The following is a 71540-nucleotide window of genomic DNA, read 5'->3' on the forward strand; positions in this document are numbered from 1 at the left end:
AGTGTAGTTCTGGCCCTATGAATCACCAAGAACCACGGCATATCAATGCCCTTCTCTCTCTCTCTCTGATCCCGAGAGGCATTAAAGTCTGAAGAGTACATTATAGACTGACTAGGATAATTACAGGGGGAGAGAGAGTTATAGCTAAATAATAAATAAAGGACCCTTGAGAGATGAAAAGATATAAAGTGAATTGTTATTATAATTTTTGTAACGGAGGAAAATGTATATAAATGTACCATGTCCATGCTAGCTCTGTTAAAGCCACATATAAAAATATAGAGAATGTGTGTGATAACCATAAAGAAACGATGTTTGGATTCTCTGTTGAAAAAGGAATGTGGTATAACGAAGGTAGTTTTACTGGGGATCAGTGTTTCAGGTTCAAAGAAAAATTTGATCTCTCGTACTGTCTTTTATCAGTGTGTGAATATCTTTTGTCAAAGTCTATAGATTATGAGTATGGCAATTTGATAATGTCTTTTAACAGTGTACGTTGTTTGTGCAAAAACAAAAGCACTCAGATGAAAAAGTAGGGGGACCCGGAGAGACTCAGTGACTTGTGAACCAAAGCCTGTATGTATAGTGTACGTCCCATGTTTTATTTTCCATTCTTGTTTGTTTTTTTTAGGGTTAATAAGCTCCATAAATCAGTAATGCTTGTTTTTCAAAGGGTTTCCAAATTAAATTACGAGACCATGTACCATTCTTCTCCTTCTTTGATCTGATATACCAATATTCTTCTTGTTAATGCATGTATATATAGAGAAAAATAGAACATAAATTTAATTAAAATATATTAAAAGTGTAAAATCAGAATTTTTTATAATCATAAAGAATTATATAATTAAATTATTTAATTTTATAATTTTTAATTAGATTTAAGTGTAAATTTTTTTACAAAGTATACTAAAATTAAATTCATAAAACACAAATTTAAAATATTATATTTTATTATAAATATATAAAATTTAGGTAATATTTTAAAAAAGTGGTAATTTTTAAAATTGATCATGTGACTTTAGTTAATTAGTACCTTTGACCAGTCGCACGTCTATATGCAAATCAGAAGGAAACATGTTTTGGCATTTATAAACAACAAAGTTACTCTAAGTCTTTAAGATTAAAAAAATAATTATTAATTGTCAATTTTAAAAAATATTTATTATATTTTTTATCATTTTAATAAAATATATTTTAATAAAAGATTCTCAATTCTAAAACTGAAAATAATGATAAAGCTGTTGATACAATCTAAGAAATGTAAACTTAAATATAATTAACCAAAGACAAAGTCTTGGACTTCAAAGTTGTTTTAGCATTTCACTGTAACGAGATAGGAAAGTGTTTTTGGTTGGTGGCTGTGTACTCTCTGTGCACTATGAAGAATAAATGATGAATTGTGAACTGGAAGAGTGTGATATATATATATACACATTTCACATGTTAAAATATTTTAAAGGTAGAATTATACTCGCTTTATTTTTTAAAGTCAAAGTGTTTACTTTTAAAAAAATTTAAATCTTATTTATTAATAAAAATTGTTAAATATTAATATGATTTTTATTTAATAAAAAATAAATTTTTTATCTAAAATATATTAACAATATATATATATATATATATATATATTAATGTTTTATATTAATAAATATTTTTTAATACTTATTTAAAATTATTCTCAGCATCGCCGAACCTTTGAGAGATTGGAGAGTTCTCGATTCCTTTTTAAAAACGGAGTTGAGGTGCTACTGGGACTCTACTGTGACAAAATCTAAGACAAACATATTCTTTAAAAACGTCACCATGATAGCCACTTTGACGAAGACTTCAACTTTTAGATTTTTTATATTTTATTAGTGTATTATAATTTTCAAATTTGTAATGACAATTATTATTTATTATATCATAATTTTTTATTTTAATTATTGCTCATAATTATCATTCATCAAAATATAATGTCTTTAAATTTATGTTTTTTAATTTAATGTATTTCATTTGACATTTAAAAAAAATTACCATAAATACTCTATCAGTCAACAAGTACAGTTGAAAAACTCTTAATTAACTTAATGACTACAAACCAATGCCACCTTAATTAACGATATGAACTGAATTAGCCATTTGATGGTCATTAAATTTTTTAAGTTATTACTATAATATTCATAAATTTAAGAAAAAATTGAATATATTTTTTAAATTAACAGTTATAATTTTTTTAATATCTTAAAAATTAAATAGTTCAATAAAAAAATACTAATTTTTATGTCTTATCTTTGAAAGTTAATTAATAAATATTATCAAGTGACTTTTTACAACATCTTTTCAATTTAGTTTACTGAACTCTAAAATTAAATTTAAATATTTACAAATAATAATTGCTTATTAAAAAATATTAATTATATTTTTATTTTAAATATAAATATTTTTAGTAAAAGTTTATTAATTAAATACTTAAATTCAATGTTTAAAAACGGGTATTAGCAAAAATCATATTTTTTTAAAATTGATTGTTGATTTAATTCAGGCTGCAGCCTGATTTTGGGCAAGAACAAAAATAGGCTTTAGAATCAATTTTTTATTTGTTCATAGATCCTTTTAAAAAAACTGTTTGTTGATTAAAAAAAAAAAAATTCTGCACAGAATGTGGTGGAGTAGACTGTGAGACTAACACTAGTCTTTCTCTTTAAAAGGTTGACTCCAAAGCAAAGTACTAAGGGAAAAGTAAGGTATAAATAAAAAAATAAAACATTTAAGATTTCAATCACTACTACTGCTCTTACTTTTGATGTTTCTCTTGCTCTTAAAGGTTAAGGTAAAATATGAAGAATGGGCCCAAGATGTAGCTCTGTCAATTGACAAATTAAAATACTTGTATCTGAGTTGAAAGGCAGTGGTGGCGCGACATCTTGCATGGATACTCTCTTCAGCTATGAATGAAGCTCAAGATCACATGGTAACTTAGGTCTTTGCTATAGCTGCTCTCGTTGGCTTGGCATCACCAATCTCAATTTGTCTGTATCTTTTTGTCCTTTAGCTCCTAAGTACCTAGCTAATTAATAGCTATTATGTTATCCACCATCCTTCAGGTTTTTGCACTTTTAAGCACCTGGAACCCTAATATCTGTCCCCACATTCATGCATGCCCATGGCTTGCCCAAAAATGGATTTGGTCTATAATTCAACCCTATACATCTTAGGCCGCCTGAAATGTCTCTGTAATCTTTGGGTTCTATCTAATCACCTCAGCTAGCCAGAGCCACCTCAGTTATAGGCATATAAGGCTATTTATGTGCTACTTCTCTAATTAATTTCAATTAATTAATATCTGACGATAGCAAAACAAAACTAAACAGGATCTTCTGATTAAGGTTTCTAATTATTTGTGAGGTTGGAACCTCAGACCTCAAAGATCTGGTCAAGCAATCGGCTGAGTGAGATTACTTAAGGATCAGCCAGAACTAGTCTGACTAAAGTAAAAAAGTGGTTGCAGTTTTGCTTTAATTTGATTCAACTCATACAACCCAAATTTATCAATAATGAACATTTAATAGGTATATTTGTTTAAAAGATACAGGCACAGCCATCTTTTTATCTCCTTTACTAGATTTAGAAATCGGTTAACATGCCATTTATAAACAACCTTTTACATTTTTATATATATATAAATTGTGTATGTCGAGTATTTTACACCTATTGAATATTTAAAAAGTTTTTTCTTCTATAATATCCAATTTTATCCCACACAATCACGAACAAATCAAAATTTACACAGGGAAAAATTTATGGAACTAAATACTAACAAAATTATTTATATAATTTAATTTCAAAAATAATATTTATAAAGAGTAAAAACTTATTTAAATCATAAATTTAATTGTATTATGGTTCATGCATTATGGTTATATTCACTTGATTTTTTTAATTATATTTTAAGAAATGGAATTCGGTCTGAAATACTTAAAGAAATATTATTCGAGTGAGAGAAAATATTATAATCAGACCCAATTTTTTTACATGACTAGTCATTCAGTACTACTGCTTGAATATACAAAAGTTAACTTCAGGAACAGAAGGTCCATACAGATATGAATCATGTTAACAGGTGCAGATGATAATCATTTCCTTCGTATACAAATGTTCTTTCGCAAGGAGAAATTAGTATTGACTAATGAGCCACTGGAAACACATTTCGTAATAATTTTAATAAAAATAGACTGGCTTTAATAAAATTTGCGAGGATCGACAACACTTCATTATTTGTCACATTTAATAGCTTTATATACAAATGTTAGATTTACTAATTCAATTTTAAATCAATTGATATTGTCTTAATGAGCACGTGATGTATATCAATTTTAGATTATTTAAATATACAATTTAATAAAAGAATATTATATTTTAAATAATATATCATACATTAAAATAAAATAATACAATCAAGCATCAATTAATACTAAATTATGTAAAAACTGTATACTTAATTTATTTTATGAAAATTTTAATTTAATAATTAAATTAAGAAAACTTATAACACACATAAAAAGTTATAAAAATATTTTATCATATTTAACACCTTAATTAATCCTATCCCATGTATGATTGTGGATATAGAAGTATTTAGGACTCGTTGAACCCTAAGAAAAGTTTTCTAAAAAATATTTTGAGGATAAGTTTTGTTATACATCAACAATTACTATGCGTACAGTAAACACAACCTACAAAAGACAAATAGATTCATTTATAACAAATAAAAAAGGACAGAGAGAGAAATATTTTGGTAAATAAAAGAACAGAAAATTAAGAAGAAGAAAAAACATGTTAATGCGGTTTCATTTATTTACACGTGTTTTACTGTTTCAGCAACGATCATGAACAACTTAAGGCGGTATTTCTTTAAGCTGCTGCATTTGGGAGAAGCTCTTTGAGCTGACAGCCAGAGTGTTTTTATCTTTAGGTAGTAGTTCTGTTCGGTATGTACCAAACAAATTAAATAGCTGCATTCACTGTCAGCTGCAATAAGTAATCTTTGTTTTAAATTTTCAAAATAATTATTTACAATATTTTGGAAATTTGGAGGGAGGATAAATCTTTCTGTATGAAGAAAATAGAAATTTGGCAGGTTTGATCGTTTGAATATCCTATTCAAGAAGCATTCAGTAAGATGGCTATTCACAAGAAGGATTCCAAACTTCTGTCATTACCCTAATTGTGCAAACATGTCGTGACACTCAGACCATTAGCATTTCAAGAAACTAGAAGATCCCAACTTTGGTTCGGATAGAGAGTGAGAGCGAGAGGAAGGAGGCTAAGGCAATTTGGAATGGAAAAAAAAGGAAAATTAATTAATTAAATTGCAAGCGAAAGCCACAAAATTAAATACAAAAACAAAAGGCAAGACAAACACACACATATAAACCAATATTAAATAGTAACAGATAGATATTATAATATTCCTAAAAACAAAACATAGATATTATAATATTAATTTATTGAAAGAAATAAAAGGGAATTCCTTGTTTGCCATGCAAAAGGAAGTGACTCACTCACAAATGCAAAAAGGGGGTTTAGAAACTAAACTTTCAGTTCATATCTAACTGGTTGTCCTAGTTACCAATACAAAAGGCCATGTTGAGATTAAACAACCCACAGCTCCAAGCCAAAGTAGCTGAGCGTGTCCATGAGCTCAAAAGCTGTCTCTGGTTACTGTAGATAAACCAAAACCACCTCTCTCTCTCTCTCTCTCTCTCATTCCTGGCTACCTCCTCCTCTCATCTCATCTCATGACCCCATGTGTCAGCTTGTAATGTCTCTCTCTCTGGATTGCGTGTCTTTATGATACACATAACACAAAAACACTACCACTCAAAGAAAGAATCTCGTCCCATTAGAAACCATCTTGAAACCGATTGATCGCTGAAGGAGGATCCAAACGATGCTGTGCTCCTGAATAGCTCCTTCCCCAACTCAACCCTTCCTCCTGAATCTGATTACCATGCAGTGACCCGTCCTTAACACCACCACCACCACCGAACCCTCCTTGTCCCACCGGTGCACCAATGCACGTGTAACTTGTTGTACTCTCTCCTCCTCCTCCTCCTCCTCCCACAATGTGCCCGTGGCTGCTACTCATCACATGTCCCACATAATAATCGTTCACAGCATGCTGATGAGGAAAGTGTGATGAGGGAAAGGACACTGGCCGTGAAGGTGAAGCATATAAATATGGCTGAACTTGAGATGGTGGTGGAGGTGGTGGTGGCGGTGGCATGTGGGTTGAGGATGAAGCAGAGAAGTATCTTGGGAATCTCAGAGGCACTGTTGGGTCTCCCATGTTGCCTGATGGATGATACCCCCCTCCTCCTATTGGTTGGCAGCATCTGAATGAATGGAATATCACACATTAAAATTGTATCAAACAGTGTTGTGCTTGTGCTAGCTTCTACTTGACAAACATGTATACTAAAAACAACACTAAATAACCAACGGAAAATTAAACGAGTATTTGAGAAGATCTGAGAGATAAATTAATGATACATGCTAGTGTTGAACAACAAGAAGAAGAAATAGGAAGGGAAAAAGGAGAAAGCAAGTGATGGTAATGGTAATGGTGCATACCCTAGGTGAGGGGCACCTGGTGCAGCAAGGTTATGATCGTTACGGAAGACCAGTTGACGAGCATGGTTGAGCGTCTCTGTTTCCCTCTCTGCACTCAAATCCAACCAACACAAATAAAATAATAAAAAAATAACAGAAGGGCCATCTCAAAATAAAAGGCAAGAATTTCAGCAATATATCCAACACAACTTTTTGTGTCTGAAATGACAACGCTTCATGGGAAAATCATTAACGGCCAGTAGAGATATTGTGGTTTTGATTTGAGAGAGAGAGGAAAAAAGAAGAAAGAAAATTATTAGTATAGGGTGCTAGCCTTGGCGGTGGCGGTTCATGTGTCCCCCAAGAGCCTGAGACTTGCAGAACTTAAGGGAACAAAATCTACACTCATAGACCTTCCCACACTCGTCTTTTCCATCCTTCCCGCCGCTTTTCTTTTTCCTGCAACCTGCAACCACAACCATCCAATTAAAGCAATTTCCATGACACCCTTCTTTCCCTTTAAGCCCATTCTCGATTAAACAAATCATTAATTCAATTTTATTTAATTAACCGCCTCTCTCCCCAATTAATTTAGAGTTTATTCTTATTTATATTTTTAATTTTAATTACTACCTACTCCTTCTATTTTCTCATTCTTACTCCTTTTCCAGTGTCATGTTTACCTTTGAAGTTAGTTTAGCTTGAAGAAAAGAAGTAGGAGAAAAAGGAGAAGCTAGAGGGGGGGAGGGGGATAGCCAAAAAAACGTGATGATCAGTACTATTCCATGGTCAAAGAATATACCACAGGGATGAGTAAGAAACCCTGGCAGTGTTGAATTCTCTTTCCTGTGAAAAGTGAAAGCCTTTTCACGGCGTGTGATTGTAAATAGAATTCAGAATATAGAAAACTTTTTGTGTAGCTTTGATCTTTTATTTACTGTATAAAATATATATCTGGGGTGTGATGATCATGACTAATAAAGTTTACCGGGTGAGGAGCTGTGGTCTTCGAGGACTTGTTTGCCATCTCTTGAGTACTCATCAGGCAAATTGTTAAGGTCTAATGGGTTTCCTTCTGGTCTCCTGTAAAGAAACAACAAAGTCATAAGAGAGAGAGAAAGATAGAGAAGGAGAAAGAGGAGGAGAAAATGAATCAGAAGAAGGGTGTGAAGGTGTAGTAGTGGGGAAGACCTACATGGTACCGACAGAGAGACAGAAAGAAAGAAAGAAGGAAAAATGATATAAGGCAAACACTCTTTCTTTCAGATGGGAAGATAAAACTAAAGCTTTTTACAAAATTTGTGAGACTTTCAGTTTGAGACTGCAATATAGAGGCTAGTTGAGTGATGGTAGAAGATAAAGAGCTTTGAAAGTTCTCTATCAGTTCCTCTGCCACTCTCTCTCTCTCTCTTATCTCCCCCCACACACAAAATTGAATGAACAATGGGACAGTGGGTCTCGTGACTTTAAAAAGAAAGTGTGAGTGTGGTTGTGGTAGTGGGGAGTGGTTTAATCAGGTATTTGTAATTGCTAGCTAGCTTCGTCTGGTTTGGTTGAGACTTAGGAAATGACAGCAAGAAAGGAAGGGCAAAGAAATGTGATTGAGAAAACATGTTCATTTTATATTAATTATTTAGTAATTATTAATAATACTACTAATTCTCTACACCGCTACTTCTGGCTCTAGTTTTTTTTTTTTTTTGCCCTAGCTAGAGCTACAGCAAGGGCTCAAATATTCAAATAATATCAGTCAAATGCATTAAAAAATAATAAATTAATATCTCAAAAGAAAATGTTTACCGATAAAGGATGGCAATGAGATGTACAGTACAAATCTTTGAGCATTAAAGTTTGCCCTAAGAATGAAAGATGACATTTATACCAGAAAGAAAGCAAGACAAGGCATAGGGTACGTAGACATTTTGCGTGGTTATTGTGCTTAAAGAGGGGGGGCATGTTAGAGAACAGGTCATGTATGGTCCACAATAGCTCAATGCCTCCTTCTGGGTGTAAAATTCTACCCAGGGGACTTAGACTTGCATCAAGGATGGGTTGCTATCAGTATCTATCATTAGGGTTTTTTGCAATCTAAGTTGGGATAGACTCAACCCCACACATGTTGTTTTATTCTTTGAAAGTTGCTATATCTCATAGATTACATATACATAGTCCTTTTCAATGGATGTGCATGAAGAAACTTGAGAAATGGATTTGAATTTTCCTAATGTATCTCATATTCGTCGTTGAATTCTTTGAATAAAAACGCAATCTCTTATGAGCGATTCCCTTATAAGAGGCTAACTAGTCAGTTAAATTAATATGTTCCAAAAAAAAATAAATAAATATATATATATATATATATATATTTATATATACAAGGAAGTAATTACTGTTTTATATTTTAAAAAGTTAATTTAAAAAACGGTAGTGGGGGGTGATTGATTAATGTCGAGTTTACAGCTCTGAGAGTATACATATATTTATACAAGTCAAAGAGATAGCTAGCTTTAACGGTTAAACTTAACCAGGTGCTTACATGGTAAATCCTTGAAACCAAGGTCTGCCTCTTGATTTGGAGCAACATACATGTGTAAATGGCAAAAACAAACAAGAGTTAGAAGGGGTCTTGTCCACAACCTAAGTGTTCCCCCACTCACACCTGAAATGGATATAAAGGAAAAAGAAGACACTACCTAATAAGAGCGCTAGCTAGGCATTAAAATCAGGTGATTCATGGACCACACTACTGCAGCTGGCCTTGACTAGCTGGTTGGTACTATGAAGGATATGATACGAGACACATTCGATATTTTCAAAACCTGGACCCAAAGATTCATGCAATGACCGCGCCCCAACTATCTGAAATTTTCTTGCAAGTGTGTGTATATATATATGATTACTTTTGAGGTGGTCCATCACAAATTTAAGCAATAAATCCAACAAACATTTCTTCCATGTTCAGAAGTCTAGCAAGGCAACTTACAACCAGTAGAGGAAATTGTCTTCATCATGTTCGCTTCCATCCATTCAAGCAGTCAAAATTTAAATTGAAAAGTTGTTACCTTTACTTGTGACAGAAAGTGCATTGCATTCCTATATAATTAAACAGGAAATTAAATCAAACTCTTCAATTAATGCAATGCATTAATTATAGTTTTAGGGAGAGAAACAAAACACTCTCTTCAGATTAGATCAATGCAATGGTAACAAAATAATTAAAATAAAAGTCTATACATGAGAATGTTATAACCATCTGTTTCGGATGGTGGTACTACAAAATCCGTTATGTGTTTGAGGGGAATATCTAACCGTAGTAACGTAAGCTACATTCAGATTATAGTGATATCTATTAGAGGAAAAAAAGTTTTCTGACAAATTCATATGAGCCTAAGGGTGTAAGCGCTTAAATGATGCAATCCGAACAGGTTTCAAGTCTAAGGAACATATGAAGCAACACAACAACAGCCTACCAAAAAAAAACCAAAATTAAATCAAAACATTCTATGAAACCAAACCAAATTAATGTTTTGAAATAAGCCTACGGTTTTATGATCAACTATTTTCAAATAATTCAAAATTTTCTTCTTTTATTTTATGAAGCTTAACCTCTAGTGTAGCAGTAAGTTGTACCTATCAATACAAATAGCATGGTAGGACCTTTCAAAAGTAATCTTGAATAATAACTTAATTCGTATCAAAATAATTAATTGTCAGATGTCAAGGATTTATGACAACGTTAAATATGCATTTGGATAAGTTTATTCTTTTTCTAAAAGACATTAATTTTCTGAAACATTGCTTTTTAAATATTAAAAAAAAAAACTGCAACATTCTTTTTTTTATTTCAAATTTTATTTACTCTTCATATTTTTTAATATATATTTAATTTAAAAAATTATTTCTTCTTAAAAATAACAAAATAAGACCTAACAGACCCAAATAAATGAAAAAAGTTCATCAATTATCTCCGACAGGTCCATTTAAATTTTTAACAAAGGAGTTGGGCGAAGCATTGAACAAATGGTCAAATATATGATGTGCAAATTGAGATATGATTAGCTTTGGTCTAAGGAATATCTTTTTGAATCTTCTAACTCTATCTTAAATCATCCGCTTTACCTGACTAAAAAGATAGTTTAATTAATGTTTACACAGATACGGATAGCTCCTTTCATTAAAATCATAGGGTTGCATTGGCTATCCAAAAATTATTATATTGTATATTTTTTATAGTTTAAATTTTTGGTAAAAAGTTTATAGTATCTCTTAAACTTAAATTAATTTTTCTTCTAAAAGTTGACACAAAAACCACATAATTGTAATATGAGAGGGAGACAGGGAGTGATAATCACTTTATTCTTTGAGTTAATAAAAAATGTACCCTAACCATTAATTTTATAAAAATAATTTCTTTTTTATTAATTATGTTAAAATGACTATAACAGATTTTTATAAAATAAAAATTATAAAGTTAAAATTTAAAATAGTTAACCCCTATGCACATATTAAAACAAGACTTTATTCTAATGACAGTTGCTAATACTTGTTTGAAAGCCAAGAAAGAAATATTTTTACTGCATTGACGAATACTATGAATTATGGTAATTTATTTAAATTATGACTGATTTTTTTAATCTCTTGTGTACTGTTATTTACAAAATAGCCTCTTTCTGCAAACATTTTGTATGTATATTTAACTTTCATTCTTTTCAGCAAATGCATTACTAGAATATTGAAAAAGAAAAGGACCTCACACATTAATAACCAGCAAGCCTTTTTTGTTTTGATATGGAAATGGCTCTGTTGCCTATAACCTAGCCAAACCAGCTAACTCTTGGGGTTGTGCAGTTCATATTATTTTATTGACATTGACGGGAGAAATTCAACCAATGCATACCTGAGATCAATTATTACTCAATATATTTAAGATCACTTATATATATTATAATTACCTTGGCCTAATAAAACACATTTTTTAAATGATATCACAGGAATTAGTTAATAATCTGTGCAATGTTTTTTTTAATGTATGTTTAGTTTATTCTAAAAGACTTAAATATTTTAGTGTGTATTTTTAAATAATTATTTGATATTATATGCATATATTTCATGTTTATGAATATAAAGGTTTCAATATATTCTTATTAAATTTTAAAATAATAAAATTTACACGTTATACCAATTATAAAAGTTGTATAGACACTGTTATAAATGATTGAGAATATATAATATTCTATAATATTTTAGATAAAAATTGATAGCCATGTGATTTAAAATAAAATTAATTTTAATACAATGTCAATGTAAATATGTTTATATCATTAATCAATTTAAAAATATTATAGATATAATTTTTAGATTAATTATTATAAAAATAAAGTTTATTTATTAATATAACAATTCATAATTAAATGATATTGTAAGAATTTTCTATATGTATTTAAATTATTTTTAAAAAAATAAATTATTAAAAAATATTATATATTGAGAATTTAAATTAATTTCAATATATTTTATTTTTCAGTAAAAAAAACTAAAATTATAACAAAGTAAAAAAATTATATTTTTAACATTTATTATATTTTATATTTATTATCTTTTATTTCTCTCAACCTCGTCAAAATATAATTAGTTAAAAAAAATCATATAGATGATATTTGTGCAATAATGGTTAGTTTCGTGTAATATAAAACTTACATAGTAGCATGCCTATTTTAAATAGGTTGCTGTGAGTAATATAATAATATTTTAAAAATTTTATTAAGTGAATTTGAATTTTAAAATTATTATTTTTATAATGTATTATATCTCACTCGTTTAAAGTTTTGTGCTTTTTAAATTTATTTAAAAAAATTATTATTAAAATATATTTTATTTTATTTTTAAAACATTACTTAACTTTATTTTATAGTGATGCTTTTTAGTCAATTTATCTCTATTGTTAACCTAAAAAATATGAGCAAAAATTAAAAAAGAAAAACACAACAATATAAAAAAATAAAGTATAATTCCCTCAACCTTTACATAGGTTAGATTTTAAACTTCAAATATTATTTATGATTAGATATCACGAGTCAACTTTCTAATTTCAAAATAATTTTTTATTTTTATCCTAAAAATATACCCACAAATATTAACATTACAAAGGATAAATGAAATTTCCACGGCTCCGCGCCTATTAAATACATTTTATGACTGAAAGGCAATCACATTAATGTGAGAAAATGTATCTTTATTATTTACAATTTATATCTAATTAATATAATATGTGTAATATTGTACTTTTACAATAAGTTATATATAATAAACTTTTATAAAAAAAATATAATATTTAATATATTAATATATTAAATTATATTAAACTTTATAATTTTTTCAAAAATATTACTCTACACAATTTTTATTATTTGTACTTACACATGTTAAAAAAATTATTTATTAGAAAAAGTGAAGTAAAGATAACAGAAAAGAGATATAATAATAATAATAATAATAATAATAATAATAATAATAAATATAAGAAATTATAAGAAAAAGAACAAAAAAGATTGTGTCACTATCTACGGCTTGAATTTGTTTAATAGGAAAAAAAGTTCTCTGTAAATTTTGGGAGGGTTACTTTTTATTTCCAAGTCTTTGGCATTGTATATTACCTTTTATAGCCTTTGATCTTTCAGCTATTCATCAATCATCAGCAAAGCCAATAACCTTAATCTTTTATTGGTGGTAACTATTCCAACTAGATATGAAAATAACTCAAAGGGCATGTTGATAGTTTATGGTCTAGTTTATATTGAATCTTTATAATTAAATCAGACTTGATTATTAAATAAATTAAGTTTTTTTTCTTAAAATTTCATTTAATTAAAATAGTCAGACTTTAAATCATTAAAATATTATTTAAATTTAACAAAATGGTCTATTTAAATAATAATAACAATAATAATAATAATATATTTTAATCATGCAAATTAAGGGGAACCGTGTAACTGGTTTGAGACATATAAGGAAAAAAACCAAAAAGGAATTAGATGTTTGGAGGAACAAGTCAACAAACGGATGTTTTCCAAGGAAAATAATTCATGACTTTCAAGGAATTAGTTGCTAGAGGGAACGAATGAAGGTTACATCACTATCTTTGTACTAAATGATGGTGATGAGAAGACGAATCAGAGAATTGTCTGCATCCCTATTAGCATTCAATTTCTATCAATTATACTTTAGGTTCACCTAATTGATTCAGTGCCAAATTATTGATTGGTCTTATACATGCAGACCCCAAAAATGGATTTCGCTAGTTATTATTCACTCTTCATCAGATAGGTCTGGACTAAGTACTGTGTTTGCCACAATGAGGGATTGAGATCATGGGTTCTGCTTCAAACTTTCTGCCATTGAATAGCTGTTTAGTTACTTTGATTTTTCAGCTGCAGTTTCCATTTGCATGTAGAGCTTTTTAAGTTCTTAGAAAAGTAGACCTCATGCATTATGTCTTTATGCTTTTGGATGCACTCCCGGTTCTTTCTCCTATTATTTTCACAGGAATGCTACTATATACCTCATTTCTTCTTTATTGTAGCTTACCTTCATTCCCAAGCGGGAACAAATGTTATATTAAATAACATTTTATTTTTGGTACACAAAAGAATCATTTATTTCAACAAAACTTTAGTTCAAACATCCAAGACTAACGGTTCAACTTGTTGCCTCTTGGTCTTTTGGTTATCAATATAGCTCCATACAAATAACTACAATGACCTCAATTTGCAGACAATCAACTAAAGTGGACTCAACAAAGTACAGTACCTAACAAAATTATATTACGTATATCATCAAGATTGGATGGTGTGAGAGCATTTTTCCTACTTCTGTATCATACTAATCTCGAGCCTCTATTTTGGCTAGCTGTGCATTGATTTGGCTGCCTAGCTAGATAATTCACATGACTTAAAATCTTCACACTCAAATGAGTACTATGATAAACTCCGAAAAGTACCCTTAAGTGGTATGCTCTAAGTAAGCTACATATAGCATAATCACACACAGGGCCCGAGGCATATTCACCAACACCGAGAAGTGTCATTCTTCTCCTATCCAATACCCCGTTTATGATACACTCGTATTTACGTGTTCCATGCCTAATAAGAGCTCTGACTTAAGTATGGTAGTTCATTACAGCGACCACAGACTCCAAGCACCGAGATCTCGGTGCTTTTATCTATGTTTTATCCAGGAATATTTTCGTTATAACAAATGATATCAATCACAGGGAATCAAATATAAATTGTGAGTATAACTCAGCTTTACCTGTAATAACAACAGCAGCATAAAAATAAGATAATCAAATCAAAAAATGACGTAAATGCTTTTTTTCTAATATTTCAAAGCTGCCAATTTTGCCATCTAAGGTTTCAAATAATAACATATTAGTTTTTTCTTAGTCATTAAATTAGTCTTTTGTGGTAAATTAGTATCTTAAAGATTTTTTTATATTACTGTTTTAATCTTTTGTAAAATTTATATAACAAAATTTCAAAACTTTGAATAAACAATTGAATGATAAAATCTTTAAAACAATAGTACATTAATAATGATTTAAAAAAAAAAACTTAAGACAACTATTTTTAATAAAAGAGACAGAAGAGAAAAAAATCGTTGATTATTTAACTAGTAAAAAATATAATAAAAAGTAAGTAAATCATATAGAAAAATTAAAATAATAATTAATTTAATAAAAAATTATACATATTAATATATCATTTTCTTAATATAAGGTTATTTTAAAGTTTTATATATTATGTATAAAAAAGGTCTTTAACATTAAAATAGATAAATAAATATCACAATTCTCAATGCAGATTACTTTTCAACGCAATTCCTTTCAAATTTATTGTGAGTGAGATTACTGATTTTGAACACTTAACTATGGTAAAACATTCATATGAGATTATCTCCTATTTTACATGTGTGATACATGTTTTTTCTATTTATTTGAACAAAACTCTCCACAGTACAATACTTATTTTAGTGACTTGGCCTTTTTACCAGTGAAAACAAAATAAAGCGTTTTTAATTTTAAAAAAATAATATGTACTTTCGATTTAACACTCTACTACAGTGTCCAAGTTGATACTCTTGTTTTTCTCTTAAAATGTTGAAATATTCATTTTATTATCAAACTATTGTTACCTTGTATCCAATCAACCCCCCACCCCCTCTCCTTTCAATTTTTGGATTATCCCATCTTGCCAAGTTGAAATTCCACACCGAACCTTTTTTTGTGGACAGGTAAAGTTAGAAGCCCAATAACTTCGGGCCTGAAGAATTCAAGATTTGGATCAACAGCTTAGAGCCTATTTGGTCACCACATCAAAACTTTTTTCGGCCGAAAAGAGTCCACAACCTATTGGATTACAGGGCTAGAGACAAACGATGTGATTGCAATCCATGAACGTAGAAGATAATCTGCCCAACCTCTTTAAATGGGCCCAGCCTTTGTAATGGCTCAAAATGAAAGACTTGTTAAAATCCTGTCACATGCAAAATTAATCTCCATTCCCCTCCTCTAATCTTTACACCTTTCTAAAAACAAAACAAAACAATACTACTTGTTAAGAAAAGCATACACGTGTTATATGGCATAGAAAAAATAGTTTCTCCTTTCTGAAAAAAATATCAAAAACAAAAATGAAAAATTAATTATTTTTCAATTTTTAATATGGTGCTATGAACAAACAAACATTTTAATTAATATGCCTATGTACTTTCTTTACCAAAAATTTAATAAGACTAAAATATGTAATTAGACACATCTTTAAAGTTATAGACTTGTAGGTAAATCATTAGTTAGGAAATAAAATCAAGTTGGATCAAAATAAACTTAAGTCACATTAAAAGTTACGATAATGATTTGACCAATTTAATCTATAATCATTTGAGTTGAGATTCATTAAAAATAAGAAGGTAAAATATTAAAAAATTATAAAATAAAGGCAGTTGCTTTCTAATTCCGCACTAAAATCTTTTTTTTATTTATTTATTTACCCTAACCTAAACTTCTTGCGGTCGTGACTACATTTATTTAGCTTTGTATGAGCCACGTTCATGTAATGAAATTTTGGTGAGTCACACAAAATTAGAGTTGGCTACATTTTTCTCAAAAAATGTATGCTTCCCTTTTATGCCTTACCTCTTTAGAATAAATAATTTTTTTAGTTTTTAAATTTATAAGTATTATTTATTTTTGAAAAATAATTTTAGTTCACGACTTTACGAAATATTATAAATTTCTATTTTAATCCTTAGTTAATTTTAACAATCGAATATAATGAAAAGTCCAAAATGACTCTAGTGGTTATATTTTTTCAGTTAAGCAACATTGGTGGTATTACTAGTATAATAAAAACAATAGAAAAAAAAAAAAAAAAAAAAAAAAGGAAAAGGCGAAAAACTTATCCTATCCGTTATTGTTGCTGGGGTTCATCGGAAAGAGAGAGTTGGGAGAAATGAGTAGTGTTTCTCTGATTCCTGCGTCGTGGTTACCGTCTCTTGCTTCTCCTTTCAAGGTAAGTGAAGTGAGAATGTTCATCTCTATCTCTCTACTTTCTTCTTACATCCTTATTCGTCAATTTCAATTGCAGGGAACGGTGAAAACCTTGGAGGCAAAACCATGTCTGAAGATTAAGCGTACCAGACCACTTACTTTGGTCGTTAGTAAGGTTGATTCTGCTGTTGTGACAGCACCCAGTGTGGGTGTTCGATTTCGGCTTGACAATTTGGGGCCTCAACCGGGTTCTCGAAAGAGGGCAAAGAGAAAGGGTAGAGGAATAGCTGCAGGGCAAGGAGCAAGTTGTGGTTTTGGGATGAGGGGTCAGAAATCTCGATCTGGACCTGGCGTCAGAAAGGGTTTCGAAGGTGGCCAAATGCCACTTTATCGACGAATCCCCAAACTCAAAGGAATTGCAGGAGGTACCATTCTTTTCATTCATCTCACTGTCACTGTCGCTGTGTTTTTGTTTAATTCACTTTTCCTTAGTGTAATGCTAATAGAGATTCCCTTGCACCATCTTTCGGATAGACTGATAAACTGGTCTTCTACGCATCCTGTGTATAAACTGTTTTAGTATGCAGCTCTGCATGTAATGGTAGTGCTGTTTACTAATTAAATTTGGCTTTTATTTTAATAAAATGTTTGCATTTAATGTTATTGTAGATTAACGAGGTAAAACTTTATTTTTAATTAGTATACAACATCAATGACATTCAATTCAAGGAGTTGCACCTAAGTTTCGATCTTACTTATAATCCTCATACTTGCTGCATTATATTTGGAAATTCATCAGTTTGATATCACCTATAGAGACAGGGTAGTGTTATTGTAGGGACTGGTCAGTGGACACCATGTTGTATATATCTCTAATGTCTTGACTTTTTAAGAGGCAAGAGTCCTGAAATGGTGATTCTTGTGTGAAGGGAATTGTTGTAATTTGGATAATATCAAGCTCCAGCACCTAAGTTTCGCTTCTTCATATGTTTTTCCGTTCAGACGCTTCTAAAAATTATTCTCTTTTGTTCTTCTGTATAAGTTCTCTCTTAACTTGTTTAGTTCATGCTTTGTGCGTGTATCTCTTTTGGAACTATTTTTTTATGTTCCTTCTTTTTCTTTTTGCTTTAAATAAGGCATGCATGCTGGATTACCGAAATATGTCCATGTCAATCTGAGAGACATAGAAGATGCTAAATTTCAGGAGGGGGAAGAGGTGTCTCTGGAGACACTGAAGGAGAAGGGTGTAATTAATCCATCAGGAAGAGATAGGAGACTTCCTTTGAAGGTACACATTACATGTTGGTTTGATGACATAAAATTTCTCCCTTATCTGTTGTCTTAATCTTTCTTCTCAAACATTATTTTCATGATGTGTAATGGTATTGTGATGACTGACTTTTAACAACAAATGAGGATGCTAGATTTTTGTAGCACAAACTACTAAAAACACTATTCTTCAGAGGCCCCTGTTCTGCTGTGAATAAAGTTACTTGCTGTAAATTCTTTGAGGTTCTTTCATAGTCCGGTGTTTAAGTTTGTCTGTGTATTTTAGCATGTGTGATATGTATGTAAGAAAAACATATAATATTTTGTGTGGATATCTCTGTGGTTTGAAGTTGTTCAAATTTTGAATATCCTTCTCTTCTGTGTTATGAACAACACAAATTATGTATACTTAAACATTTTAGCATTTAATAACTGTATTTGGATTGTCAATCTTGTATTTCTTCTCTCCACGGGGATAAATTGGTTTATGGTCAGTAGTCTTATTCTTCATTTAGTGTCAGTACTCCCCTTTAAAACATAGGGCATTATGATGATTTTTCAAGCAATAACTACTTTGCAGTTTACGTTTCTGGAGATAAACATCCAAAGTCACTGGTTTATTTCCTTTTTCCGCATCTTTATGGTGTTCCTTTGTTGTTTTTTCTACAATAAAAAGTGATGGCTTTTTCCATATCACCATTCCGGAGGCCAAATGCTAGACCCATTTTCTGTTGAAAGTCATCTACGTGGAAAGAAATAATGAAATGTAATGACATTCCCATGATAGTGCAGTAGGATCCATAAATGATCATTTTCTACCCAAAAGAAGAAGAGTAATGTTTGGGTAAATAAACTGCACGCTACATTGATTTCAGTAAGCTTTTCAAAATGAAAGATGCTGCTTGGAATGACTTTGGTAATTAATTTCTGGTAGGATTTTTGCTAATATGAAGTAGTTGAAACTTCAGCTCACACAGGTCAACAACTGTGCTATGTGCATCTGTTGGTTAAATCTTACTGGATTCATTCTTTCTAATTGTTTATTTGGTTTCCTAGAAACACAGGAAATCTTGGAAAAGATTGAGTTTTATACCGCTTTAAACTTGCTAGTATATATAAGCCAGCCTTTTATTTAGCCATCCAGTGCATCAAAATCGGAAGGCCCATAATTTTGATTTTGATGGATCAAAAGAGTTTATTTTGCTTTTTGGTTTCAGATTTTGGGTGAAGGAGAATTGAGCAAGAAGTTGACAATAAAAGCTCGTGCTTTTTCCACATCAGCGAAGGAGAAACTTGAGGGTGCTGGCTGCTCCCTCACTGTGCTTCCTGGCCGCAAGAAATGGGTTAAGCCATCAGTTGCTAAAAACCTTGCCCGTGCTGAAGAATACTTTGCCAAGAAACGAGCTGCAGCTGCTACTGAACCAGCCTCGGTTTGAAATTGAACCACGGGATTGTCATATTAAAAAATCTTCAAGAAAGGTGCAAAGTGATTTATTTAGGAAGCGCCTCACATATTTGACGTTCTTCTGATGTCTCTCTGTTACAACTAGTTATTGTGTTACTTAAGGCATTGATTCATTCTTCTTGCCAGTGCTGGTTCCAAACAAAATTTGTTGTATACCCCATTACATTTTGTTCGGCCATCACCAAAAAGCGTAAAAAAATGTAAATTTTAGTTTGCCAATTTTCATACGAAACCTTGGATTATTAGCGTGTTTAGTTCTATAATAATAAGGTTACCACGTGTCTTCATCAAATAGCTGTAATTGGTTAAGATATTTTGTTAGTTTCTTGTTCAAGGTGGATACTGAAAGTTCTTCGCTCTGTGAATGTTTCCTTATCCTGTGATGTAACCTCCATTCCAAACCTTGGACCCGTGCGTTGCGGAGAAACTACTTCGCTGACTATAAGCATAAAGACAAGTTGACAATTGCAACGTGAGAGCTGTAAATTCCTTCCAAAACTTCATGACCACTTACTTCCTTTTATCCTCACTTCCTCAGCCCCTCTCCTTTTTCTTATTATTCTGTTTTCTTAGAATAAGAATCTCTCAAGTTGAAGAATATGGTGCTTTACAACTAAGTCTTTCTTTCTCTCTCTCTCTTCATTTTGTGATCAATTTACAGCTTCTGGTTGACTTTTTTGCTTCCTAACCAAATTAAGCACGCAATCATCGTATAGAAGACCCAGGAATTTTTCATTATTGAAATTTGTGTAAAAACGGTCAACAAAAATGTGGCAATTAGAGATGTCAAATCATTGTTTGCTTACCCTGTGCATCAATAGTGGATGTCAAGCAGGTGCAAATACATAATTGTTTTTGACGCTAATACACGCTAGAGTTTTTATTTTTGACAAACTTGCATACGTCAACAGAATGATTCTGTAATGCTAAGCATGGGCATGAGGCGTTGTAATGCTTCCCCATTAGTGCTGATTTTGGATTTATTCCCCTTAAAGGCACTACCAAAAAGCAAAGGCAACATAGTGGTTGTATGAACACTAACAGGTTTTGGGACCAAAGCGTGTCAATCCTTTCAACCAAAATTGTCCTTTTCATCAAATTGTAAGCCTAACTCGACCACCCTCAGTTGCTTTAATGGATTTAATAGAAGATTATGTTGATGACAGAAGGTAGAGGATTTTTTTTTTTTTTAAATATAAAAGAATCGACTGCAATAAACTTTTCCGATAATTTAGGTTTGAACAAGGACAATAATTTGCAAGGTCTGGACAAGATTAATCAAGAATATGATTACACTTATTTATTAAGGGCCGGAAATATCGTGTCCCCCACTGCTTGGGAAGCATAGATGCAAGAAAAAATACCTGTGTCTTGGTTTTCTCTATAATTATTTCATTTATTCAACATGTCATCTATCCAAAAGCCACGACATTAGCCATCGGATTGACTCACAAATACTAATTCGCAGATCCCAACAAATACATCAAATCACGGATCAGTGTGTGTCTTTAAGTTAACACAGGAGTATATTAATATAATAAAAATATTTTTGGTTTAAATCTATTTTTACCTAGAAAAGTTACGATATTTGATATTTGTCTTTTAAAAAGTTATTAAAATTTAATTCCTAGAAAATTAAATAAACAAAAAAATAGCCTTTACTATTAGTTTTATTAGTTTTTGTCTGATAATGTTATATTATCTAATTGAGTTTCAACTCAACGCTCAAGTATAACTGGCTCTTATCTTAATCAACATATTATATTTTAAAATAAAGACTAATTGATGAAAATTAATCAACTTAGTCTTAGCTCAACATTTAATTGATGAAAGTTAATGGTTGAGACCATTTTTCCCATGCTTAATACGTTATAGGATAAGCATTAAAAAAAATTTCTTTAAAATTAACTATAAACACGACAATTTTTATATGAATAAAAAATATTAACATTTACAATTTTTTTCGTTGAGAACTGCAAAGAAAAATTATTATTATTTTTTATTTTTTTTTCATTATGCACTTTCTTGTATTTATCTACTTTATGACTTGATTTATGTTACTATTAAAGCCTTTGTTGAAAAGAGTATTGCTATTACTATTTTTTTATCTTAAGAATATTATTATTTTAAACGTTCAGAAAAAAGATTTATAAATTTAGTTTAAGTTAATTAATTTAATTTTTAATACTTATATCTATTAAACCTTTGAACTCCACACTACTATCCCATTGTTGATCAGTTTTGTAATTTTTTACTGTGTTACCAACAATTTATTTTATTTTGTAATATTTGTATAAAAATCCATTTTTATTACATCTTTTATATTTTATTATATTTTAACAAATTAATTCCCAATATATACTTATTAAAGGAAACTATTTTTTCCCGTGCATCCCACAGGTGAAAACACTTAGAAAGTTAAAAAATGAGGTTCCAAATCAGGCCAGGAAGCCCAATGCTAATAAAGCTTAGGATTCCAGGAAGCCCTTAAGAAAATGCATATTGGATCTTGTTCTCGTTTGGAGCAATTAGGGTTTTGGGTTTGGTTCCTACAACCGTGAATTTCCAACCCGCGGGGAGCGTGAAGAAGCAGTGAACATCGTCAATCTCGGAAATGTCGTTGATGCAACGATACGGGCGCAGCAAGAGCGTGGTGAAGCGGTCCAAGAAGTACTTGGACGAAGCGCTGTACCAAAAGCTCTTCAAAGATGGCAGTTCCCAACTCAGCGTTTGTCAGAATCTCAACAGCTTTATCAAGAGCGGAAAGCGCGTTTACAAATGGGAGGTTGGTGATACGCTCAAGAAGCTTCGCCAACGCAAGCTCTATAAACCCGCACTCAAGGTCACGCTCATTCATATGCATGGTTGCATTTTTAGGTTCAAACCATTTCTACGTTACGCTGAGCTTTTAATGTTTAGAAACAGAGCAAGTCAATGATCCTACTGGTTTTAACTTTTATTTCTTTTCCGTAGTTAACTTTTTTTTATATGTATGACTTTGGATCTGGTATTTAGTAGAAATTGTTATTATTATTAAATTTCCATGTTGTAGTTTCGATTTTCTAATTAATTGATGCATCTTTGAAGTGAGGTTTGGTAAAGGGGAGAGTGCAATAATTATATTGGTGTTTTTGGAAAATTTTGAATTAAGGCTGTTGTTGTTGTGGCTTATGATCGTGGCTGTACCAAAGGCATTCGAAGGGATGGTAGTGAACTAATGGCGGTAATTGCTGGCAACATATTCAAGCATAAACACACAATATAGATGCACAGAAGACTGGTAAACTTTTCATTACTTTTAAAGAAAACGAGAGTGTCAATTTTTTTTAATTAAAATAAAAGAAATTGTTGTTTCTATTCTTTCAAATTTGAGTAATGAATAGTTTTGTCTTGTGTGGTTTACATTCTATAATGTGCTGTTTCTGATTATCCGTGTAAGTCTGGAACAAAACTGTGCATGTTCTAAATGTAGATTTCATATTTAGCAGTTTATAGTTTTTCCTTAATGTTTATTGATGGAAAATAAATTATCATTTTCTTGTGTTACAGCTATCAGAAACCATGGCTAAGAGGAACATGAACAAGACTGTCAGTGATCACGCTATACATCTTGATCTGCTCGCAAAAACTCGAGGTATTGCTGCTGCTGAAAATCATTTTGTTGATCTTCCCGAATCTGCTAAGAATCATCTATGTTATGGTGCCCTTTTAAACTGTTACTGCAAGGAATTGATGACTGAAAAGGCGGAAGGTCTTATGGAAAAGATGAAGGAGCTTAGCCTTCCTTTAAGTTCCATCCCTTACAACAGTCTTATGACTCTGTATACAAAAGCAGGGCAGCCAGAAAAGATTCCATCCATCATACAAGAAATGAAGGCTGGCAATATCATGCTGGATGCTTACACTTATAATGTCTGGATGAGAGGTCTTGCCGCTGTTAATGATATTTCTGGTGTTGAAAGGGTTCATGATGAGATGAAGAGGGATGGTCGAGTCACTGGAAATTGGACACCATTTAGTAACTTAGCATCTATTTTTGTTGATGCTGGTTTGGTTGATAAGGCGGAAGTTGCTCTTAAGGAATTAGAGAAGAGAAATGCTTTCAAAGATCTTTCTGCTTATCAGTTTCTTATTACGTTGTACGGGCGAACAGGTAACTTATATGAGGTTTATAGGGTCTGGCGTTCTCTTAGGCTGGCATTTCCTAAAACTGCAAATATAAGCTATCTGAATATGATTCAAGTATTGGTTAAATTGAAAGATCTCCCAGGAGCAGAAAAATGTTTCCGGGAGTGGGAATCTGGCTCCCCCACTTATGATATTCGAATTGCAAATGTTCTGATAAGGGCATATGCTAAATTAGATATGCTTCAGAAAGCTGAAGATCTCAAGGAGCGTGCTCGGAGGAGTGGGGCCAAGCCTAATGCAAAAACATGGGAAATCTTCTTGGATTACCATTTGCAAAAAGGAGACTTGAAGTTGGCAGTGGATTGTTTAGGCAAAGCAATATCAATCGGTAGAGGGGATGGTGAGAAATGGGTTCCATCATCTGCACTCATTGATAACATGATGAGGAATTTTGAGCAAGAGAAGGATGTCAATGGTGCAGAAGAATTTCTAGAGATCTTGAAGAAATCTGTGGATTCTCTAGGGGCAAAGGTGTTTGAATCCTTGATCAGAACTTATGCAGCTGCTGGCAGGACCAGTTCAGCAATGCAACGGCGATTGAAGATGGAGAATGTAGACGTGAGTGAAGACACCCAGAAGTTGCTTGAGGCAATTTCTGTGGAGTAACTCACAATACTTTTGTTCTTCCAAGTTTTAGTTGTTGTAAATTGAGATGCCGTGGCTTTCTTACACATTATGCTTTGGTGAGAAAATTTGGCATGTCAATTTAAACATCAAGAAGTGGCGCATGCTGTATTGGCATTGAAGGAATCTTATTTGATTATTGAATAATGAAATACAGGAGCTGCGAAGGTGCATTCATATTTCACAGTGAATCCTGTGTGCTATAAAGAAATGTGCAACACAAATGGGATCTAACATCTAAGCATAAAACATTTCAGTCAGTGAAAGGTTGGTTAATATGTTCTACTTCTGAAAACATTAGTTTGATTGTTGAAGATATATTTGTTATCTTTGGGTAAAATTAAAGGAAAGGGATGAAAGAGACCAAGGTAAAGCAATACTCGAAATACGAGAGTGTTTTATCATGAATATGTAATTTGGCACTTATAATTCAACCAAGACATAACATGAATATGTATCATTAATAAATCACATCTTTACTATTTTTAAATAACATTATGAAGTACAAACTTCTGAATTTGAGATTTGGAAATATGAAGAAAATTTAAGTATATATGTAATCCACTTCAACTTTATGTCATTATGAGTTAATTTAGAAGTCACATTAACATATCCTATAAAAAAAGTAACCAATTACTAACATATGGATGGTATGGAAAAAAATGATTTTCAGGAAACTTGTTTAAAAAAAAATTAAAATGAAGAATCAAATTAGAAAATTATAAACATTTGGGGAGTCATACTTTATTTAAGCCTTTAATAAGTTATAACTTAAATTCATATAATATTTGATTCTTTAATGTCGTAACCAGGCAGTTGCAATGGTATGGTAAAAACATGTTTAAGAAAAATATTTTTTAAGAATAAAAATATTTTTTTTTAAAATTAGATGAGTTATTATCCAAGTTTATTTTAAAAAAACTTGAAATTTTTTTTTTTAAAATAATATGATCTTTGAAACAAAAAATGAGTGCTAGAGTTATTTACATGTAAGAAAGTATTAGCATCATATAACGGTTACCTTAAATTAATTGTGTAAATTCATTTTAATTTTGAAAAAATATTTATTTAATCCTTAAACATTAATTATTTTTATTTTAGAAGAAGAAAAATTATTTATTGAAATATTAATTCGGTATCTAAGAAAATATTTTTTAAAATTATTTTGACTTGACGGGTTCAGTTTCTGCTTTTATGTATCCCACAGGTGTAATAAGAAACTCAAAGTCACGTAGTTCTATCTAAAAAGATTACGAAGTTTAGTTGACTAAAATTGAGTTTAGTAAAAGACAATTTATTTTGAAATTAAAGTTATTTTCATAAAATTATAATGTTTAGGATACAAGATAATGTGATTATACATGTGTCCTACGAAAAATAATACAGAAGGTGAAAGAAAATTAAACAAATATATTACAAATCATTAAAAACATTTTATTCGTAAACAAAATATTTGAATTCTAATTATGATTACTAGTGAAAGAAAATTTAAGATAATGTAAGTTATACATAAATTTCTTATAATTTATTAGACCACCAAATGTAATGTAAATTATACATCGATGTTGTGTAATAAAAATAAAGAAATAAAATTATGTAATTAATTATTAGTTATTAAAGCTAGAAATGTGACTTAAAAAAATATATATATGAAATTAATTTTATTTAATGAAAGAAATAAATATATTTAAATTGATTAAAGAAAATAGTTACTTAATAAAAAGATCACTCTATTTGATATATTTATATTGCGTAGGACCTAAGGTAATATTAATACACAAAAATTTTAACAATTTAAAGTATATAAAGATAGAGACATTATACAATAACAATATAAATCGCTGCATTAGTTAGAGATGGATCTATTTTAACTAAATAAAATAAATGAATTATTATTTTTTATAATAAAATGTATATTTTTAATTAGGTGATATATTTTAATTAAATAAAAATAATCATAAAATTGATTAATTTAATAAGTTGGATTTAATTTTTATATAAATTAATAATATATAAAACTTAAGATAATGTTAGTACACATAAGTATCAATGATTCACAATACATAATGTTAAAGATGATACATATATATTATAATAGAGATAATAATAAATTGTCTTGTTTCTTTCTTATTATTTTTTATATAAAATTAAAACAAATAATTGAATAAATTATATACGATTAACAAATAAAAATATAAAAATAATGGTAGAAAAAGTAAAAATAAATGTTTTATTATGAATTTTTTTTTATACAAAAATATTTTTATTTAAAAAAAATATTTAACAAAACAAAATAATAATAACATATAACTAACGTTCTACTTATTTTTTATATTTTTATAATTAAAATATGAATTTTAATTTTAATAAAGTTTACATATATATATATATATGTGTATATAAAGAGTTAATAGATCAACAATAAATCGTTGACCAGTTGTAGAGAAAAGACCTAGTGCAATAATAAAATTTTTGACAAAAGTGCATTAAATAAAAAGTTGGTAAAAGTGAGTATATAATGTTATTATCGTAATATACACACTTTGCTACAGAAAAATGGTATTGAAAGTATTAGAAATAAGAAGAAAAGGTTATATCATCACGTTACAATAGTCAAATCAGGTTGAAAATAAATTATGACCTTACCATTCATCGTTTCCTATGTTATTACATATCATATTTAGGTTTTTTACATGATATTAAGTAGGTTGTATGATATTGGTGGAAGCATTGTTAAATAAACTAGATATAATTATCTGTCAATTAAGGATACAAGAAGCGAAGATTTATCATACCTGAAGGACACCTTCAACACAGGAAGTCAAGATGACAGTAAGATGATCAATCTTCGTATATTAGAAGCTCTTTTTTTTTTTTTACTCTTGTTTTTTAAAGTATTTTTTGCTTCATCCTTTAAAATAAATTATTCTCTTTTTAACTACCTTCGTTTTGTCTTTTGTTTTAAAATATTTACCTTTTTTTTCATATCTCTCTAAAATTCTTCTTTTTAAAAAAAAAATTGTTGTTGCTCTTTAAATTTCTTACTTTCCCTCCGAAAAGTTCTCCCTCCACTAGATCTCTTACTTGCTGTGCTTTTATATCAACTACATTTAAGGTTTTTGCAAAACTTCAAAAGTCTATTATTTATCATTTTTCATACTTAAAACTGGTTTTTGATATTAGGTACAAGTATGTGTAATGAAGACTTCTGTTTTCGAGAAGCAAAATTATTTTTCTTTTTAAAAAAATCCATTTTTCTATAAAGCAAATTTATTATTTTATTTTTTATATATTTTTTAAACAAATTAAGAAGCAAGAAATTTGGTTTTCATATTTAACTTTTAAAATTTTTTAACAAGTTGGTCTAACTTTTTTATACATTTCAAATAGGTTGTTTTTTTGTAAAAATAATAATTTTATTAAAAATTTGTTTATTTATTTATTGTTATGTATATTATTCATTTTCTTTATGTCTTCTCTCCAACCTCTTTTTACTTTTTTACCCTCAAATTTTTATTTTTTTTTATCTATTTTCTTCTTTTTCGTAAATCATTATTCTTTCTTCATATTTATGTCATTGTCTTTTTCTCTTACTCTTTAGTTGTTATTATAATTTTTTTTCATCAATTCTTACCTCTCACTTTGGTCGTCAATATGACATGGATTTGAAAACATGATCTAACTTAATATCTCACTTAAACTTTATTAATATTATATTCTTTTTTTTTTCAGCAATGTTGTCACTATATTCTTTTTTTTTCCTTTTTATTTATGAATTTCACACATTAGGTGAAATGAAGAGAAAGAAAAGACGAAAAAGAAGAAAAGGACAAAAAGAAAAGAATGACGGAGGAAGGAGAAGGAAAAATAAAAGTGATGAAAAAGTAAGAAAAAATATAAAATATAAGTAAGAAGATGATTGACAAATAAAAATTTAAATTGTTTAAAATTATGTACATGATCTTTATAGTAATATTACTGTAATTAACAATTAAATAATAAAAAAATTGAAGGTGTCATTTAATCTTAATTTTATTTTAAATTTTATTGATAGTTGATCAATAAAAATTACACTTCATGTAAATTTTTTAATAATAATATATAACGTATTTTGGAATGAAATATTAGTAATTTCTAAGATATATGAATATCATCTGTCGAGTTTATTTTATACAATTTTATTAAAATCAATATTAAGCAATTGAAAAAATATTATTATATCATAAATTAAATTTGAACAAATATTTTATTTTTGATTTAAAATTTTTATTATTTAAACATGCTAAGACTAATAATAAAATACATTTATATATATATCAAAATGTTAAGATCAATATATTAAATACAATATCAATAAAATCTTGTATGATTGATAAGGTTAAATATGTGGATCAATAAATATTATGAAACTTTATTTATTATTTTGTTTAGTTTCCCTCCACCTCCTTTTCGTAGAGTTAAAAAATCATACAATTAACATTTTTCCTGCATGTATATATTTAAATCACCTTATTGAACATATATATATTTTTTACCTTAGTCACTTTTCACGTGATGTCATCTATGAAAAAAAATTGCATTTTAAAGATAATATTTGTCATATATATATAATCTGGTCCTTTAAAATTTAAGTTGAGTCTCAAGTATACTTATTTTTATAAACAAAAAATAATTATATCTCTCAAAATATTTATATTCATAAATATTTCATCATACATGTTTTATATTATTTGAATATGAATTATGCAAATATTTTTTTAATTTTTTTCAAAACACTGTATTTAACCATGAGCAAATAAATTTTTTATTCAGTGAAAAATATAAAAACCTCTATTATTTTCTCAATACTTTTTTAATTAAATTCCTGAAAAATGTACAACTTCTTACCCATACATTCCCGCACAAAGATCTACAATTGAAATCACAATGCAAACTACCCAACGACAAAAGAGCACTATTAAAGTGAATTAAAATCTTGAAATAAACTCATTTTGAATTATAGAGAAATTAAAAAAAGACTTGGTATTTAAGTGAAGTTAATACTATTTTTTAAAAGAATATGAATTACATGGGATTTGATTGAAGAATCGTAGGGCCGGCCCTCTTAAGAGTTGGGAGTTCGCCGACCTTCCAACCCAAAACTCCAAGAAGGTGCCACGTGTAGGGAGGAGGTTAACCGTTGTGAATTGCGGTCCTTGTGGAGGTACGCTCCACCATAGAAGACTCATTCTCATTCCCAAACGGATCCCTTGATATTTAAGATTTTTTTCCACATTAAAACCAAATATTTTATTTATTAAACAATTCATCTGATCATAGTATATGTTAGTTGTTTACTGTAGGAGAAAGAGAGAGAATTCGTTTGAGGGTGCGAAAATCGATGTGATATATCGCGGGAGGCACCGCCCGCATGAATTAACCATACAATATTAAAAAAATCTTCCCAATAAATAAATTAAAAATATAATAATAAGATAAATATAAAGCAAGTGTGGTTGCAGCCCCAAGTTCAATCTTCTGTATCCTCTACCCTTTACTCTTGGGTTTCTCTCTTATTCACCTTTACCTTCTTCTTCTTTCAATTCCATTCTTTTCGTTCCCAGGCTCTGTACAGTGAATCAAACCCTACCTCACCTCACAGGTACTATTATTACTGCTACTAATTCCTCTTTTCAAGATCTTTGCTCGCAACCGTTTCCTTTTTCAATTTCTTATACGTTTTTTTTCGCATATTCAACTATAATTTTAAAAACAGTATAATTAATAAATCAACACTTTCCTTTTTCAGATCTACCTCACGGAATACTCATTTTGTTGTTGTCTCAGTTGATATAATGATTTTTAATTTAAACAACATTTTTTTTATTTTAAATTCTATGATATTTGTTAGATCTGTAGGCGAGGTTAATAGCTATCATAGGAGCTGAGGTTGTGAAACTCTAGGCATAATTATAATTAATTTTTGTCATTAGGTTTGAGTTTGACCATATCCTAGCCTTGAGCTGTCCAAATATTCATGCACGTTTCCGATCTCTCAAAATATAGTTTCGAAACGCTGGCTTGTTTTATTCTCTTCGGTTTTGAATTTCATTTATTGTTGAATATAGATGACCTCGCTCTAATTTTTGGTTTTTGTGACATGTATGCGGTGAACAGGTTTTAGTTGTTAATTAAATATAGATAAGAAATCCAAAGGAGAAGATGAAGCAATTCGCCATCCAAAACGTCGTCGTCCCATCACACGAAGAGATTAGCGGCAGGGACTCCGTGATTTGCCCCAAGCCCCGCCGTCTCGGCCTCTTCAACCTCGCCGTCAACGAACACTCTGCTAGAACCTTTCGATGGCATCTCAGGTATAATTGCTGTCCTTTTTTTTCTTTTTCTTTTTCTTCTTCGATTAATATTATTATATTATTGAACTTTGGATTTTTTTTTTCTTTTTTGCAGTTGCCAGGATCCATGTGATTCAAACTCATCTGGCTCTAATCCTTTGGAGACTATTCTCACCAAGGTATTTTTTGTTTTCCTTCATTTACTTAAGTTTTGTGTTTTATTATGGATCTTGCGATTTAGGTTGATTTGTTGTTTAGTGTTGAAACCTGTGCTTAGATGGAATTGTTTGTGTGTGTGGATGGGTTTACAGGAGGGTGATTGTGACATGGAGCAATCGTGCCCAATGATAGCCTCGTCGCCCCCATTTTTCTGCGGGTCACCGCCGAGCAGAGTAGCTAACCCATTGATTCAGGATGCTCGATTCGGGGATGAGAACTTCTCCCCACTCTCGCCTTCGTCCTGGGTGGTGGTTCCAGCCCCGGCCGGCTTGCCGCCATCTCCCTCTTCCTCTGCGCGGAAGGGAGGTTGCGTTCGAGCCAATTTTGGTAACAATCCGGCTGTGAGAATTGAGGGGTTCGATTGCCTTGACAGGGACAGCCGAAATTGCAGCATCCCTGCTCTGGCTTAGAGCCCTCAAACACACACACACACGCGTCTTTGATGTTAGGATTAAGTTCAACATAAACATAATCACAGAAGAAGAGTCTTCATACCAACGGGAAAGAGTAATTTTGGATGCCCGAGTTTAGAGGAAATGATAAAATTTTATCACGTGTCTGTTTGTAAATATGTTCAGTTAATCCGCAGTGTATGTAAATGTCAATAGTGTCTTGCGTAGGGAGTATCGTCTACTCTAGTCCACAATAATGATAGAGGGTTAATTTGGGTGTTAGATCTGGCCCTGTCCCTGTCTAGTGTTTAATACCGTCCTCTTTTCTGTAAGTATAAGCCTTTAGAGGATGGGATATTTCATTTTGATTTCTTTTACGGGTCTTTGAATTGTAACTAGCGGCTTAAGAAGGAAAATCTGTACAAAGAATGCTTTTGTTTGAGAATTCTCAGTTGATGGGTCTTTTGTAATGTGAACAGCACGAGCAAGTTTGTAAGTTTACTGCGTAAAAAGAAAATTTATGTTTCTTGCTTGTCGGTTGACGATGATGTTAGTTTAGTTTCTTCTTATCCTGCCTCTCCTCGGAGAGCTTTGCTTATGTTTTACGCGAAAGTTTAAATAGTCCTTATAAAAATTGAAGAGTCACGGAAGAATTGGGAATGGGCAGCGCGTCCTATATACATAATTTTCAATCAATTGTTGCTGCCTTTTGAAGGTTTCATGTTGGTCGCTTTTTTTTAACATGTTAGCTCGATGTGATGTTATTGTCCACGCAATGGTTATTTTTGGGTGTTTGCGAGGTTCACACTTCACAGTTCTGTTGACCTTGTTATTAACTTCACGGTTTGTTTGCGTTTTTTAGGTCAAGAACAAGAACGATATTGCGTATTGCATGTTATCTAGAGATGATAATTAGATTTGTCTAAATAATAATTCTGCGTATCCATGAAGGACTAAATTTGTAAAATTTTTGAAGTTGTTAGAAGAGATTCGAGGACCAAAGTCATACATAATTTAAATTAGAAGATAAAAAATGCAATTAAACCTAAACTATATTTATTTTTTATTTGTCCATTATGTTTTTATGTTTTTTTTTACAGAACTTTAGAAATCTGAGACTAACTTACACTTTTAAAAAAAGTTATATAGGTCCATCTATGTTTTGACTATTTTATTAACAAAATTTAATTATATATTTTATTAACTTACACTTTTAATAATTATATTAACAAATTTTAATTATCTTATTGACTATTTTATAGAACAAATCCCAAATTTTAAATTCATAATTAATAATTTGGCTTTGATAATAAAAATGAAAGGTCAAGTGGAGTGAAGTCATACTCATATCCACATACCATTACATTTGTAGCTAGTTGTGATTTAATTCCGTAGTGATGTTGTATCAATTTAGGGACAATATTTGTCACAATATTTCTTTTCTTTTTGTAAAATTAAGATATGCTTTTCACAAAGAAAAAAGAAGGTGATATATGCTATTTTATTTTGCGGTATGTATTAAAGAATCTCTCTCTCTCTCATATAATGAAACGAATTTTCTTGATGGACGCAATAGTTCTCTAACCCTAAGCGATGGACGTAGCTATCGTCCAAATTATGCTCCCAGTCGCCGGTATCTTTGGAAGATGCCGGTTGACTTTGGACTGCAAAGGTCTCCCTTATAAGCAGGAAAATCACACTGCATGTATCTCTACTTGTGAGAGGAAAATATAATTTAGGAACGCAACTTTAATTAAATAATAAAGGGTTAACGCGGTGTAGTTATTCTTATGCCTTTTAATATCTGTATATTGAATTAAACTGTATTCGTTCGAGAAAAGTTAAAATTTTCAACATGCCGACACCTTTTTTTTAAATTTAACTAATACTTAATTTTACCTTAGAAAACCGTACATTTAAAAGTTAGAACATGCTGTCATGCGAAACAGATAAATTTAAATTTAGACACGCTTATCTTAATTACACTAATTTACATAAGATGTAATTGTTTAACCCAAATTTTCCTAATTATGGGACGATATTGGTATTGATATTTGGTACCGTCACTAATGGTTTTTTATTTTTTAATTTGCCTAAACCATCACTATAAAGTTCACTCCCAGCAGGAGAAATCTCCCTGTAACAAGCCTGGGCCTAACTTCGGCCCATAATGCAATAATGCCTTATTTGGACAAAAAAAAAGGAGTCATTAAGACCATTTCCTTTGTGTCAGTTTCGTGAATTATGAAGACAGGTGATTTGTCTGTTGCGCTTAGTGATTCCTGAACTGATGCTTCTGTAGAGTGCTGTGGTTTGTCAGCGCATAAAACTTTTCATCATATTATGACGACAAATTTGAAACTATAGGGTAAGAGTACAGTACTTTAGAGGGACATATTTTCAATGGATTTCTTAATCCTGTTTAATTTCAAAGAGACACGTTTCTGCATCCAACTTCTACACTCATTTGTGCCTGTATAACTTTCTTTTTTTCAAATATTCATGCTGGTTCATATGTATGATGGTGGCACTATGGTATAATAATTTTACTTGCTAAATCATCATTAGCGGTCGACTTGCTCCATTTAACTGTCATAATTAACATACCAAAAGGGGAATGATAGAGTGTAAGGTACTTATTAATTTAAATAATCATAAATAAGAGTTTTTAAAGTATGTGTTAATTAAAAACATTACTGATTAATTTTTTATATAAAAAATATTAATTTGAAAAGTAACAAATTTCTCTCTCTGAAAATTTTTCTAAATTATAATATTTTCTTTTTATTTTTAAAAATTGTGTTTCTTCACTCAATAATAAAAAAAATAAAATTTAACTATAATATTTTGAGTATTTTTTTAAATAAAAATAGTGCTTTATTTCAATAATTAAAAAATAATATTAAACATTGAAAATTGTGTTTAAAGTAAAACTCGAAATTGAAGAAGAGAACAACAGTAAAAACACTTATAACATATTATATTTAAGTCTGACTCTTTAAAAATAAAATCATCCAATGATGTGTGTTTACGAGAAGAAACACCTGACAAATGTGTTCACCTATTATTATTTTTATGGCTTTATAAGTTGAATACCTGAGAGTGAGGAAGAAAGAACGTAGCTTCTTCCATTAAGTACCAAAGCAGAAGAGAGTCGGAGAGCAGAGGAGGCACACATCATGTGAACTTGTTATTCGCAATCGCTCTCAATGAACAAACCATCACAGCAAGATTCAAGACAAAGCATTCAGTGTAGCAAACAATATCCACAATCCATGGACTACGGAGAGCTACTTGATTGAAGCTTCCAGCTGTATAATAAGGTATTGCCAATCAGTGTCGCGCTCCTTGTTCAAAGATATTATCATATTTCATTAAATAACTTGGATTATTTCAGAACATAAATATTAAATACTTCAACTTCTTGTTTCATCTTCATGATGCAAGTTATTCTAATTTCCTCAAGGCTTTAAACATTACATTGATTGGCTTAATAATGATAACATTTTATATAAGATTATTATATTCGAAACTAAAAATTATTTTATATTTTAAATAAGTGGTAATCATACTTCCTTATTAATATGAGGAGATGACAATCCCTTGGTTCAAGTTGAATAATGTAAGGTTCGAAGTCTGCTGAAGGAAATCTCATGTTGTGCATGGGTTGACCCCACTAGGAGGAGAATTTAAATATACTTAATGGATAGGTAGTTATCCGAAAGAGGGAAACAAGTTGTAGGATGGATATTCAACATTAATTAAAAAGAAAGGCAAAGTTGGGAGAGAGGTTTCCACTTTCCAGCTGCTATATAACATAACATACTTGTCAACAGGGTATCAAAGTGTCCCACAATACCATTTGGCCTTTATGCCGACAGTGAGCATGCATGCAACAGTTTAATAGCAGTGACAGGAGTAGGCATGCTATCAGTAAGCATTGCTAATTGTTATTCTAAGTCCAAGGCACTCATCTGACACATGCACCGTTCATCTCTCTCGCTTCAATTCAAATCAATCAATGTTACTAATATTTAAGTACCTACTTTTACTTCTACTGCCGCTTGGCTAACATGCATGCCCTTGTTTGCCTCTTCCATTAATCACACACATGTCACCACCAAAGATTCAAAAAATATTAATATTTTAATTTATCTAATAATAAATTTGTATTAAAATCATGAAATGTCATAAAATTTTTAATTTTAGTGAATTATTATTTATTATATCTTTTGTATATATTAATTAACATCCCATCTATTTATTAATTTAATCAAATAAATATTAATCATTATTTAATTTTATAAAAAATAATAAAAGCAAATGAAATAAAATTATTAAAATGTCAAAGAAAAAATGAAAGAAGTAGACACAATTTTCATCCGTACAGGTAAGCTAACTTTACCCTCTCCAAAAAGCACAGTAACTCTAACCGGGGTAAAAAATAATATATTAATAAGATAAAAAAAAAGAAAAAAGAGTGTCATCTAAAATGAAACAAAGAAATGTTATTATTCAAAATGATTTCTTGAAACTCGAAACTTTGGTTCTAATTAAGATTTACCTTCCCGAGACAAGAATTCACAGTTCTCCTTTGATTTCTTGCGAGTTTTAACAAAGTAGGATTTTTAAAAGGGTAAAAGAAATGAAAGAAAGAAGCAAGTTGCAACAACTTGCAAGCAAACCACAAGCTTTACGGGGAGGGTCATGTGGATGCATGATTCTAATACGATTCATTAGGTAATACTCATATAACTGTAAAAAAAAGGTGAGAACCTTTGGTTACTTTTAAAACAAACAGCCACCTCATTTTCACCGAAAAATTCATTGCATTAGGCCTACATATAAAAAATATGGGCCAGATGAAGAGGAGTTTGACTTGGTTATCTTTGGTACTTGACCCCTGCGTTGTCTCAAAGGTAAGATATTTTGTCGTTATGTTCCAAATTAGAGAAAGGGGGTGCCGGTTAACCACATGAATATGCATAAAACTCCCAAAAGATCCTTAAGGACTTCTCACATCACATCATCACACCCCAACTTGATTACAAAATTGTCCACACTCTATATCTTCCTACACCTCTGCAACCTCCTGGCACCTATGCAATCCTCTTCCTCTGTATAAATACCCTCACTTTCACTTTGTTTTTTCATTGCTCACAGGGGAAGAAGACCCTATTTTCTTCACCAAGATGAAGAGGCAGAGAGGTGTGAATGTGAATGGGGTTAATCCCATGAACATGAACCGTCCAATTGTTGAAGATGTGGCAGCAGTAATGGGGAAAAAGAAAGCAAAGAAAGAGGGTGAGCAGAAGGTGGTGAAGAGTGTTGTGGAGGAAGAAAGGAAGGAAAGTAGAGACATGATGATGGTTGGTGGGTTGGTGCATCATGGAGCAAGAGATAATGTGGTGATGGGGTGGAATTGGGAGGAGTATATGCCATGGTTGGGAGGTGTGGTGGATGAGCAAATGTCATGGGGTTCAACTTGGTTCCCAGGGTGGGACATGGACTTCTTGGGTGAAGCTTTCGGTGCCTTGTACAGTGATGTTGTCTGGGATGATGATATCTGGAATCTTAACAAACAAATTCCAATTCCTTTGGATAGAATGAGGTTTAATTGGGGGTAGTGGTAGTACCATGTAGCAGTAGTTCTTTAACCACCATATCTTATATATTGTTTAGCTAGCAATGGAATTTCACTTGTCTTTTCAATTATATATGTTGAATTCACTATTTGTTTTCCAATGCTAATTTAACCCATCATCTACTGTAGGTATCGTAATTTGAGTTTGTAATTTGTACATATTATACGCCAAATGTTACAAGTTGGTAATAATTCCATAAAAATCAGAAACATGTTGGCCAATGGGAAATGAAAAACAACACCACCGAAATCTGGTATTGAATCAGGTGATCTGATTCATGTTACCATCTTTTCCAAATTTAATTGCCATGTGTTGCTTCAAAGTGGAAAATATTATTGAACATCATCCTGTTGGACAAATCGTGTGTGGTTTGCTTATGTACTTGGTTCATCCAAGGTCAACAGAAGTGCTATTCCCTGGTCAATTTGGAAAAGCAGGAAAGGCTTTTTGTTTATTCATCTGTATACATGCGTCCAAATCCTACGCTTGATCTTGGAATAGTAAAATACTGTAACTGAGAATATCTGGCACTAGCAGTAAACGAATCCAAGGGCCTGTCAAATCCAGGAAGTGCTTCTGGAGTCGGACAACATGATCCTTCATTTAGACGACGTGTAGGGGAAAAACTCAGCTTTGGGGCAAGTTATTCTTATCTTAAAAGAATCTTATCTTGAGCTCACTATGCTTGAAGTGTACTCTTCTGGTTTTATTTTTTAATCTTGGTTGACGAAGAATAGTGACAAAATTGTTTGAAATAATCCAAATTGCTGGTTTACTTATTTTGAAATTTTATTTTCAATGATGTTTCCAAATAATTTTGGCCAATGGCAAGACCAGTCAATTTTGAGTCTCAAATTTGCCATTCATTGATCCACGAATAGCATAAATAGCATGCTAAAAGATCATGATTCTTGCTTCCCAGGCACAACTTTTTTGCTAAATAGAATCCAATGAATGAAATACACATCAAGAAAAGTTAGAGGAACGGAGCATGTTGTATAACAAAAGAAACAAAGGAAAACAATTGACGATGATCCAAAGAATAAAAGAGATAATAAGCTTCCAGGTGGGCTTGTAAGCAATGAAAATAATGCACTGCACCTGGCATCAGTTGATTAGTCAAATGATCCGATTGAAAGCATTGTGGTACTCCCTCAACCAATTGCTGAGATAGTGCATCCAAGCGACGCATCTTCCACGTTTTAAAAAAAGGAAAATCGGTTAAAATGTAATTCTGCAGTTTTAAAACTAGTTGAGCAAGAGAATAGTATATATGTATCTCTAATTTGCATTCCAAGCAAGCTTTTCTGCTTCTTTATCTGATGATACAGCTTAGACGAGACAAAGGTAGGGTAAGAAAAGTCTCAAAATTCTTTTTACTATTTCGTGTGGTCAATGGAAACGTGACAGAGGAAGCAAAATCAACGTGTTTTAGCTCTGAATATAGAACCTAAAATTTCAAGTTACTCGATATTTAGATAATGGGTTCAGGAATTCAGTGTGTTTTGTACAAGTTTTTCAAGAATGTTTCATGCCTCTCTTTTTTTGCTAGTTTAGGGATGAATATCAATCATCTACTAATTGATTTCATATTCTGCCCGTTACCATACATTATTTTGATCTATTGACAATTTGACACAACTGTTTTGACAGCAATAGAAGGCGCAAAAGTTAGTTATTTGACTTGTTTTTCATATCTGATATCGTGCATTCTCCTCAGTTCCAAAGCATAAAAATTCATGGACCATTGCCCTTGTAAGCTGATGCTCATCGGATACTGCTTTTGATCAAATGGTCTCATCTCAAATTCACATTCCCAGACTTTACACGTTTCTGGGTCTATTAATTGGTATCGGAGGGCACTTCATAAAGGGAATTGTAGCCTTATCATCAAGCACTACCCTTAGTACCATGTGGTGAGTGTCGTTATCTTATCTCATATGTTGGATGGGAATATGAATGTGACTAGTGCTGTTGTTGGTTTTATTCTGCATTCATTCTCTCTTGTTCACCCTTCATTCTCAGATCCGGTTCATTGGTCGGAAGCCTCGTATTAATAGAAACTCAATTATGGGATGAGTCACGACCCACGAGACAATGATTGGAACAACCACCCTTCTATTGTAACACATCAAGGGAAAATGATAGAACAAGATAAATGATCATCCTTCAATTTAACGGGTTTTCTTTTTTTTTTTTGGCCTCCATATCTTTATACCGTATCTGTCAAAAGTGAAGTGAACACTTAACACAAAAGCTAAATTCCAGGTCACAATAATTTGTCGGCAGAGTTGAGCAATTTCATTTGGATCTATTGACTCACACCATTGTAACAGGGCAAGGTGGAGAAAAAAGGTGAGGTTATTAGTGGACTTGATCAAGCATATCATGACTCACCCACCTGAATTCTTATGTCATCATGCTAGGATTTTAGCCAACACAGATTTCTTAGGATTGTTGTTTGTTTTTAATGAAAATGCGAGGTTGATGTTACTAAAGAAAATATACAATATGGTTTGGTAACAGAATGAGATAACTGCCTAACTAACAATAACAGATAGCTTACTCTTAGCTGATAGCATAGCAGATTGAGTGTGCTTGGATTAAACAGCATAGTGCATTTACATCTCAGCATTTACTTAGACATACTTGATTCATATCATCACGAACCAGCTACATGGTGTAATTGGAGAACAAAAAGGAAGCGGTGAACGCAATGCAAGTTAAAGAAGAAAAGAAAATGCTTAGTTGGACATAACATCATCACCAATGCACCTTTTGCATCGCTGAATTTTCAGTGCTCATTGCATCTCTTATCAACATTTATATTGCACTACTGTAGACAAACGTGGCCTTACATTAATGTCAATATTCTTTGATTTGGGTTCACAACTTGGGGCAATTAATTTGGCGGTTATAAAAATAAAATAAAAATGAATACCATACACACATGGGGATGCCAAGTGTCCAAATACGTGACTGTTTCATCTCCTCCATTAAGATGGCTGTGAACTTCATCTACGGTATGGCTAATTTTTCTGCCCTTTTTTTTTCCGAATATTAACTTCATTTCAATCTCAATTGTATTATTTGTCATCTTCCTTTCTGTCAGCGTGGTTTAGAGGTCTATGCAAGACACTGATGCTTATTGTCTATCAATTCAGTGGCCATCTTGAATATATTTTTAGTTAAACCAAGTCATAATAGAATCCGTTTATAATTCGATTTGCGCGGTTTAACTAAATAAATTCATTGTATTCAGTTAATTTTAGAAGTATACTATTTTGTTTACTGCTTTTGATTTGGATTTTTCCTAGCTTCAAGTACCCATTTTTAGTATTGGGGACTGGTAGTTTATTATTTTAGTACTGATTTTATTTTGATTTATTTATTGCTCCAGGGGATGGGATTAGGATTGGGAGAGGGAGAGGGAGAGTTAAGAGTGTGCTTTTTGCATATAACAAGATTTGAACCTGCCTCTTACATAGCATGTTACTCTTAACTTATTACTAAGCTATGATGAGAGGGACTAGCACTGATTCTAGTAGTATATGATTATGTTGATTGGGCTTGGCAAGTTTCTGTCCAAGTTAACCATTTTAAAGTAAAGTGGCTACTGTCTATCATATTATTATTTACGCACTTACTTCATTAAACATTTTAACACACGCAATCATATCATGGATTGATTTTGGTAAACAGTGTACACTTAAGAAATTCTCTTGCACGACATCATTGGAAAAACTTATCTTTTTTTTTTGTCAGGTTGGAAAAATAAATTGGGATAAAACTTGTCACAATTTCATAACTTGATCCGTGAAAGTGGGTGGGTTGAGATAAAAAAAAAATCAATTGAATATTTTTGAGACCCAACCTAGGTTGGCCCAAAGTTAGGGTGGGTGGGTAGGTTTGTTGGCCCGAAATCTGACAACTTTTATCACTCTGAACCGACATTGATATTGACCAAAAACATCGATGATTAAGAGCGTAGCGCAATTCTCGGTAAAAAAAGAGAGCACAGAAATTTTTTATTTGAATAAGTGAAGGCCTATTGATATATGAACAAGCTCCTAATTTATTTGCCAATGCCCAGAACAAAAATTAAGGAACACCCCTCCCACCTCCCAGTAAGTGCTTTTAACTGAAAAAAGAGAAAGAAATGAATTGAACTTCTTCCAAAAAATTAAGGCCAACTAATCTACTTGAACATTTAGAAAAGTTAAACGAAATTATTTTAAGAAAAAATCAAGTTTATAAATTAATTTTATTTATGAAATAAATTTATTTTATTATTTTTCTTATAAGTTTTTATTGGTAATTTTATTTAAACCGAACCAACCCGTTTTGGTAACCTTAGATCTGGCCTAAAACTATACAATAAATTTTAACATATATAGGAATACCAGAATTGATTTTTGTATGTTGTGTTGAAATAAAGCTGATTTGCAGATTGAGAGTGGATGCAATAATAAATGAGTTCCTGATAACTAGTGTAGCAGGACAATGAATAATCAGGTTTATCCCCTTTTTCCCTCTATAGTATGTTTGGAGTAAGATGCAATTTTGGTTTTGCTGACAAGTATGCATGTTGAGGGTGATAAAATACGATGTTCCTATATAGCTTTATCTGTTGAAGGTTTAATTATTGAAGGGTTTGGATATAGTACTGTAATGGAATTGCACAGTTTTGGTAACTAGACTGCATTCAGCTGCAATCTTTATTTACCAAGCATCATATGCAACTTTGATAACAGAACATTGTTTTAACACTGCAGAAAGTTCGTTGTCATGTTGTGATCCATTCTTGTATGCTTTTTAGGTCCTTGGATCCAAGCGACTTTAATGCGTTTGTCAGGACTATACGTGGCATTGCATATGGTTATTTATTCATTTATTTATTTGCTAATATTGTTTTCTTATTTTTTATATTAGCGATATGTGCCAGTTCTTTTATGATCTGTAGTATACATACATATTGTCAGGTTAAGAGGACTATTCTCGTGTATTTTTTTTTATTTACTTGAACAACTTATGAAAATTTTGGTGGTTATTATAGGATGAAGTTACATATCGTTGGAAGTTTTACGTCTAAATACGAATTTGAATGAAAATGTTTTAATAATTCTATGGCAAAAAATTTAGGTGATATGATTTCTTTTATTACTTAGATTCGTTAATTTTGATGTGTTGTTTTAAATTAAACTCTTTATTATAAAGAAGATAAATTTAAGTTAGACTCTTCTTCATCGTAAAAAAAAGATAGATTTAAATTAAACTCTTCAACATTATAAAAAAATAAATAAATTTAATTTAAAATTGTTTGCTTAGTTATTAAGAAAAGAAAACATCCTCCATACTCTATAAATAAGAGATACTATAAAATATAGAATTTAATTGTAAAATAATTTATTACTTAATCTTTATCATAAGAGTTTTATGTTTAAAAAAATTTAATAAATTTCTTTATAATTATTTAAATGTATAATTGATTATTAACAAAGTTGAGTATATTAATTTTTTAAAATAAAAATTTATTTTTTGAATATTAGTTTTGTCGTAACAACAACGATATTTTTCAATCATACAATTTATTTTAATTGCCAACATTATAGCTACCGTTGTTTACTTTAATGAGTTTATCCATATGGGTGAAGCAGTAACTGATAAAAAAAAATGGGCGAACCGAATAAACTTATTCATTTAACTCAAAAAATTAGCCGATGATTTCAAAATGAATACGAACTAAAAAAGATTTGAAACGAGCCTAAAAATGCGGAAAATCATCACAATGCCGCCGCAACATTAGTTTAAATTTGTTGTTTTAATTTTATTTTCTTCTATTTATCTTTCTTTTTGCAATTTTAACATTCAACCAAAAAGAATAATGATGACCGATGTCATCTTACATAGGTTACTTAATATAATGTAAGAGATTCACCAATAAAAGTGCTTTTTTTTAATCTTTTATTGTAGAATTTTTATCGTATAATATATAATACTGTAATTTTATATTTGTTTTAACTTTTATCTAATTTGTTTTTAATAATTTTATATGTTACTTTTAAAATGTATTCACTTCTGATCGATTTGATCACTAACTCATTAACCAATAAAATGTGAAATTTATCTAAATAATATATGTACATAAAAATTTTCAAAAACTGCACATGAATACCAAAAAGAAAAAAGATACATGGCCGAAAATTTATGTTCCTCCAAAAAGTGTCAAAATCTGAATGCTTGGAATTTCTATCTGGTGGGCCTAACTTTATAAGTTGTACTTAATTTAAAGCTGCCGGGCTATTACAGGCTTTCTAGCGTGGGACATGAAGCGGGACTCTGAAAAAAATGTCGTAAGATTTCTCTAAATAGTGGCAAGAGAAAACCCTCCTTTTTCTTCTTTCCAGCTTTTATTTGTATATTTTTTAGCCATGCGGCCAGCAATAAATCGTGCCCTTCCAACAAGTTTCTTACAGTTTTGTCAACATTTCATAGCATGCATTTGTAATTACAAACTTTGGTCTGGTCTACCATTAGATATAATACTATATATTAATCAATAAGATATGCTGAAGCTTCGAATCAAATCTATTCTTATCAAAGTTGAAAGATATCTTTTTCAAGACCAACAGCAAATGTTTCTTATCACAGTCCCCCATTCCATAAAAAGGTGGGCATGCAATAGAAAAAGGCAAATTAAGAACAAGTCCAAGGAGAAAAAGGCAAACATAGTAGAAGCAGCTAAAAAGGCCATAAACTTTACATTACTGTCTGCCTGAAGCTGCAGGGCGTTCAGTTTTCATATATCCCTTTCTCTTCTTTATTTGATCTTTCTAAGATATCCATTTTGATTTTGGGGTACAAGTATGCAATTTTTTAATAAGTGAACACATGTTATGTGGAAACATACTATAAGGTTATATAACCTTTTTACCGTGACATTTCTGTTTAATTAACCAAAGGAAAAAGAAAGTAATTCATAAATTGAAGTGGGGACAAGGGATCTAGGGTAGGTTGGGTCTTGTCGAGATGCGTCAGTCAAATAGTGTTGTTGCTGTGCAGACTGTAGACACTGAAAGTCAAGACGCTGTGCTTAGCCTAATCACATTCTCAATCGGAAGGGACATATCCTATTTCTCCTTCACCTTGCGCTTCTCTTTCATTTCAATCAAGCCATAATTTGGCAACACGTCACTCGTTAGTCCAGTGTACGATTAAGTTTGTATTTTGGATTCATCTTAACTAATCAACAGTTTAAAAAAATGTTTATTATATTTATATATTTTGAATGTAATCAATAGTGTTTTAATTAAATAGTTTTACTAATTACTTAAAATTGACATTAATAAGTGGGAAAATTATATATGTAATTCCTTTTTTTTACTTTTATTTCATAGCTTCAAATTTTTTAATTTAGTCTTGTAATTTTTAAGTCTGTTTCCAACAAATTGTTTTTATTAAGGCTGTTAATTTTGTGATATTTATTTTTGTCATATTATCATTTTTTTTCTTGTAACATTTTTCCCTTTCGCATATTTTTTCTTTACCTTTCTTTATGTTTTTCTTCTTCTTTGTCCTTCTCGTCATTCTTTTCGCATGTTATGTGAGTCACCATGTAAGTCAATTCAACTGTAGCGTTGAAAGAATAAAGTCCTGCTTGTGCTATTATACAGCGCATGGTGCATAACCTGCCAAGAGTGAAGTCACAATATACACTCAACATTGCCACCCGAACCATGCATGAGAGCTTGATCCTATCTTCAAGTTCTAGATTGGGTACCCCACAATTTCATCAAATGAGAGGCTTGGTCATCAAAATAGTTCACTAATTCTAGTGTGAAATCGATGACAACATAGATGAGAGAGAGAAATAAGAGAGCTTGGAAGAGATGACATGAAAAGAGTGGAGGGAGTTGTGGCATTGGAGAAATGTAAGCGCAATGGTAACAAAAGATGAGAGAAAGGGAGACGGTGATCGGGAACGAAGGGGCTATTGTTGTTGATGTTAATGATGTGGTCATGTATCGAGGGAACAAGAAGAGATGGAAGAAGGAGAAAAGGAAAAATTAAGAAATTAAAAGGAACAATAATGTGTAAAAATAAAATAAAGTTTTAATGAAAATAATCTCTTTAATAAAAAAAAGTATATTTAAAATATTTTTAAAAAATCAAAGTTCAAATTGAAATTTAAAAGTTAAGAGATTAAAAAATAAATAAAAAGTAAAAAGGTATAATTTTCTTAATAAATTAAATTTTTAAGTTTTATTAAACTTCTTTTGAATTAGAGGAATCAGTTAAATAATTATGGTGTTTATCTAAATGTTTTTGAAGGGATAAGAAATAGAAAAAAAAATTGTTAAAAGTAAGACATGTAGTTTAAGGATTGAACTCGGCAAGTGAGGTTTCTCTTTCTGAGACGTAAGAAGAAAATTTATATTTATTATTTGCGATGTTATTTTTCAGTTAATGACAGATAAAATCATCTAGTACCGTTATACATTTTAAAATAAAAAATATATTTTGTATTTATTTAAATTTTTTATTATTTTTTAATAATTTAAACAAATAGTTCTCCTCCGTCAATGGGTGAAATGATATGATGAATATCCCAATGTTGTGAAAAATTGCTGGCAAGAAAATAAATTTTTAATTTATTTTTTTATTTTATCATTCAGTATTTTTTTTCTTATTTTACACCTTTTATGGAGTATAAAATAATTACTTTTGGTGCGACAAAGAGCTATGAACATGTAAAACGGATCTGATTACAGAAGCCAGAGGATAACTTGTGGGTCCCATGGCAGTGTACAATTGTCCTTGAATGTTTTGATTATCAAATGTCGTAGCTGTGCACTTATGTGATGCACCACTCTCCACCTCTGCCAAATCTTATGCAGAAATCAATCCCTTTCCGAATCTAGATTTAAACATCGACTTTAATTTTTATTTTATTTTTTTATAAAAACCATTTATTAAGTTGCAATATTAGCTAATTATTGAAACGAACAGTTAACTGAATTAAAAAATAAGAATGATTATTTCATGTTTAAATACTATTCCTTTGTCTTATTCTATAGGTCCTTTTATTATTATTTATCTTGAAATATTTAGCATTTTAAAATTAAGAAAATATTTTCTTAAAAGAATATTTATTTATCAGTAATATTTACTTAAAAATTATAATCAAAATTATAATCATATTTAAAATATTTTAATAATAAGTGTTTTGTCAAAAACAGTTTTATCAAAATAATTGTATGATTAATAATTAAAAACATATTTTTTTAGAAAATAAATAATATAAAACATTGAGAATATCTAGATACTTGTAGGAATTATTTACTCCGCTGGAAAATTAACAATTGACGTCCAATTTTCCTTTCCTCCTTATCTTCGCATGTTTCTAACGCATCTGCTAGATGACTAGTTCGTAAGAAACATTTTCAGAACCAATTTTAACAAAATCACGTATTATGGATAAATAGTAAAATATTTAACTAAAAAAATGAAGAAAAAAAATACTGGGTGGCATTCATGTGCAATTTTATCGTCAGTTCTCTTTTTTACTCTTTGGTCTTTTATTTTTTTAATTCTTAGAGTAATTTAAAATTAGAATTCTCAGCGCAACGTTTCTGAAAAACAAAAAAATCTTTTCCCATTTGACTGAGAAAATGTTAAATTCTAAAATAAACACACTTAGAGCTCGTTTGCTTTCGAAAGCTCAGAATCAAATTTATTAACGATGAACAGTTATAATTTAATTTGTACAAAAATAAAAAGCACTTTTATATAAGAGTATGTTTGATTTCTCTTAAAAAAAGTTTTCTGTTTTTTTTTAAATATAATATAAATTTATACTACATTTAAAAAAAATAAAAAACTCTTTTTAAAATAGAAATTAAACATACCTTAAGTGTCTGTGTGTGTTTTATTATTTTTAATATCAACTTTCTGATTTGCTGACATAAAAATGAATTATCTGTAAATAGTTATAGGCTTGTATGACGATAAATTAATTATGCCCGGGGGAGTTATATTAATATTATATTATTGATGATAGTATATAAAATGTAACTTTTAAGTTTTAACGATTTAATATAATCGTTAAATATTAACTGTGTATTATTCAAATAATTTATTTTAAATTTTATTGGAGTTGAATAATTAAATGACATATATAATTAATCTTGAATTTTAAACTTTGTATAACTATAATTTTAATAATTTTTTGCTTTAAAAAGTAAATTATACCAATTTTACTATTAAATTATGTAATATTATTATGATAATTTAATAATTGTAGCTATCAAATTTTAAATAAATTAAGTATTTATAAATACACCATTTAACAATATATATTTATATTTTAAATATAATATATATTTAATTAAAGCAATATACTGAAATATTTATTATTTTAAAAAATTACATAAATTTTGATAAATTTATTTTAATTTAATTTATGAACATTTTATATCCCCTGATTGAATTAATATTATTTTTATAAGACATCAAACATATTTAAAAGTATATCAGTACATTTATAGTTTTATGTTGGTGTTAGAGATGCAATTGGAAAGTAAAGGGAATGGCGTTGGATTCACAAGATTGCTCAAACATAGGTAATTGATACTGATACCTAAGATGGAATGGAATAGCGACGGCAAAATGCAGTTTCTTGTTAAGCACGTCAAACCTCAGACACAAACACAACCCTCTGCCGCGATTCGCGGTCCAGCTTCTCTCTACCCCGTTTTCCATCTGCTCCTGTCTCCCTTTAGTTGTACCTTTTTCTTCTTTATTTTTCCTGTTTTCCTCCGTTACCGTCTTCTCCTGTGCTTCTTTCATCGTTATCTATCCTGATTCATGTTCTATATCTTCATTTTAATTTCCCCATTTTGCAAAAAAAAAAAAAAGAATAAAAAATCATTTGAAAGCGATTGTCATATACACTCATCTTGCCATATTAATTTTGACATAAAGATTATGAGAGAGAATAATTTCAAATACTCTTTGCATCTAACAGATTTATCTATGTTAATAATGTTGCAATTATTAGTTTCTTTCTATTCTTATATTTATCTGTGTAGTTCTATGAGAATAGGACAACTTGTTTGTCAAAATCTATAACCTCACCCACATTATGCATAAGTCGAAAATTTATTTATTAAATAAGTAAATTTAAGACTTTTCAATATTTTTTAGAAGTTTATTCAATTAAAAATCACAGGCTTTATGTCATTTAACTTTTTTTAGGCTTGATAAATTCGTTTATTGAATAATTTAATTAGAATACATTAATTATGTAAATTATTTTTATATGGTTATCAAATTATTATATAAGCGAAGATAATTAATTTTTATGATAATTAATTGAAAATTAATATCTATCATGTATTTTAATTGGTTAACAATGTAAAATTTTTATACTAATAATGTATCAAAATGTTTTTATTTGTATGTTATTGTTATTATTATGATACTGTATTATACAAATGATTTTTTTAAAAAGACAAAAATTTATTAGCTTTTGTATTACTTTAGATTTATTAGTCTATTTAAAAGAATAATTATTGATCTAATTGTACACATATCATATATTTAAGAATAGTCCAAGCTTTTTGAAGCTTATACCAAACTTTTGAAAAAATCCCTCATATCAAGTAATTAAATTGGTGTTTAAATTTAGATTTACGAAGTTAAGTTGGAATTATAGTTAGTTCAGAGTGGCTGAGAGTTGATTCTCCACGAGTGCACACTTATTGCCAAAATTTATGGCCTTTTTCATTTATATTTATAATATACATTTAATTATCTCAAAATTTATATGTTTCTCAATAAATGCTTCCTTGAAAACTAAAAATTAGTATAAATTTGAAAAAGGATAGTCACATCTTACAAAATCCAATTCCTGTATATGAAATCGAAACCCCTCTAATACATACATTCTACCTTATCCCCCCACTGTTCTTATTGAAAATGTTTTCAGCTTTGCGAATCTACCAGTGATGTCAGCACCATCAATTTCATACCCACCATACCCTTCACCTGTGGAATCCAATATCTAAGATTAGTCCTCGTGTTCCCTGTCCTCACTCAATTTTTACTGAATTCGGAATCATATTTTAAAATTGAGTTTAAACATTTAAAATTATAAAATATTTGTTATAAATTATTAAATATGTTAAATACTTTTTTATATTTTTTTATTAACTGTTTAAACTTAGTTATACAGATTGAAGTTAATATTTTTTTAATTTTAATTGAAAGGTAATCGGGACTGGATTTAATAGTAATTTTAGGATAAGATTAATTTTTCCTACTCTAAAAAATATAAAAATAACTGATTACTTCTTTGTTTAGACTTTTTAAAAAAATAATGGTTTTAGCTTTTTGTCGTAGTTTTGTTGGATTGTGAATTTGTGATAAATGATTTTAAAAACTTTTTTGTTTTTGTTTTTAGGTGTATAAATCTAAAAACTCTAAACAATTTCCCTTTTAATTCCTTATTTCTCTTTCGAAATCTGAAAAATAAAGAACTCTAACTCTATTGTTTTGACCTCTTATTTGCACCCACCATCTTCTTCAGTTGATGTCTCCCGGCTCAAGTTCTCCACCCGCGACGGCCATGTTAATTTCAATATATTCCTTCAACCCCTAATGTTTCTGTCGCCGCCACAGATCTTTACTTCTACCACTTTATCAAGGGGAAAATTTTAATAGTTATATTTGATTTTAATTTTCAGTTTTAAATAAGAATAGCTTCATATATAGTAAATATATTAGTTTAAATATGTATGAAAAATAAGTACACTTAAAAGGCATATTCTGGCCAGTTTTATTTTAAGTTTTGGGGACTGACATGTGGGTATGGAGCGTACGAAATACGACTAATAGGTTTGGTGTCTAAGAAAACAGTTATCAATGAGATTTATAAATTGACGAATTGATGAAATGCATGTCCCTTTTTTATATTTTTTCTGAATTTTGAAACATCCAAGTCACGGACTGCACAAATTCAATGCACAGTCTGCAAAGTCGCGTTCTTCCTCTCTAACCGTCTCTCACCGACATCAAAGTTTCAAACGCAAAATCAAAGCTAATGACACCTCGTCAATGAAGAATTAATATATTAATACAATATTTTTCTAGAGTTTATAATTATTATAATTCAATGTTGCTAATCAACTGACAGCTATATATTTACATTAATCGATCAAAACCCGATCAAAACACTAGAGGCAATCCTCTCAATTATTTTTCTATACATAAAACTAGGAATAAAAAAAATTATTGCAAAATTAAGTGTATATTATCTAAATCAATCGTTCTTTAATAACTCTCGTTGCAAAAAATAAAAAATAAAAAAATCCTTGTATTTATTGATCACTATAGAATATTTATAACATCTCTTGATTAAGTATACGATCTTGAGTGAGTTATGAAACGTATATTGATCATCGTGATCACACCTCACAGGAATACTAGTTAACTGGTTTTTCATAAAAAATGAGGAGGGTAGGGTTTGGACTGAAATTATAGGCGAAGAGCATGTGGCTAAGTGGTGCAAGTATGTTGCTAAATTAATAATATATAACTGGTAATAGCGGGCACTGCGGGTTTTTGTTTCACGTGGGCCAGTGTGAGTGTGGGATGGCCAAGACATGAGGCACCATGCATCTCTCTCTTAAAATAACAAGCCGTCAATTGACTCTCTTGTTTTCTTTTTCTTCTCTCGAGTCACTTTTACATGATATCTCAATCCAAACACACACTCACACTGAGACACACCACCCTGCCAACATAACCAAACTTCAAGTTCCCTTTTATCTTCACTCTATTAGAGCAATTTCCTTCATGTCTGAACAAAAGAGTGCTTAAAAAAGAGGGGGGTGTTTGGCAATTGGGTTCAGGAAAGGCTCAAAATTTATGTGTTTTATTTTCTGGCCATGTTGTTTGCTGGTGGCAAGAGACTCCTCTATCTCTATGTGGTGGTTCTTCTGGTAACCCCGGTGTTGCATATGTGCCACACGTGCAAGGTTGGGGCGATTCGTGTATTCCCAGGAAATGCAGTGGGCAACGTGGAATTCAGCCACGGCAATATGGATAACAAGAGCAAGGAGGATCTGTACCATAAGTACTTCAGTGGAAGGACTCTTGGTCCCAGCAACACAACCCAAAAGGGGTTCGACGAAAGCAAAAGACGAGTACCAAGTTGCCCAGATCCTCTTCACAACTAATTAACAAGTAGAATTCCCATCCAATTTCTCATCTTTAATTTGTTTATCTGTTTTCTACGCCTTTTTCGTTTCTCAAGTATTAAATTTATTTTGGTCGATATATATGTTCATTCAAAATACCCACGTTTTTCTCATCATTTTCTATATAGTAATATGTCTTCTTATTGTAGAAAATGAGGGAAAACCGGTGGTATTTTGGTATTATACTTGGAAGATTTTTTTTCCCTTTCTTTTCTCATCCATGGAGGATCCCAAAAATGAATTATCATAGTCCTCAACATTATGCTTGTACATAGAAGATGTTGTTGAGAGTAAGTTTATTGTTGGATACTTTCTGTAATGTGCTACTTGAATCCTTTTCTTTTCTATTTACCCTATTTTTCCCGATGGCTTGAGAAGGTGAACTGAAAAAGACTAACACATACCGTACAACATAAAGGCAGTGATTCATGCCTTTAAGTTGTACCTATAAGTTATAGCTATAACCATACAAACCAATTATTTTCTCCCTTCCTCTGATCTTCTCCCAGTGCAGAAATCATAATAAAAGTGTTAATGGTAAAATAAAAGTGGGAAAAGCTAATCTAACTGTATTGGAGTTCAGTGCACAGTCTGCGTATATTTTGGGTGATACATTTAGCTGCAATAGGTAAGTTTTTCATTTTTATTTATTGTTTCTCTCATATGCTTTCTTAGTTCCTTAGTTCCTTAGCGAAATGGGGATTATTCCTTTCTCTACTCTCCTCCGCTTTCAGAGAATATATATATATTGTCAAAAGATCTAAGTCGGAATCTGATAATTTTCACAAACTTAAGCAGGCATGTTCATTTACCGTGCCGATTGAATAATTTATCGATTTGTCTTCGGTATTGACAGCGTGGTCTGAAAAGATTGTGACTTATTTTATTTTATTTTGTGATAGGTCTTCTACATGTATTAATTAAAGAATAAAAAACTATTCGAAATTATTAGAAAGGCATGTTAATATTATTTTTTAAATAAAATTGTAATATTTTAACCTATATAACTTCAACATCCCTCTTCAAGTGAGAAAGCATGGAAATTATGTTTGTCAGATGGGCATGTTTGGAAAATCTGTTTCAGTTTATTAGGCTGTTAAATTATCCATCAAATTTTTAGATAGCAGAAGCGGTGAGTATTACAGCTCTCTCTTTATGTTTCAGATATTCGAAAATGTTCATGTCTCATATATAAGTCAAGTAGGAGTGGGTATGAGTTCCTTGGATCGGGTATGGATTGTATTTGGGAAAATAAATTGGTTCAAATCGATCGAACACAAAATTAAACTGGAATACCACCTGAAATTAAATCATACTCGATCAAATTTTCAGTGGTTTGATTGGGTCATCTAATCACACACACAAAGAATCATTTCCTTAAAAAAAAAAACTTTGAAAAAATATATAAAAAACAAACATAGGAAAAAAAATAAAAAGAAAGAAGAATGTGGTCATCGTGTTGGACGGATTTAAAGTGCCTCAACTCTAAATCAACCCAAAGTCATCGGTTTTTTACTCAGTCCAACACCTACTCTTTATATATATATATATATATGGATATTATTTCAGACTAGTCAGCTTCATTAATTTACTTGAATTTAAGGGGACACTTTTGTTTATATATATTTTTTAAATCCCACTTTATTTTGTGAAATGATATAAATTATATATATTTTCCCATAAAACATTGTTTCCATTTTTTTTTTCCTTCGTTCACTGCTGTTATATCTTAAGTTTACGCATAAAATTGTTATTTTCCTTTTAGTCTCAATTTATAACTATGATAGAGAACTGCAACCGAAATAATTGTCCAGAGAATGGAAATTAACTAGTCTTACAATATTCTTGTAGAATGTGGATTACACCTATGTACAAACAAATATATGAACATCAAGTTTTGAATTATGATAAGTCCTCCAAAAATATGAGCGATATAACAAGTAAATTATTGTTGGTGAGCATCATTTCTTGAATTATTGGTGGTGGTACTTGAACTTATATATTGCAAGGACAACATTTTATTAATAGACTACTCATTAATTTGGTAACATGATTAAACAATTTAATCAGCTCGGCCATCATGTCGATCGAAGAAAACGACCGCAAAGAAAATAAAAACATAACATCGTTCCTTGTAAACACGATTAGACAACTCAATTTCCTTGGCAAGAGAGGAAAAAAGTATAGACAACAAAGGTTAATATAGTAATCTTAAGTGGAGCTTACTTTTCGTAGCAGATAGGAGATTTTTAAACGTGGTGTTCTTTGATTAATAATATAATTAAGTTAAACAAAGATGCCACGTACGAGTTTGGTTTCAAAATAGTTAAATGTGATTAGGTGAACTTCAGTCTTTGGAAACTAAGGTATCCATAGAAGACTTGCTTCCTTTTTTTTATAATCATCCTTCTGTCTTATTATACCAAAAGTGCTTCAAGACACCCACGCATTATTGACAAGGCCCAACATAGAAAAAAAAAGTGTGATTTGGTTGAATTCAAGGGAATTGATTAGTTTTTGTTCCATTTATAGGGTGAGCTTTTGATTTATGTGTTGGTGGTATGTTGCAATACCCAAAGAAGAGAACAAAGGGTTCTCGTATTGGGGTTAATTGGGTGCTTATGAGAGGGACTGGAGGAAGAAACTGAAAATGGCAGAGAAATCAATGTAGGAAAGCGCCACGTATTATGCGGCGAATAAGAGGTTTTAATAAAAGTTGTCAGTGATTCGTAGCCTGGTACTTTGTCTGCTAGCATTTTGGATTTAGAATCAACTTGACTCTCACACACCATTTCTGCTTATGAAGACAATTTAGCCCATCGATGCATTTTAATTTACCCACTCTTTTGCTTCTCTTTAATAACCAATGCTGGGTTTGGTTTGGTTTACATTTCAACATAGTATAGTATTTTTATTTTTTTTTCATTAGGGAGTTTTCATGATGCTCTATTGGCTTTCCTCGTTGCTGTTTCACTCATTATTGGTAGACCAATATTCCTTGTCAAATATGCATTTACACATACACCTCTCCATTAATTTGTCCTTGACATGTTAACCAAATTGAAGTGTGCATGTGGGTTGCTGGTTGGACTACATGTACCCTACCCTAGTTAACTCCGAATCGACAATAAATCGTGGTCTCTGTGGAGTTTCGGGCTACCAAAGAGACTAAGGTGATTCTGATTTATGATAGGCTAACTCATTAATCGTTATGCCATTCTTATCTTCTGGGCTGACCACTTCTCTAGAGTCTGTCAGCAATAAATATGTGCAAATAATTGCAAGCCGCACCAAAGCTAGAACAAGTATACTCGGTTGCAAGTTCAAATTTTATAGCAATCATTTAAAAAAAATACTTTTTATGAGATGATTATTTATTAATTTTTGTATATTAGTCTATAAAATTATTTTTAAGCTAATACAAATAAAAAGATTTTTCTAGAGGAAAAAATATTTATTGTATCAAAAATCTCAAAAATATAATAAAACTCATTAAGATTATTTGAAAATTATAACAAAAGCAAATTTAAAAAAATTTGTGAGGTTGAGAAAATAGATTGCAATTTTTTCTTAAAATATCTAATAATTATACATTACAAAATAATACATTAAAAAATTATGTAATATAAAGCATAATATTTAATGTTAGAAATAACATTGTGGGATGTAGTATTTAAATGAGATGTTTATGTTTAAAATTTTAGAGTTTAAATTTAAATATTTAATATATTGAAATACTATGAAAGAATCATGTTTATATGAAAACAGTTAAATAGTAAATAATTTAATATTTTGACTAGTTTAATTAAATGTACTGTTCCTTTTCTATTGTCAGTTAAGATTAAGTACAAAAAAAAAATTGTACAAATTTATTTTACTTTATATAAATTTCACTTATTTCATTTATCATTTTTAAAAGTTTTACAAACTCACTATTTGATAGTTGAAGAAAAAAAATTAATAAATGAAATAAATAACTATACTAATTAGTTAAAGTTATTATTTAAATATTTAATAGTATAATTAAAACAAAAAAATTTAAATTTGTGCAATATTAATACTGTTAAATTTTTTTAATAAAAAAATACTATATACAACTTATTATTTTGTACAATGTTAAAAAAATTAATGTCTTTCAAGAAGAATGAGAAACACAAAAATAGAATTAGAGAACATACTATCATGCAAGCTGCTAGAAGTCACATGATTTAAACACAGTTAAAGTTTGTGATCAAATAAGATTCCTCACCGAACAATTTATATATATATAACTTGTAACTTTCAAAAGTAAAAATCCTTTCCAAAATTTCCCACAAAATGTACTGTATCACTATTAGGACCTTTTTTACACAGGAACCAACGAGGCTAATTACGTTGGTGGAAATTTAGATTACACTTATAATCTTGAAAGATCTCTCTTTTTTTTTTTTTAAATAACAATTATTTGCTTTTAAAAATTCAATAATGTGTGGACCATTAGAAATCGGTACTAAAATTTTGAATGGCCCAACCCATGAATAAGGAAGGCCCAATGATTTTACTTCAAACTTCTTAGGAGGCCCCAAAAAGGAAGCCAGGAAAAAAACACTTTTAAAACGTTGACAGGCTTAAAAAATTAAACTTGACCCAATTTCAGCCCACACTGGCTGAAACTTCAATCTAATAAATTAAGGGGTTATATTTGCATCCATGTTTTTCTTTTACACTGTTCATTCTTATTTTTTATAACTTTTAATTGTTGAATTATCCTTATTTTGAATATTAACACGTCCCTTCTTCATTTTCATATAATTACCTTACATCTTCAAAATTAGTTTCTCCTTCCTCCTAATAATAAATCTATTAAAACACTTCTTCAAATTAAAACTTGTAAATTAATATTTTCAATTAATAAAAATATATCTGTAATGTTTCAAATTTCTTACTTACTTATGTTATTGTTTAAAAATATTTTTTTCATATTTTTTTCACACCATCTAAATAACATTTCATTTTTTCCACACCATCTTTTAACTTTTTGTATTTATTACAAATGAAATAGAACAGTGAGTCTTTTTATCATTACTAATATTTAATTGTTTTAAAAAATATTATATTAAAAAAATAAAAAATGAAAATTATATAATAATTTATAGAAATGAAAATTTAAAGTCAAAATAAATTTTTTTATTGGCACAATGTGTTTAAATTTATATTTTTAAAATTAAATGTAAATTATTATTATTCTTAAAATTTAGTTTATCATAAAGGGAAAAAATATATTTAATTTAATACAGTCTATCAATATTTAAAATTTAAATTAAAGTAAGTTTGAAATTAAAATAAAAAATTATTTAAAAGGAATAAAAATAACATAAAACATTCAATACAAGAGTCACATAATATAATAAAAATAAAAATATTCCAAAAACGAATCTTATTTAAAGACCTGAAATTAAAATCTATATTTGTCCACCTATGATTATTTTTCTTTGAAAATACCAACATTTTTCTTGTTAAACTGTTACTGTAGATAACGACTCAAAAAGCATATTTCTTGCCTACAAAATTAAGAAGGAAAATAATAATCACTAATGCTTGTCCATTATTGACTTTATAGGATAAAATATTTATTTACTCTCTTAATTTAAATTTCAAATATCCTCCCAAAAAAGTAATTTCAATTGGTAAATAATTATTCACTCTGATTGGCTATCCGAAAGTCCGAAAGTCGAATGAATAAAAGGTATAAAGTCAACTCAGTGAGATATTACCAAAACCAATATAGTTATCCCAAAAGGGTCGAAAAAATTTATGCCGTTGTAAAATTATAATTTTATTTGAGGAGAATAAAATTATATATAAATAAGTTTTTAAAACATTAAATACAGTTATGTTTATTGATATTTGAACTCAAAATTACATTTTAAGTTTAAAAAAATACTATAATTACCTTAAACATACTTTAAAATATTTATTTTAATATTAACATTAAAAAAATGTATTTCCATACAATGGCATGAAAAAGCACTTGGCTCATCTATTATACATATAATAATATTTCTGATCTCGGAGCTTTATTAATTTTCACTACTTGCACATTATTTTTAAAGATGAAAGAGGAAGAGAGTGAGAACTAAACTAAATGATTCTCTTAATTTATTTTTATTTACCATAAAAGAGGTGTAAAAGAAAGATTATAAAAACATCGTTGTCGATCTTTTTATATATGTATAGGCAGAAGAGATAGATATTAACAAATTAGCGAAAGCAGAAAGAAAACCATGGGCGGATATGTTACCAACGCCCACAGTAGTCTGTGGATATCAAATCACACTCTTAAGGAAAGTGATGAAGACATAGATTTGATGTTTGGAGAAAATGGGAACGAAGACAAGGAAAATATTTCCCCATTTTAGGGAGCTCCGGTGTTGTTTATTATTATTTACACACGCTTGTGCCCACAATCCTATAACTGTTTCCCCAACACATTTTCTTTCCCATATCCCACCTACCTCACCTTGTAATTCACCTCTGCATGCATCATCAAATCCAATACAGCCAAATCCTTTTCACCAAACCACATCCGATCATATACACACATATTAATTTAAATCAGCCCAATATCATATTACAGATTATAATACCAATCCCACCAATCAATGTATTTTTCATGTGCTATCATCCTAATAAATACCCAACGCCCATCCGTACAATTATACCGTACACAGTTGAGAGAAAGCCATGAAACTGAGCTGCAATGGGTGCCGCATACTCCGCAAAGGTTGCAGTGAGAAGTGCATCATAAGGCCATGCCTTGAGTGGATTAACTCCCCTGAGTCACAAGCCAACGCCACCCTCTTCCTTGCCAAATTCTATGGTCGCACTGCCTTACTCAACCTTATCAACGCTGCTTCCCAACACCATGCCCCAGGTCCTATACTATATAATATAATAAATATATATGAATCTTCTTACAGTAAAAGTTAATTTTAACCTTTCATTTAATATAAATTTATAATTAGTGAAATAATAAATTATAATTTATTTATAATTAATTGAATAATTTTTTTTTAGATTTATACTTGTCCTTCCATCATCATCCTTAAATCTTCGTAAATTCTCCATAAATTGTATATTACAAATTTTTAATTTTTCATTTATACTTTTTAATAATTTCTTAGTAAAATATAAATTAATTAGTTTAATTATTAAATCACTTTATATTATTTTTTAGAATATTCATATCAAATTTTATAAGGTTTATTAAATAAAATAAAAAATAAAATACTTATTAATTTTATTTTTAACAAAATTTTATAAATTTAATCTATTTGAGAGAAAATCTTTAAATTAATAATTAAATCGATTAATTTCACATTTTATAAAATATTATTAAAAATGGTTAAGTGTTAAAATTTAATATTTTAGTGTCAATAAATTTTAACTTTTTTTATTACATCAAATAATAAGAATTTAATTGCATTTAAAAATTAATAAAGAAATCTAACCAGTGCTCTATTTTTTTTTCTTTTCCATTTTTCAGCTGTATTCAAGTCGCTGTTGTACGAGGCCTGTGGGAGATTAGTGAATCCCACATATGGGTCGTTGGGTTTGTTCTGGACAGGGGAGTGGGCCCAATGCGAAGCTGCAGTTGACGCCGTGCTGACTGGGACCAAAATCAATGGCGTGGCAGCTTTTGATTGGGTGACAGCAGGGACACTTGGTGGAAGTGATCATGTTCCCCCAGCCTGTGATACAGGCCACGTGGCAAGAGGGATCAACGTGGACTACGTGAGAGGGAGAACCGGGTTGAAGAGGGTCGGGCAAGTTACGAAACCCAAACCGCGAGTGGGTTCAGCGGACTCAGCTTGGTTGTGGAAACCGGCTTGGGAGAGGGAGAGCGTGGAAAGCGTGGAGGCTTCGCTGGTGAGCCAGGACGAGCCGAATCGAACGGCGTTGGACTTGGAACTGACTCTTGGCTTCAATTGCGAAACAACCAGTGGCAAGAAAAGACGTTATTAATTTTGTTTCTCGTTCTTTTGATTAGGTAGTGAAAAAGAAACTCACCAAGTTGTGTTGCTCAAGAATTAATTCTCGAGTGCAAGTTTGATGGAAATTCTCTTCCCAACTTACTACAAGATGTCTAATAGCGATTGCCATCAATTTATTACATATATGGGAACACGTAGAAATTATAAATTTGAACCCCTTTCATTAAATGGAGTGAAGGTATACACAACGATTTTCTTTCATTTTGTGTTTTTAGTGATTTTTTAATAAATAAATCCACAATCATAAAAGTTGTAGATTGATTCATGTACAGCTCTTGATATAGATCGTAAGATGATTTATTAGCTTTGATCTGTTTGACCGTTTATTTAACTTAACAAAATTGTTATATACAAAGAAATACGAAAATAAAATAAAAAACCAAATCAAATAGTAAAATATAATATTTAGCAAATATTAACAAAAATTCACTGGTAGAACAGTAAATGGAATGTCTTATTTATTTAGCAAAGGAAATGTTGGTGCTGCAAAGGAAGCCCTCTTCACAAACCTCCCCTTCATTCTTGGTCTCTTCTCTGCATTCAATTTCCTAACCTCGTACCTTATTTTCTTCGAGAACAACCTCGTTCGGCGCTTTTCTCTGTATCTGGACACCCTTGCCTCTCTGCCTCCATCTATCATTACTGGATGACACCCAAATCCACCCAGTTCACCATAAGGATAATGAAGTTCCGTTCCACAAGCTCCCTGGTTAACAACAGCACACAGCTTCATCAGTCACACAACATCGCCTAAACATTCAAAGTTCAATTTAACACACAACTGAAAATCACCCACACTCCAATGCTTAAAATCAGATAAATAATCAATTTAGTCCATGCTCGTGCCATGACAGTAAACTAATAGGTCAATTTAAGTGCAATATAATAAATATTTTTAATGTAATTTTCCAATCTAAATTCAAGTACATAATTGACTTTCAATTTTGATAATTAACGTGCAAATTACTGGAAAAAAATAAATCAATTCTGATAGAAGAACAACGTGAAAGGATATTAAACTATAATCCAGTCACTTAAAGAGAACAAAAGTGACAGATAACGAATCTAACAGATGGGTGATAATTTATAATATAATTGAAACATCTCTCTCTCTATATATATATGCATATATATATATATATATATATATATATACAAGGGACAGAGGGAAATACCATGCATTCAGGCCAACACTGGTCAGGGTCCAAATTTGGTTTGTGACCTGTGGTCCACGGAGACTTATGGCTAGCCCAGGCAATGATCACTGCATCATAATCAAGCTGCAAAGAAATCCTCTTCCTCTTTGCCTCACCTTCCTCTTTCAATTCTCCATCGACATTCCCCAATTCGAAACCACCAACCTTCTCCTTTCCATCTTCACACGTTTCAAGAGAGTCATAATCAAAACTAAACTCAAACGACTGATCTCTTCCCACCATCTCCACCTCATCAGCCTCAACCTTGCAGGTTCTGGATGCCACTTGTGCCGGACCCTCTTCCTCTTCCACCTTCACCTTCCCACTACCCACCGAACACTCCTCTTTCGCATCAACCAACCCCAACTCTTCCATCCCCACACACTCGTTTTCAAGTCCCCTACCCAATAAACTCTCCACGTCAGCAGCAAACTCAGCAAGCTCAACCTCAGAAGGAAGCAACCCATGCAACCCTTCCATCTCGTGATTCTCACAACCCAACAACACAACATTGCTCAGGCTCATGGTCATGCTCCCTTTGGTGCCTTTGCTCTCACTTTCAGCCACAGAAGAAGGAGGACTAGTACTGCATAGCTCACCCACAAAGGGGTCGAATATGGGGACCCTGTACAGAAGCTGTTCCTCGTTCTCTTCATGGGAATTCACTTCATCGGAGCCCACTTCAGGTACCAAATGGAAGTGGTGGTGGTTGTTGTTACGAGAGTGTTTCCCATGTCTGGGTGTTCGAGCTTTCTTAGTGTGCCACGAGGGAGCGCAATTGGGTTGTTCCTCAGCGGACTTGAACGACGCCGTTTTCAAGCGAACTCTTTCGTGTCTTCGAGCCAATGGATTGGCGGAGTGAACGGAAGAGTCACAAGCTTGACAGAGAAAAGCATCGTCGGCAGCACAGTACCAACGTGCTCGCTTTGTTATGCAGCTATCACATGCTCGTGCGGTTTTTCCACCTACCGCGTTGGCCACGTTCTTAGCCGAACTCATCACACACACTACTCTCACTATACTAACCTGTTTTAGAATTTGGACCAAAACAAAAATTGAAGCCAATGGGTTTGGTCTCACAATGTGTTAGTTACTCTATTCTTTTGGGAGCTAAAAGGTAAGGGAGAGGAAATAAATGGGGGGTAGCGTGACCCACCAGAGACGCTTTTGCAGTCCATTTAACAACGAGGGATGGTTTGGGTATGCACTTTTGGGGCCTTGGAAAGGTAAAGGTTTGAGCTCTGGGGTCCACAAGGGAAGGCCTTATCTTGATTTTGATTGGTGGAGATTATAAAGTTGATCCTAATCTCTTGCTTCTCATTGGCTGGGTCTCTATTCAGAGGGATTTCGCGTGGTGACCCATGTGTCCAGTGGATGAGCATGGCCCTTTTATCCCTTATTGGAAAGGAGAAAAATTATCTGTGCGCGTCTTTTCCTTGCTAGTAATTTTGAGGGAGACCCTTTTGGTAGTTAGTGTGGTTTCAGCGTTATACCTGGGCTAGTAGTAAGGATGTCTACGGCTCGGTTTTGTTTGAGAAAAAATAATTTGAATTGATTAAAATATATTAGTTTTGTTATATATAAAAAAATTTAAAATTATTCGATTAAATAATTTTAAATAAAAAATATGTAAAAAATAAAAATATTTTTTATTTAAATAATTTTTAATATGTAATTTCAGTACAATTATACAATATTTTAATATAAATACACAAATTTAAAATAAGTTTTAATTTAAAACTAAAAAACCAAAATCATTGGATTACCCTATTCGATGGATCCTGAATAGTAGTCACTCACTTTTGTCCTGCGGTCCCCTTCATCCATTTCCCCTTTCCATCCCATTCATTTTTCTGCTCTTTTACCAATTATGTCTGCTTCAACTTTGCTTGACACCATAACCAATGGCACCTTGCCACCTATAATCAATTAATTATCCCCGGAAGATAAATTTGGTCACATCCACGTTGCCATTTCTCTCGAAACAACCACAATGATTGTAGATTAGGCCATTAGGGCTACGTAATCCATCAATAGAAAGACACATTCGAGTAGACACTAATCCAGTTTTCCCCAAGTTAGGGAGAAGTCAGACAAATTAAGATGACACGCGCATTCCATTCATTAATTATTAGCTGATTATGCGATGATATCGATTATTTACGTGCACAATTAGACACCCTTTTTTCCTCATTTTAAGAAAAGCTCGATTTTTTATTTTTTATTTTTAATTTCGAAAGGAGTTAACAAAGTTTTAATTTTTAGAGAAATACTCGCCCAAAACGTACAAAAACAATACTTATGATTTTTGTCTTTTACGAAAGAGCATTTGGCTACAATTTATTTATTTATTTATATATTTTCTGTTTTATAAAACAGTTATTTATAACAGAACATAGTTATTTAACTATGCTGGTTTAAATTATAGTTAGGAAATAGGAAGAAAATTAAAAAAATTGCAAAAAATATGGTCAATATAATAATTATTATATGATTTGTAAAGAATAAAACGAGTAAAATTTTCATTATGGATAGACAATAAACTTAGGTCAAGAAAAGATGCATTAAGTTGACATCTTACAAGCCATTGCGAATTTGATTACTTGATAAGACCTAGGTTGGTGAAATCTTATCTACTCGCTCTTCTGAATATTCATGTTTTAGGATTAAAATCATTTCATGTTAACAATTAGGAAAAAAATATATCATGTAATAAAAATGTATGCATAGAAATTAAATTAATAATTTTTACATATAAAGTGATGAGCTTTATTATAACTGTGTCATATTTTGTTCTCTTATAGCATGATATTATAATGTTTTATTATTATTACTGAGTGAACTGTATGTAATAAATAAAGTGTGGCCGTTTAAAATATCCGTATAATTTATTTAGTAATAGAAGTAAATAAAATAATATAAAAATATAGTATTAATATTCTTGTTTGAAGTTGCTGTCAAAAACCTCTTGGAAAAGCAGAAAAACAAACGAAGGGACATGATTATAGATAAGAATTTGGCTATGATTAAAATATTCAACAAGGGAATGGATATTATAGTGATGTGGAGAGTTTTGAATTCTAATGAATAGCTCCAAAGTTAAAATCTAGATGCAAAATTTGGCAACGATATATGGGAGGACTTGTCATGGGGAAACATATTCCTCGACGTGATAAGGACTCTACCAATTGCCATTCTCTTCCCTTTCACATGTCAATTTGGAATCTTTTTAAAATCGAAAGGTAAAAATAAATAAAACATATATAAATCATCCTTAGCTAAACCTTCGATGCAATAAAATTATTGTGCCAATGTTTTTAATCAACCCATTTATTTAAGTTTTTATTATATAACGTGGCAATTTCATTAAGTATTTCACGCTGTTCTATCAGTAATTACCGAAGTTCTTATTTGACAAAAAAATGGGCATTTTGGTGGTGACATGAATAATAATGCAAAGTATAAAGCAGGACCGCATTATTAAGTCAGGACCTTGACAAAAAGAGGTGGGTTTTTCTTTAAGACTAGAGCATATCTCCCTTTCAATGTATGATTACGTTTGTTTTGTTTTAGATTTTGGCATTCCAATTTCGTTTTAACGTATTATTAGTGCAAACAAAATTATATTATTAATTAATTTTAAAAATTGCAGATATAATTTTTCAAATAAAGATTATAAAATTTAATAATTACTGAAATTTGTTATATTTCATATATAAAAAATTAATGATATGACTATTAATAATTTGATGGTGATATAACAATTGTTATACTATAAATGTATTTTACTTCAATTTTTGAAAATTCTAGTTTTTTAAAAACTATATTTAGGTTTGATATTTTAAAAGTAGATTAAAAAATTTATTTGATTGATAAAATATTATCTTGATTCGTCTTTTTCCTTCTTTTTTTTAAAGAAAATTTATTTGAAGTGTTAAAAGTAAATGTAAAGATTTACGTAATTGATATAAAAAGAAATATCTAATTCTACTTAGTATCATTTTTAGAGAAAATTCTCTAAGATTGATCAATTCAAATAATATATTAATACACATAAATATAATTGTTTAGTGTCACCCTAGAATCAATTCTAGCCTCTACCTCAAAAGTAATTTTGACAACCGCAAACACAATTTACCGTGCCTAGAATCAATTTCTAACCATCCCAAAGTTAGAGGGGAAAATTTTGAACCCAGTTTTCTTCTTCAATTTGAGTCAACGTGTGTGTGTTTCTGGTTCTTGACTTTTTTTTTCAAGTTGTTTTTGCCTTCTAGGTTAGATGCCATTGTGATTGTGGGTTTGGGCTTTGTATTTGTCGGCACGAGTGAAAAAGATCTTTGCAGTTAATGGATGCAACAATAAAGGCCTATGCATTCCATCCAGAGAAAGCGAAAACATGAAAGGACAAAATTTACGTTTTTTTATGCATTTTTTAACAATCAAACTTTAAGTTTATTTTAATTAAATATTGTATTTAATAGCATAGTAAATTATCAAAATAAATTAATAAATAACAACAAACTTACGTGATTTTATCTAAGTTTTTGTCTAATTCAAAAGTGATTGCAATTAAATCAAGAGAAAATTACGATTTATTTGCTTTTACCCATTAAAATAAAGATTACCCCTGTTTTCCCTTCATTTTTCTACATCTCAATTTTTATACCTAATTTATACTTTTCCCCCATGCCATTACATATAATACTTAATGTATCTTCTTTCTTATATGTCATTTCGATATTCCTATTTACCAATATGAGTAATTTAATGGTTACATAAACAACTTTTTAAAAACAAATCTCTAATTTATATTTTGTGTGTGAAAAAATTATATACAACTGATATTTTTTAAAAAAGTTTGAAAATGTACATGATAAATGCTATACATAATATATTTAAAAAAAATATAAATTGTAAATATCATATACGTCTTATCTATGGTTTTACTAAGTGGATTAATAGTAACTGGCATGGGTCTCATGTATAGACACTTCCTACGTCCATGATGCTAACCAAGTGTTGCAAATTTTTAGTGGTCCTCAAAAAAATATATTGAAGAGATAATATGATAATATTAAGGATAACTTGATTTTGATTCTCTTATCTTCGCAAAAAGACAAAAAAAAAAAAAACCTACTATTATCTATATAAAGTTAATTAAATTTATTAGTTTTGTGTATTTGTCTTACCGTGCTTTGGCAAATTTATTATAATATTGTAAATTAAAAAATAATTTATTATTTTATAGTAAATATGAAACAATTTTTCAATCTGGGATTTTTTTGTCACGTGAATCAAATTTTTGCCAAACGACTGGCGAAAGTATTAATTTTTGAATTTTTTAATATCTATTTCGCCACAAAAAGTACGAAATATGACTTTTTAGAGCGGTTAATTTTTTAATCTCTAAAATGGAGTTATGAGAGCGGTTCCATTTGAACCGCTCTCTAACATAGACTACTAAGAGCGGTTACTAAGGAACCGCTCTCTAAAATAGACTTATGAGAGCGGTTTTAATTTAACCGCTCTAAGAAATCATATTTCATACATAGATATTAAAAAATTCAAAAATTAATACCTTTACCAGTTGTTTGACGAAAATTTGATTCACGTGGCAAAAAAACTCCAGATTGAGAAATTGTTTCAGATTTACTATAAAATAATAAATTATTTTTTAATTTACAATATTATAATAAATTTGCCATTACCATTACATTAGGAAGTAATTAATAGTAATTCAAATGACGTGTAAAACTTATTATTATTATTATTTTTGTAGGGAAGGAATAAATTTTTAATATTCTTATACTACTTATTCACTTGTAATTATTTTAATTTAGTAGTTTCTTTTTTATTCTTAATTCTACAAAATTAAATTAGGAAAAAATCATATAAAGATAGATATTATTGTTTTAAGGAAAGAGATATGTAATTTTCGAAGTCTGAAAAAAAATATAGAAAAAGGAGGATGATACAAACTGAAGTTTTTATTTCTGTATCACAAAAAATGTTTAGTTGGCACTTCTACCGAAACAGATAAAAAATAGAAAAGAAAAAAAGATATAATGAATGATAAAAAATGATAAGAAAAAATAATAGAAAAAGATGAAATATGTCAAAGGTGGGTCAGTGCTATTGAGATACTTATAAAATTGGAATTAATATTGTAATGGGAAGTATAATTATAAACTTCAAGGTTAACATAAATATCTCCACGGCTAGCCTTGTGCATTTCAATGCAGAACAAGAACAAGCTAAGACATTGAGATAATGAGACTTAGATTTGACCACGAAACTCAGAGGCATCAACCCCTTGCCAAGAATCGACCATCCCAACTAATTTCGAAATGAATAATTGAAATTGCCCTGAAATAGATGATGCAGTGCTGCACATGTTTAGTTCTTTGAAAACATAACCTGCCTTTTAGGGGAAGGACAGCATATCAAATGAGTTATTTAACAGTTCTAATCTGACATTATTGTTTCGTTTTAGTAAGGTTCTCTTTTTGGTCCAATACTATTTGAGTTCATGATTGGTTTTATGTTTACATATTTGAAATAGACATTTTTTAATGGTACTCAGGGTAACATCTATTAATATGTTTACATACTTAAAATGGACGGTTTTTCAATGCTACTTGATATACATGCTTAGCCACCAACTGATTTTATGATTAAATGCATTAACAAAGGACAACATCTCTTAATGCCTTATATAGTTTTGAGCATTTGGTTCTGATCAACTTACCTTAACCTATCCACGTTCTTTCTTGAACTTGATTCCATTCCTCACACAAATACAGCTTACAGAATTGGAATGAATATATTTTGAGTTATCACAATTTACTGACTAATTCTACATATAAAATTACTATCCACACACCAGTTTGAAGAAAGATAGAGCTAGGTTGCCCAGGATTCTCTACAGAGAGTGGAGTATTCTTGATTGCGCTTTCATACATCCCTATTTACCCATCATTACTATTTTGAATTTCTTTTTATGAATAATAATAATTAGGCATTGGCTCTGAAAGTTTGAACAATCATCACATGAATATTTTGAGTGAGAGTGGCATGGAATGACACAAAAATGAAGGGGACCCTGTTGTCTAGAATCTGAAACAAATATGAGACTCATAAAATCATAAAAACCAAAAAATTATATCGTTCATCCTCATTCGTGAGCACTTATTTAGAGCCTAAATAAAACTACAAAATCCTTTATATTCTTCACTATGCTCAACATTGCTTTTTCAACTACATCAAGCTCTAGGTTCTCGCCTCCTCGTTGGGATTTCCAGGGATTTCCTGTCATAATGACTGATTAGTTGATTATGGCTGATTAGTTTATTCAAAAGTTCCTCCTTTCTTAGCTCTCTTTATCTTCTATCCTCGTGCATTAATTTTTAAAAAACTAGGTAGGCAAGAAGTGCATTGATTTCTTGTATTCCTTTATAACCCATCTCAGGTAAAGAATAGTGAGTGAATGAATGAGAATGACCGTTGACCATTGACCATTTAATAATGTGAATATAAAATATGAATTAATCTTGTTCTATATGATATTCTTGATGCAGTAACACATTTATGGCGGCGCCGACGGTAGAAGAGGGGGAGAGATTCTGGGCTACAAGATGACAGCTTTGATGCTGATAGTTGGTATGTCGACCCGTGGGATAGGACTTTTATCTTGAAGATTAAAATGTACAAAATTCAAAGTAAAATTTAGATGTTGAAACATATATACGTTTTAAGGATTACTACAATTTTATCCTTAGGGAGCATGGATGCACGGTAAGTTTACTGCATGTTAATCTATTTACCATTAGCACATTAATAAAGTTCTAGATAAGATAATCAATTTCATATTAATCAGAGCATATAAATTTATATGCCCAACTTTCTATTAGTTAATCAAGCTTACAACATATGACATGCAGTAATCAAGCAAATAATTAGGTCAGCCAAGGTTCAATGCATTGAGTGCATAAAACGGCTAAATGATTGAAATCCTTTTCATCTACACATGAAATCTAATTAAGGTGCATGGAGAAGGCTGTAGGCTACAGCGGAGATGTTAAAAAAATTGCACCAAAATTTAGAATGTGGTGTAACAATTTTTCGCAAACATTCGTATTACATTTTACCTTTATAAATAGAATCCTTCAGAACAGAAAGGCATCAAAATTTTATTAGAAGCAAAATCTAAAGCTTTGGGGAGAAGTGAGAGATTACAATGTAGTCTGAAAAATAGAATACAAATAGATTAAAAGAACGTGTGAGAAATGCATTGATTTAGCTATCGTTTTTCTATTACTTTTTAGCACTGTGAAGTTGTAGTGTTTGAGTAAAAACACGTGTTAATGAAAAATATTATATTTCGTATTACTTATGTGAAAGAGTAAAAACGATATTGAAACTGTCAATTAATATAGTAAAATATTTTTTTTTAAAATTTTGTTCTTTAACTTTTCCATCAATATTAAAGTTTTTTTTTTTTATGTTGAAGCTTAGTGTCTTTTTCTACTTAATTAGAACTATTAGGTACTTTGTAAAATAAAATATTTTATTAGATTTGAATTAGCATATAGTTCCAAAGTCGCTTGTGATTAATCTAGAAATTGATCATATTATTTGATCATTTGAAGCATTATATACGTTTTCTGGTGTTGATATCATTATTCTTCAACGCTTTGCAGCTTTTATATTCTAGTCAGTGAAGTCATCAATATGATTCATGAATTTTTTCTTACGATGTAAGGATTCCTACTCTCACAGCCTCATCAGATGGACATGGAAACACAAGTTTCACTTTTCTACTACTTTCCTTGACAAACTTAACATTTATCTTAACAAATAAAATTTAGTATCCTAACTTGCAAGAACAAACGTTGGTTTGTTTAACCGATTTACTCGATCTTCTTACTAAAACGAACCATTCTTGCAAATAAAAACAAATTTTACTTTTAGTGCTTATTCGATGTTAACAGCTTCTTTCAAGAAAAATTATATGTTGATATCCATTTTTTGGTGTAAAGTGTGTAGAGAAAAGAGAAAGATAGGAAAAAAAAGAGAGTAAAATATGTGATTGATAATATAATAAAAAAATAAGAGAAAGATAAAATAAAAAAAAATGAATATAAAGAAAGTAGGAGTGAAAATATAAAACTTTCTTTCTTAAAACACTTTTCTCCCTGAGTACTACAATTCAATCTAACAGTCAAGAAGTAAAACTTTCCTCTGTAAATACATTTTTGGTAAACGTTTGGTGATTATGGCAAGAATTTCTTCCAGGATCATATGGGATCATTTACAATTGAAGTAAACGGACAACTTTTCTCCCCTCTGAAGCTTGCGCTTTCCCTTTGATATCTAATAATTTTGGTGTTTGTTTTCTTCAGGACTCAGGTTCTTTTCCTTGTCATTTCGACCAAAGCAGCAATAATGATGAGTTGATGACCAAAAGGTTGAATGCAAAATTAAAGCAATACACTGATAACATGTTTGATTTCACGTTAAAATGCATATAAATCTACGCTTATTTATTTTAACATTATTAGTTATAATTTCCGAGATTTATCTATGTTTACAAGCAAACGTGTTTCCAAATACTGACCAAGTGTTGTTTGGATATATGTTTAATTTACTATATACATGCATTTAAAACTCAAAAAGCTTTATTTATAGCGATAATACACGCACGTTCAGTGGTTGAAAACGTGGTACGAAACCCGCATTGAATCTAAAACTCCTTACTGATCATGTCTTTATCAACCATTAGTAATTTATTACCTATCAAGTAGTTTACTCGAAAATGTTTAAATTTTGTAGCTTCCAGAAGGCCTTAAATAAGTATTATGACTGCGCCAGTTTTCATTCATTAACATCTCAACTATAGCTGCATTCTCTGCATTTTTTGTGTGTATATATTATATATAACAAGGTGTCATATTAATGGAGCCCCTTACTAGCCTCTTTAAGAATAACATTTACTTGGCTGAAAAAGACTTGAGGATACAGTCTGCCATACTTTATAATAACTGCAGAGAGGGGAAGAGTTAGCCACAGGGAAAAGCCTGAGAAAGTTTTCTATGATTGACTCAGAAAATGTCATATTCGTTGCTTTAGAGTCCTGACAAAAAGGGCACATCTATATAAACCCCAATAGAAGTAAAAGGTATTGAATTTCAATTTCAACAACCAAATCTAACGTTCACAAGAAAAGCCAACTGGCGAATGCCGATGTACCCAGAAAATCACCACAAAATTAATGATCTGCTAGACCCACATGGCATATTTAAAACATATGAGCTAGCTATCAGAGAGAAGCATGTCATTACCTTCCAAGTTGTAAAAAGCCAATTTGAATTATCATTATCGGTTCCTTTTATATTTCCTTTCCTGCTGCATGTTACCAGCCCTATAACTGCTATAACATATTGGACCAGCATGCTGCAGAGCTATTCAATACAAGTAACATTCAAACTGTGCCTCTAATCATCCCTCTTCACCTTCTTCTCCGGGTTTTATCGAATAAATTAATCCATCTTCATACCAGAAGTTAGATGAATTTGACCCATTATATATCTAAGAATTAACATACAAATTGATATATGAAAGTGATATATTATTTATTTTAATCTTTAATTTTTTTTACAATTTATTTTTTATTAATTTGTGATAAATCATTAAATATATTATTTTCTCTTACATTTTAAGTTAATATATTTAAAATTAGATTATATGAAAAGAAACCTTTTAAAAGTAAAAATAAGA

At 30.5% G+C, this 71540-nt stretch overlaps 8 protein-coding genes across 13 annotated transcripts; 6 read left to right on the top strand and 2 right to left on the bottom strand.

Annotated features, from left to right (window-relative positions):
* Positions 1-5887: 5887 nt before the first annotated feature.
* LOC113871902 (zinc finger protein JAGGED-like) lies at positions 5888-9608 on the bottom strand. The gene is made up of 6 exons (XM_027508993.1): positions 9581-9608; positions 9184-9256; positions 7586-7680; positions 6932-7063; positions 6619-6706; positions 5888-6380 (listed from the first exon to the last, which is right to left on the bottom strand). The coding sequence occupies exons 1-6, from the start codon at positions 9606-9608 to the stop codon at positions 5888-5890; spliced, it is 909 nt and encodes a 302-aa protein (XP_027364794.1).
* A 7375-nt stretch (positions 9609-16983) lies between these two features.
* LOC113872018 (50S ribosomal protein L15, chloroplastic) lies at positions 16984-20506 on the top strand. 3 transcript variants are annotated; one of them, XM_027509176.1, is made up of 4 exons: positions 16984-17162; positions 17238-17565; positions 18277-18428; positions 19627-20506. In XM_027509176.1, the coding sequence occupies exons 1-4, from the start codon at positions 17103-17105 to the stop codon at positions 19843-19845; spliced, it is 759 nt and encodes a 252-aa protein (XP_027364977.1). In that variant the 5' UTR covers positions 16984-17102; the 3' UTR covers positions 19846-20506. The 3 variants fall into 3 exon arrangements, with proteins under 3 accessions (XP_027364977.1, XP_027364978.1, XP_027364976.1); XM_027509177.1 differs by having other exon boundaries at positions 17015-17162; positions 18331-18428; positions 19627-20155; XM_027509175.1 differs by having other exon boundaries at positions 17019-17565; positions 19627-20483.
* A 1867-nt stretch (positions 20507-22373) lies between these two features.
* LOC113873111 (pentatricopeptide repeat-containing protein At1g60770-like) lies at positions 22374-25235 on the top strand. 2 transcript variants are annotated; one of them, XM_027511092.1, is made up of 2 exons: positions 22374-22716; positions 23424-25171. In XM_027511092.1, exons 1-2 carry the CDS (start codon positions 22489-22491, stop codon positions 24666-24668), a joined length of 1473 nt encoding a protein of 490 aa, XP_027366893.1. In that variant the 5' UTR covers positions 22374-22488; the 3' UTR covers positions 24669-25171. The 2 variants fall into 2 exon arrangements, with proteins under 2 accessions (XP_027366893.1, XP_027366894.1); XM_027511093.1 differs by having other exon boundaries at positions 22442-23154; positions 23424-25235.
* Positions 25236-30063: 4828 nt separating this feature from the next.
* LOC113872354 lies at positions 30064-32223 on the top strand. 2 transcript variants are annotated; one of them, XM_027509850.1, is made up of 4 exons: positions 30064-30327; positions 30843-31039; positions 31134-31197; positions 31330-32223. In XM_027509850.1, the coding sequence occupies exons 2-4, from the start codon at positions 30888-30890 to the stop codon at positions 31645-31647; spliced, it is 534 nt and encodes a 177-aa protein (XP_027365651.1). In that variant the 5' UTR covers positions 30064-30327; positions 30843-30887; the 3' UTR covers positions 31648-32223. The 2 variants fall into 2 exon arrangements, with proteins under 2 accessions (XP_027365651.1, XP_027365652.1); XM_027509851.1 differs by having other exon boundaries at positions 30097-30341; positions 31330-32173.
* Positions 32224-36758: 4535 nt separating this feature from the next.
* Positions 36759-41752, top strand: LOC113873288. The gene has a single exon (XM_027511341.1). It carries the CDS (start codon positions 36822-36824, stop codon positions 37254-37256), a length of 435 nt encoding a protein of 144 aa, XP_027367142.1. The 5' UTR covers positions 36759-36821; the 3' UTR covers positions 37257-41752.
* Positions 41753-50996: 9244 nt separating this feature from the next.
* LOC113873328 (CLAVATA3/ESR (CLE)-related protein 27) lies at positions 50997-51895 on the top strand. The gene has a single exon (XM_027511399.1). The coding sequence runs from the start codon at positions 51224-51226 to the stop codon at positions 51512-51514; it is 291 nt and encodes a 96-aa protein (XP_027367200.1). The 5' UTR covers positions 50997-51223; the 3' UTR covers positions 51515-51895.
* Positions 51896-58258: 6363 nt separating this feature from the next.
* On the top strand, positions 58259-59539 carry LOC113871903 (LOB domain-containing protein 40-like). Its single transcript, XM_027508994.1, has 2 exons — positions 58259-58448; positions 59061-59539. Exons 1-2 carry the CDS (start codon positions 58259-58261, stop codon positions 59537-59539), a joined length of 669 nt encoding a protein of 222 aa, XP_027364795.1.
* A 313-nt stretch (positions 59540-59852) lies between these two features.
* Positions 59853-61913, bottom strand: LOC113873207 (zinc finger protein CONSTANS-LIKE 16-like). Of its 2 annotated transcripts, none has more exons than XM_027511239.1 (2): positions 60744-61913; positions 59853-60274 (listed from the first exon to the last, which is right to left on the bottom strand). In XM_027511239.1, the coding sequence occupies exons 1-2, from the start codon at positions 61761-61763 to the stop codon at positions 60023-60025; spliced, it is 1272 nt and encodes a 423-aa protein (XP_027367040.1). In that variant the 5' UTR covers positions 61764-61913; the 3' UTR covers positions 59853-60022. The 2 variants fall into 2 exon arrangements, with proteins under 2 accessions (XP_027367040.1, XP_027367041.1); XM_027511240.1 differs by having other exon boundaries at positions 59952-60318; positions 60744-61907.
* Between the last annotated feature and the right edge of the window lie 9627 nt (positions 61914-71540).

Source organism: Abrus precatorius, unplaced genomic scaffold (genome assembly GCF_003935025.1).
Source record: "Abrus precatorius isolate BTA unplaced genomic scaffold, Abrus_2018 Scaffold7, whole genome shotgun sequence".
In the NCBI taxonomy this organism is placed as follows: Eukaryota; Viridiplantae; Streptophyta; class Magnoliopsida; order Fabales; family Fabaceae; genus Abrus; species Abrus precatorius.

What these genes read in the sequence shown, in the direction of transcription:
- LOC113871902 (XM_027508993.1), bottom strand. Translation starts at nt 9,608, where the DNA reads ATGATGAAGACAATTTCCTCTACTGGTT. An exon ending in TGTTTTTGCCATTTACACAT is followed by an intron (nt 7,681 to 9,183) that starts GTATGTTGCTCC and finishes GTTTCTTTACAG; the next exon opens with GAGACCAGAAGGAAACCCAT. An exon ending in CCAGGTGCCCCTCACCTAGG is followed by an intron (nt 6,381 to 6,618) that starts GTATGCACCATT and finishes CCATTCATTCAG; the next exon opens with ATGCTGCCAACCAATAGGAG.
- LOC113873111 (XM_027511092.1), top strand. Translation starts at nt 22,489, where the DNA reads ATGTCGTTGATGCAACGATACGGGCGCAGCAAGAGCGTGGTGAAGCGG. An exon ending in TCTATAAACCCGCACTCAAG is followed by an intron (nt 22,717 to 23,423) that starts GTCACGCTCATT and finishes CTTGTGTTACAG; the next exon opens with CTATCAGAAACCATGGCTAA.
- LOC113871903 (XM_027508994.1), top strand. Translation starts at nt 58,259, where the DNA reads ATGAAACTGAGCTGCAATGGGTGCCGCATACTCCGCAAAGGTTGCAGT. An exon ending in TTCCCAACACCATGCCCCAG is followed by an intron (nt 58,449 to 59,060) that starts GTCCTATACTAT and finishes TCCATTTTTCAG; the next exon opens with CTGTATTCAAGTCGCTGTTG.
- LOC113873207 (XM_027511239.1), bottom strand. Translation starts at nt 61,763, where the DNA reads ATGAGTTCGGCTAAGAACGTGGCCAACGCGGTAGGTGGAAAAACCGCA. An exon ending in AGTGTTGGCCTGAATGCATG is followed by an intron (nt 60,275 to 60,743) that starts GTATTTCCCTCT and finishes GTTGTTAACCAG; the next exon opens with GGAGCTTGTGGAACGGAACT.
- LOC113872354 (XM_027509850.1), top strand. Translation starts at nt 30,888, where the DNA reads ATGAAGCAATTCGCCATCCAAAACGTCGTCGTCCCATCACACGAAGAG. An exon ending in ACCTTTCGATGGCATCTCAG is followed by an intron (nt 31,040 to 31,133) that starts GTATAATTGCTG and finishes TCTTTTTTGCAG; the next exon opens with TTGCCAGGATCCATGTGATT. An exon ending in TGGAGACTATTCTCACCAAG is followed by an intron (nt 31,198 to 31,329) that starts GTATTTTTTGTT and finishes ATGGGTTTACAG; the next exon opens with GAGGGTGATTGTGACATGGA.
- LOC113873328 (XM_027511399.1), top strand. Translation starts at nt 51,224, where the DNA reads ATGTTGTTTGCTGGTGGCAAGAGACTCCTCTATCTCTATGTGGTGGTT.
- LOC113873288 (XM_027511341.1), top strand. Translation starts at nt 36,822, where the DNA reads ATGAAGAGGCAGAGAGGTGTGAATGTGAATGGGGTTAATCCCATGAAC.
- LOC113872018 (XM_027509175.1), top strand. Translation starts at nt 17,103, where the DNA reads ATGAGTAGTGTTTCTCTGATTCCTGCGTCGTGGTTACCGTCTCTTGCT. An exon ending in ACTCAAAGGAATTGCAGGAG is followed by an intron (nt 17,566 to 18,276) that starts GTACCATTCTTT and finishes GCTTTAAATAAG; the next exon opens with GCATGCATGCTGGATTACCG. An exon ending in ATAGGAGACTTCCTTTGAAG is followed by an intron (nt 18,429 to 19,626) that starts GTACACATTACA and finishes TTTTGGTTTCAG; the next exon opens with ATTTTGGGTGAAGGAGAATT.